This window comes from Phoxinus phoxinus, assembly GCF_949152265.1.
Source record: "Phoxinus phoxinus genome assembly, chromosome: 9".
NCBI lineage: Eukaryota > Metazoa > Chordata > Actinopteri > Cypriniformes > Leuciscidae > Phoxinus > Phoxinus phoxinus.
Window position 1 is genome coordinate 19,593,051 of NC_136884.1, and position 72,089 is coordinate 19,665,139.

Genomic DNA, 72,089 nt, shown 5'->3' on the forward strand with positions numbered 1-72,089 from the left:
GATGATTTGACGAGTTTGCAAAATTCTTCCTCTCCTATAGCAATGAATGAATCAAATTTTCCCTCAGGGAGACTACAATGCACTTCCTGATTAGACGGTTGCATAGTTATAATTTTGTCCCTGATATTATCGATCTTATAAGTGAAGAAGTTCATAAAGTCATTACTGCTGTGTTGCTTGGAAACTTCTGGGCTTGAAGCTTTCTTTTTCGTTAGTTTAGCCACTGTTTCAAATAAATACCTAGGATTATGTTTATTTTCTTCTAATAGGGTTGAAAAATAAGCAGATCTAGCAGCTTTTAACCTGTTAACCTTCACCAGAGCGAGGACGCTCTGAAGCGTTTTTTTTTTTAAATAGTTCAAAGTTACTATCAGATTTAATGTTATTACCTTGACAAACTATACATCATTAAAAATATATAAGTCTCACGTTTCAGTATTTGACCACTATTGTATTCTGAGAAACTTATAGTGACAGTTATGTCTTAATTTGTGTCAGGATTTATGTAATGAAAAAATGAGTCGATACCTTTAATATGAATTATGAGCGTCAGCTGCTCCATTCAGAAAAAAACTCCGGTGCTGTTGTCTTGAGAACGCGTGACAAAACAACGTTCCTCAGGGCTTTTGGCTCAAAAATGTGCAGATTTGGAGAAATATTGATATATTATCATAGGTTTACATCATATTTCTATAGACAGGAATAATATTTATTGAATTTATATCCAAATGCGTCGATGTATACATAAAGAGCGCTGGATACTCTGATGTACTGTGTTTTCAATCCATACAGCAGGCTGAGGGCGCCATTTGCACAGTTTTTTCCAAATATGAAAGCTCACGAAGAAGAAATAACCTGTGACCTTCCAGGACGTCACTGACATAAACACAGCTAACGTTAGCTTTCAGAGATCGCTATAACATGCAGATAAAGATGTTTTGAAGACAATAAACATGATTGCAATGATATTTGATTTACCTGTGTTCTTCGAGCCATGTCAGGTATTTTTATAATAATAGATTATATGTATAATGTAATGCTAATCGGTATAGACTTTACAATAGTGCAGAATAATATCAAAACATATATTTTCTGTCTGATTTTCTTTTCTGAAGCCAAATAAGCTCATAGAAGATTATTTAAAACACTCGACTTGCACTATAAAGTAAGTTTGGAGCACAAACAGGGTTTTAATCTCATAAATTGTCGTGTATTGATGGTGTGCTAAGCTAACATGCTAGCTAGCTCTCTAGTTGCACCTGCCATCTAGCTGTTATTTTTTATGATTTTTTTTCTAAATCGGAATGCTTACTGAAATATTTCTTTATTTAAGAAAGGCATTTGATACAGTTTCAAATGTGAAGTGAAGATTATGAAAGAAATTAGGGGGTGAAACACCGTGATTAGCCAGTCGTTAGCGATTATAATGGAGACAAAGGAAAATAATATTTATGGCCATAAGCCGGCTGGAAAGGTGTAAATGTGTGCAGGAGAGAGTGACACTGAATGGGGCTCGTTTGCACCACAAAACAATAGAGACAATAGACTGAATAGATGCTAATAGATGACAATAAACACAAGTTTGCATTTTAGAGTCAATTCAAAATAAAGTCATTTGAGATGATCTTGAAAAACATTTAACAAAATACAGAGTTTTAGACTTATCACCTTCAAATTTTAAATATAACATGGTCAGACATGTGTCTTTAGCTGGAGTGCATTTCTAGAGTGCTGACGGGCCAACTTCAATTTAATTTTCATGAAGATGTTTCATAAAAATAAATTTCTAATAACTTACACAACTTTGAAGCTATTCATAATTTTTTTTTCATTATGACAATAATTCATTCTACATTTCCAATAAAGTGGCAGGTGTCAGCTTTCAAATGAGACCATACTTGAGCTTTTAGGACAAAGGGTCAATTAATTGAATCTTTTTTAGGTTGGGTATGCTATTTCTGGGGATTTTTCAAAAGTGGCGCTGAAGGCTAACAGGTTAAAGCCTCTCTGTAAGCAATCGAGCTCTCCTTCCATGAAATCCGAAACACCTCTAGTTTTGTTTTCTTCCGGTTGCGCTCCATTTTTCTGGCTGCTCTCTTAAGGGCCTGAGTGTGCTCGTTGTGCCACGGCGTTGGACTATGTTCTTTAATCTTCTTTAAGCGCAGCGGAGCAACTGTGTCTAAAGTGCTGGAAAAGAGAGAGTTAAACGTTTCTGTTGCAATATCAAGTTCTTCTAAGCTATCCGGGATGCTGAGATGATGAAACTGATTAGGAAGATTATTGATAAAGCAATCTTTAGTGGCAGAAGTGATCGGTCTAACATATTTATAACACGGAGTCGGCTTTGCAGCCTTGGCTAAGTGTAATTTACACGAGACTAGATAGTGATCTAAGATGTCATCGCTCTGTTGCAGTATTTCAACGGCAACAACATCTGTTCCATGTGATAGTATTAGATCTAGAGTATGATTACGACAGTGAGTCGGTCCTGACACGTGTTGTCTAACTCCAATTGAGTTTATAATGTCTTTAAATGCCAATCCCAATGCATCTTTTTCATTATCTATGTGTATATTAAAGTCACTAACAATTAGTACTTTATCTGCAGCCAATACTAATTCTGATAAAAGTCCGCAAATTCTTTGATAAAGTCTGTATGGTACCCTGGTGGCCTGTATACAGTAGCCAGTAGAATTTTCAAACGTGATTTATCGTTTACACTATATATTTTTACATTAAGCACCAACACTTCAAAAGAATTATATTTACAACTAGATTTCTTAGTGGTTTTGAAAATATTACTATAAATTACAGCAACACCTCCTCCTTTGCTTTTCAGACGAGGTTCATGTTTATAACCGTAATCTTGTGGGGTTGACTCATTTAAAGCAATGTAATCGTTTGGTTTTAGCCAGGTTTCTGTTAAACACAGCACATCTAGGTTATAATCTGTAATCATATCATTAACTATTAGCGCTTTTGTAGTAAGAGATCGAATATTCAGCAACCCAAGCTTTATCATTTGCTCATCCGTATTATATCTGTTTTTTATTTGTTGAACATCAATACAATTTTTAACCTTAGATGGGTTTGAAAGTTTTTTGGATTTCCAAGTTCGGGGAACAGACACGGTCTCTATATGATGATATCTAGGTGAAAGAGGCTCTATGTGATGGGATTTATCTGACCTTGGTGACGTGAGGCCGCTAGCAGACGGTCGGTTAAGCCAGTCTGTCTGCTCCCTGACCTGAGGCCCAGATTGTCATGTTTTATCTCTAAGACTATGAGCCAAATTACTAGAGAGAAGAGCAGCACCATCCCAGGAGGGATGAATACCATCTCTTTTCAACAGGTCAGGTTTGCCCCAAAAACTTTTCCAATTGTCTATGAATTCTATATTATTTCGTGGACACCACCCAGACAGCCAGCCATTGAGTGAACACAATCTACTAACTATCTCATCACTCCGGCGAACAGGAAGGGGGCCAGAGCAAATTACAGTGCTTGACATCGTACTTGCAAGTTCACACACCTCTTTAATATTAATTTTGGTGATCTCCGACTGGCGGAGTCGAACATCATTAGTGCCGACGTGAATAATAATCTTAGAGAATTTACGTTTAGCATTAGCCAGCACTTTCAAATTTGCTTTGATGTCAGGCGCTCTGGCTCCCGGCAAACATGTGACTATGGTGGCTGGTGTCTCTATTTTCACGTTCCGTGTAATAGAATCGCCAATAACTAGGGCACAATCAGAATAATTCTCAGTGGGTGTTTCACTGAGCGGTAAATAGTACACTAGGCAAATCGATTTGTTATCGGAACGGAAAAGTGTTTTTTTTATCCGCGACTAGAGCGATCTCTCACTGTCACCCATCTGCCCTGCTGCACGGGCTCTACTTCAGCCGGAACCGACTCATGTAAAGTTCACTAGGCTAGGCGCATCCAAAATAGTATGTAAAGCTCTAGCACTCTTCTTACTATTCTCGATTAAAGTTTGGATGCGTGTCTCTAGTTCTGAAATCTTCTCCGTCAGCCTGACTGTCTCCTTGCATTTATCACATATAAATCCTATATTGCCGACAGAGAAGGCTATGGTAAACATGTGACATGAAGTGCAGGTGACAATAACAGGAGAAGACATTACTCACCGTGTTTGTTGACTGATTCTTACTCACCTGGGCTTTTATGAACTCAAAGGCGCGGGTGCGCGAGAGAAAAATAAATAACTGAGCGCACGGGTGGTGCGTTAAAAGGCTAGCGAGTTAGCGTGTTGTGCTTTAGGGATGGGCGTTGACATCCCTAGTCTGATCATTTCTGTACTTTCTTTGATATATTGATCTCTCCTGCCATTGAAGCTAGATCTGTGTCTGTCAAGAAGAGATGCTTAAATGAGAACACTAGTGTACTATTTATGAAGGCTATATCTTTAACACCAAGCATATCTGCTGACTCTGTTGATTTTCTCCTTGATTCTTTTAACTCAAAAGTTAAAGGTGTAACTGATGATATTGCGGTGGTAGACAAAAAGCACCTTGGAGAAACTCAACAGCAGTGCAAAATATGAAAAGACAATGCAGAAAAGCAGAGCGCATGTGCCGGAAGACACAACTTGTAGTCCATTATAACATCTACAAAGACACCATCCATGCTTTCAATATGGAACTAGGCAAAGCTAGACAGACTTTCTTCTCAAATATTATAAACAGCAACTTAAACAACACACTCACTCTTTTTGCTACTGTAGAGAGACTGACAAACCCCCCGAGCCAGATTCCCAGTGAAATGCTCTCAGACAGCAAGTGCAGTGAGATCGCTTCTTTCTTCTCTGAGAAAATCAATAATATCAGAAAGGTGATCAGCACATCCTTGAGTTGCGCTGGGATCAGACAGATCAGACCACAACCTCAGAAAGTAGTTACTATGTCTGATTTCGAAGAAATTGATGGCAAAATTTTGGAAGAAACTGTACGGCACCTTAAAACATCAACCTGCGACCTTGACGCTCTTCCCACATCTTTCTTCAAAAGTGTTTTAAACAGCTTAGAAGCAGATCTCCTAGAAGTGGTAAATGCCTCACTTCTCTATGGAAGTTTTCCAAACTCCCTGAAAACTGCAGTCGTCAAACCCCTCCTGAAAAAGAGCAATCTGGATAAGACTATATTAAGCAACTATAGACCAATCTCAAATCTTCATTTCATAGGCAAGATCATTGAAAAAGTTGTTTTCAATCAGCTGAACAAATTCTTAAGCTCAAATGGATACTTTGACAATTTTCAATCTGGTTTCTAATCGGATCACAACACAGAGACAGCGCTCATAAAGATAATAAACGATATTCGCTTAAATACTGATACAGGCAAATTATCAGTGCTGGTACTACTCGACCTCAGTGCTGCATTTGACACTGTCGATCACAACATACTTGTTGACAGGCTGGAAAACTGGGTGGGGCTTTCTGGGATAGTCCTAAAATGGTTCAGGTCATACTTAGAAGCGAGAGGTTATTATGTGCGTATAGGAGACCCTAAGTCTGAGTGGACATCCATGACATGCGGAGTTCCTCAAGGCTAAATTCTTGCGCCACTCCTATTCAACCTGTACATGCTTCCAATGAGCCAAATAATAAGAAAGAACCAAATCTCTTACCACAGCTATGCAGATGACACACAGATCTACTTAGCCCTATCGCCTAACGATTACAGCCCCATTGACTCCCTGTTCCAATGCATTGATGAAGTAAACAGTTGGATGTGCCAAAACTTTCTTCAGTTAAACGAAGACAAAACTGAAGTCATTGCGTTTGAGAACAAAGATGAAGTTCTCAAGGTAAATGCATACCTCCACTCTAGGGGTCCAACAACTAAAAATCAAGTCAGGAATCTTGGTGTGTCTCTAGAGTCAGACCTTAGCTTCAGTAGTCATGTCAAATCAATAACTAAATCAGCATATTATCATCTGAAAAATATTGCAAGAATTAGATGCTTTGTTTCCAGTCAAGACTTAGAGAATCTTGTAGACGCTTTCATCACCAGCAGGGTGGATTATTGTAATGGACTCCTTACTGGCCTTCCCAAAAAGACCATAAGACAGTTGCAGCTCGTACAGAACGCTGCTGCCAGGATTCTGAGCAGAACCAGAAAATATAAACACATCACACCAGTCCTCAAGTCTTTACAGTGGCTCCCAGTTACATTTAGGATTGATTGTAAAGTATTATTACTGGTATATAAATCATTTAATGGCCTAGGACCTCAATACATTGCAGATATGCTCACTGAATATAAACCTAACAGATTCCTCAGATCATTAGGAACACATCAACTAGAAATACCAAGGGTTCACTCAAAGCTAGGAGAGTCCGCTTTTAGCTATTATGCCAGCCGCAGCTGGAACCAGCTTCCAGAAGAGATCAGGTGTGCTCCTACTGTAGTAACTTTCAAATCCAGACTCAAAACACATCTGTTTAGCTTTGCATTTACTGAATGAGCACTGTGCTACTGTTCGTCCGACTGTTTGTTCTGTATTTTATTAAATTTTTTTATTCTAAACTCTTTTAATTATTCTTATTTCTTTTGATTATTTTAATTTCTCTACTCTAATTTGTTTTAATTATTCTTATTTCTTTTATTATTATTATTTCAATTTCTTCTATGTAAAGCACTTTGAATTACCATTGTGTATGAAATGTGCTATATAAATAAACTTGCCTTGCCTTGCCTTGCCTCTTCACAGGCATTGGGGCATCTGAAGTCTCCATGAGAGGCTGGATACATAACTGGAGCTGGCGATCTCTATTTGAGTTATCTCGGGACAGGCGTCCCGAGATAACAACAAAAAAGGCAGATGGGAAATAATTAGCGTAGCTGCTGTTCATAATATGAATGCATTTGATCTGATTTAACTGTAGTATAAAAGGTATGAGATGCATTATGTGAATGCTTGGCTAAAGAGATGCGTCTTTAAAGTCTGTTTAGATAGAACGGTGTCGTCTTACCAGCCTCTAATTTAATAACTAATGATCGTTGCGACGGAAGTAAATCAATCAAAACTAACTTTAGCAGGAGAATATCTTTATTCAAGAACCGCTATACCTATTACCTTAAATTATTCATTTACTACTGTAAAGCCGCTTTGAAACAATCTACATTGTTAAAAGCGCTATATAAATGAAGATGACTTGACTTGACTTGACTGAGGGTGGCAAGGCTTTACAGGGTTGCACACCGCCAGTCAGGCCCTCTTGGGAGCCAGGAACAGAGGAATTTGAATTTTCATGCGAGCCTGACCATCTCGGCGGCCTGTTTCAGCATAGCTGACATTTTTTGATCCGGCTCGGGCAACACTACTCTCCCAGAAGGAGGTAGTTTATAGGAGGAGATTTTTAATTTTAGGGTGAAACTAGCCCTTTAACTATTTTACGAGGTGGCAGATTTGACAAATGTTTTAGATTATAATCTAGATTTGCTTTCACGTTCATCTGTTCTCATAAATGTATTGTAGGTTTTCATAACCAATTAAAGCACATTTCAAAAGCCTGTATTTAGTTGTGGGTTTTAAAAGACTGATGGAGAACTACAGTATGTGTGTACTTACTAAGCACTGACTATTTACATTTTAGAAAAAATAGTAAGTCCACATGTAAATTAATCCCCATGTCCATTTTGCATCTGAGAAAAGATGATTTGCATGAAAGGTAATGTATAAAAATGTGTGTGGGAGCATTCATTTATGTTGCAGGGATCTAAATCAGGAGTTTTGTCTTATATTATAGTTACAACACTGACTCTTGTTTATTTAACTGTGCGTGTCATTACTCTAGTTGTTTCTACAGTTTCAGGCTCCAAACATGCTGTAAATCCATCAACAATGGACAGGCTGTTTCATTTGCTATTTTTTTCAGGTGAGTATTCTTTTTTTCACAATGTTTTGTGTGTGCATGTTATGCCTGTTATAACTGGAAAAACAAAATGAGATTTTTCTGGAAATCTGGAAAGAAAAAGAAAAAAACGATTTGTGCCTTGACACAATCCATTCTCACAGTTGCTAGTTTTTGCTCTGACATACTGTTTAGAATATTCTCATGTAACAACTGTTTATCAATCTAAAAAGAGATAAGTGATGCAGAATAACCAAGATCTAAGAAGACTTTAATGAAACACAGAGAAATAAAAAGCACACTACACATTAACATAAACGTTAACACAGGAGACAGAACTAAGAAATCAGAAGGTTTAAATACACTGAGATTGATCACTAACAAAACAGGGACTAATCAGAAACCATGGTAACAAACGAGAACTCAGGCAGATAGAAACAGAACAGGACATTTATACAAAATATAACTGTATTATTATAACAAAGTATTATTTTGAATTGGTCACAGACACCCATCTCTAATTTAATTCAATTCTAATCTTGTCATTTATTCTTTAATGATTGATTAATGAGCTTCAGTTGTCAAATTTAAATAAAAAAATGCTCTCATTACAATTCTCCACCTGATATACTATGCCACACGCAAGTTCACTCCAACTTAAAAACTTGCATACACAAGTTGAGACCGGAGATTTGATCGTAGCCACCGCTCATGTCCATATTGATCAATTTCAAGTTTTGTGTGGAAACAAACGTAAGCATAGTTTCCTATCATAAGTTTGTGATGTAAATGAGGCCCAATGAAACTAAACGGAACATGACAAGTAAACATGACAAGTAAAAGTACAACAAAGAAAACTGTTAATTGTAGCATTTAAACGTTTTTTTGTTTTTATTAACTGATGAAATTTAGAGACAAGTGAGATTTTCCCAAAATAACTTTTTTAATTTTTGTAAAACAATTTGTTTAATCACAGTTTTTTTTCATAGGACCTTATGCTGCATAATAATGCAATGCCGTCTAGCAGTTAAAAAACAATTCATTCACTACTAAGTTTAAGAGATATAACAAGTTTAGATGGAAAGGATCTCAAGCTGACTTGCAGAAGATGTTACTGTAGCTATACCCATTAATAGGCACAATACTTAATTGACAATAAATTCCATTACAGCACTAAATCAACCATAATGAAATAGTCCTTCACAATGCTTTACAATTGTAATTTCACGTTCTCTCACATGATGCACCTGTTTGTTGGAGTTTCACAGGTGGCACTAAATTAATATTGTGAGTTTTGGTCATGCCACTTAAGATGTGTTTGAAACTGTCTGATGATGTAGCCGGCGCGAGCTGCACGTCGCCGACTACTGCGTTGTGTTCTGGTGCACTGAAGACAGGACACTGACGTTCCTCAAATCACTTTATTCTGCACAATTTGAAAGAGAGCAAAAAATCAGGATTCTATCTCGTCAGAATCAACCTCTCTCAGTCAAGTGGAATGCAGACTGAGAAACGAACGCGAAAATTCTGTATATGACCACCGCTCTAGCCTCTATCCAATAGATGGCGCACTTACACAACAAATAACTCTCCCAATACCTAGTAGCTACCATGAAATAACAGAACAATACAAAATTTTGGTGAAATAAACTCACATATCCACAAAATAGAAAACAAAAGGTTGCAAAAATATTTGTCACTCTTTAACCTGTTACATTCACCCCCCTTTAATTTCACCAAAATCCTTAACATGTAAAGGGGTAGAAAATAAACAAAATAAACAAAACAAAAACTCTTGTTCACTTGGTCCAAGAAAACCCTGGGACTCCATTGTCCATACACATCATATAAAGCTACTTACAAAGTAAGTTGAAAGAAAACAGCAGTTGATCAGGCTACTGCCCCTTCTAGTGAATATGATGCCTTTTACATCATAGAAGATCTTGGAACACTTTCCCTCCAATATGAACACATATTATCACAACACATGTGATAATCTAAAATAAAAATGTGTCTTTATCTAAAATAAGGAGAGTAAAGACAGTGACCTTCTATTGACCCCTCTAACAAAACCCTTGGTGAGTGGTTTTTGCGCCATGTTCTCGATCAAGCGATTGACTGCCTTAACAACCCTGCCAGTATGTGTCCTGACCACCTGTCTCTCAGGCCCTTGTGCTTGTGTGGGTGTCTGACTATCAGTCATTGTAACAGGTGAGTTGACGTCCTGGGACTCTGTCTTGCTTAAGTCAGGAACATCAATTGAGCGGACAGAGTCAGTGTCAGTCATGTGCGAATCAGGGGGCACACTGGAACCCGATAAGTCTCTCACAGGGGAGTATTAATTTCCCCCATGGCCTCTGACCTCTTTAGACTGGGCTCTCGTGGGTGTCAGTTGAACAGAGTCTCTGGACAGAAAGTGGGGTTGAGGAGTTCGGCTATGAGTTTGCTCTCTAAATTGACTCCCTGATCGGAGTGTATTCGCTCTGGAAAACCGTAGATGCAGAACACGTTATCCCATAACTTCTTTGCTACTTGCTTTGCAGTTTGGTTGACACAGGGGAATGCATGAGTCAATTTTGTGAAGTGGTCTGTTATGACCAACACATCCACAGATCATTGCTTACAATCCTTAGCACTCCAAAAATCAATACACACCAGTTCCAGGGGTGCCGAAGTGCGAATGCTCTCCAAGGGAGCTCGGGCAGCTGGTTCAGGAGTCTTTGCAAGAATACAGCGTCGGCAGCATTTCACATATTCCTTGATGTCTCTTCCCATTTGCGGCCAAAAGAAACGCTGTCGGGCGAGGTGTGCTGTTCTAGCCTGCCCTTGATGCCCAGCTAGGTCATGCACACCAGCAAGAGCCTTGGCCTTCAAGCTATCCGGCAGCACAAACTGATACCTCTTCTGTCTACTTAATGGGTCTTTGGTTACCCTATATAGGACTCCGTCCTGAACTCTTAGGTGATTCCACTGCTTGCACAATAGGGATGGGAATTGATAAGGATTTAACGATTCCGATTCCATTATCGATATTGCTTATCGATCCGATTCCTTATCGATTCTCTTATCGATTCTCATTGAGTGAGGGAATAAGAACAAATTTGTTTGTTTGTATTAACTTGCTTTAATATCTGATCAGAAGACACAGCACAGAGCACATGTACACAAATTATGTGCAACCTCAGAACAAACCTAAAAGTAGGTAAGCTACTTCTCAAAGGAAAGTCCAGGGACCTATAGCCGCAGTGTTTCTCAACCAGTATGCCATGGCACGCTAGTGTGTGCCTTGAAAGATTATCAAGAAGAGTGCCTTAGTGCCTTAGTGCCTTCGCATTCATTGGTCCAGACAAAAAAAACAAAACAAAAAAAACTGCCATTTATGTGCCATAAAAACTGAAAACAGTCAAGGAAGAGCTTGTGCCTTTTGGAATATTAACAGTGCTCATTTGGATTCAACCTGAAACAAAACGTGTGTGCGCTAGTGAGTGAGCGAGAGTGTGTGCACGCGCGCGTGTGTGTGTGTGTGTGAGTGAGCGCGAGATAGTGTGTGAGTGAGCATGAGTGCGTTTGTGTGTGTGAGTGAGTGAGCGCGAGAGAGTGCGTGTGTGAGCGCGAGAGAGTGTGTATGTGCGCTTATGAGTGAGCGAGAGTGTGTGCGTGAGCTCGAGATAACGTGTGAGCGCTAGTGAGTAAGTGTATATGTGCGCGCGCGTGTGTGTGAGTGAACATGTGTGCGTTTGTGTGAGTGAGTGAGCGCGAGTGTGTGTGTGTGCAGAGACTGCGTATGTGTGCGAGTGAATGTGTGTGAGACGGCACGCGATGGCTGGTCGGAAAGCATGGCGTCCCGTTAAATGCCTCATTATACTTCTGCGTCGAACTTCTGCCTCTGCCATATTTGCCGCGTTCTGAATCAAAACAACGCAGCGCGTATGTGACGCCATGACACATTTGCAACGAGCGGAACCGATACGCGGAATCGATACGCAGGCATGCTAACGGTTCCAAGGAATCGATTCACTGGGCACCGGTTCTGAAGAAGAATCGGTTCTCGGTTCCCATCCCTATTGCACAATGTCTGGGCCGTAAGAGCCAACCTACTTCTCCCTCGCCTAGGTGGTGGCTCACCCCTCTGAACGAGTGGCAGGACTTCCCTGATAACAGGATCTGTTTCTTGGCTGTGCCTTAGCTCGCCGATGGAGAGGGCAGGAAGTGTGTCTTGTTCTGAGGGCACCACCTGGGGAAGCGCATTGAGAAACTGTGTTGCTCTTATCTCAGCTCCCCTTTCCCACTCTTGGTGAGCTTCACAAGCAGATCTCACATGCAAGGGTTCTTGACTGCTGGCCAAACTGTCTCGGGTGGTGCCCACGGTAACACAGCAACCTGAATCGTGTGCCTGGAGACACTAGGTCTTGCACCGAAAGAGATCCTGGACTTTATCCTCCTTGATTCCTTCTGCTTCAGCCAAAAGACTTTCATATGGCTCGCTGATCAACCTTTGGCCCACTGATTTAGTGAAAGGATCTCTACTTAGGGCATCCGCCACAATGTTCTTTATCCCAGGAATGTGTTTAATGCTGAAAGTAAATGGGGAAAGCTTTACCACCCACCTTTGTTCACAAGCGTCAAGTTTTGGTTTGGTCATGATATAAGTCAAAGGATTATTGTCGGTCCACACTGTAAAAGTGTGGCCCTTCAACCAGTGGCTGAATTTTTCACAAACACTCCATTTGAGCGCCAAGAACTCCAGGCGGTGGGCAGGATACCTCTTTTGTGAGCCAGTGAGGGTCTTGCTGGCAAAGGCGATCGGGCGTGCCTTCATTTCCCCTTCTGGTATCTGGGACAGAACTGTCCCAAGGCCGTCAAGAGACGCATCAATGGACAGGACCAAGGGCTTAGAGAAGTCTGGATGGGTGAGGACCACACAGTTCAGGAGCTTTTCCTTAAGACTGGCGAGAGCGGAGTCACAGTCAGGGGTCCAGTCTGCAGGTTTGAGCTTTCTGTAGACTCCTGGATTCTGTCTGTACTTCCCGGCCTTTCCTCTCCGTTTCTGGCCAGCTGTGAGGGCGAACAGGGGTTTTGCGATGGAGGAGCAATTTGGTATAAAATGTTGGTAATAAAATACCATCCCCAGAAACGACTTCACTCTGTGGACTGAAGGAGTACAGCTATCGTCTTCCATCAAGTCCCTCTTCGACATTCTAGCGATGACCTCAACTTTCTCCGGGTCAACAGCAACACCGTTACCATCAACCATGTGTCCGAGGAACTTCACGGACCTCCGCAACAGATGACACTTTTTTGGGCTCAACTTCAGGTTGTGCTCCCGCAGCCTCTGAAAAACAACCTCCAATCTGCTGAGGGCCTGCTGTTCATTGGGGGCAAAAATCAAGAGATCATCTAGGTAGCACAAGAGACTGCTGAAATTAAGATCACCAAAGATACTCAGCATCATCCTCATGAAGGACGCCGGACTGTTGCAAAGCCCCTGTGGCATTCTGTTATACTCGTGCAAGCCTAGTGGTGTTGTGAAGGCGGTATACTTTTTGTCCTCCTCATGCATGGGCAGGTTATAAAAACCAGACGTGAGGTCCATGGTGCTGAAGACAGCATTACCGCCAAGGGCAGCCAAGCAGTCCGATTGATGGGGCAAAGGATGAGCATCATTGATGGTTCTTGCATTCAGCCATCGAAAGTCTGTGCATATACGGAGATCGCCATTTTTCTTCCAAACCATCACAAGCGGGGAAGCATATTCACTCATTGATTTCCGTATGATTCCCTGCTCTTCCATCTCGGTGAGAACTTGACGCAGCTATTGATAGTGGGCTGGTGGCACTCTGCGATACGGAAGACGGAAGGGACGGTCGTCAGTGAGGCGGATTCTATGAGCAAAGCCCTTGGCTTCTCCACAGTCAAGATGATGCTTTGAGAATAAATCCTGATACTTCTCCAGTAACGTCACAAGTTGAAGCTTGGTGGAGTGGCTCGCTTCACAATGGTCAATGTCGACATTTCCCAGACCAGACTTCTGCAACCTGTCTTTCAGGTCAGTGTTGTCGTCCTGTTTCTCATGAGTCACTCTAACAGAGCCAGCGGCACTCTGCTTGTCACCCTGGAACAGTGTGAGGTCTTCAACAGCAACACAAGTAGAGACGTCTGCGACCTTGCTGTTCTTTCTCAGGGTGAGTGGTTTGTCAGAGATGTTGGTGATTTTCATAGGGGTCCAGCCATCTCCCCACTGCAGCGTTACCACTCTTCCCACCACGATGCCCCGGGGCACACACCTGGAGGTTGTAGGCTCCACCATAACTGTGCTCCCTGGTGACTTGGGCACATCACTTGGCAGTCTACCCCACAGCAGGTACTCTTGTTTGGGGAGGAGAGTCACCACTTGAGTTAACTTCACTGTCCCTACTTTTTCCGGCACATTTTCACCCCTCCATCTCGTGAGACTTGTCATCATTTCCAAGAACTGATCACCATCTAAAGACCCCTTTGTGTTGCTCGAGATAAGTGTCCAATAATTGCTTTCGTTTTTCAGCTGATGCAGCACACATTTCAGCATGTTGGTGCCTACTATGACGTCGTCCTTTTGACCAGTGACCACCAGGACAGAAACCATGCACTTCACCCCATACAGACTTAGTTCCATGGCATACATACACTTGGGGCTCACCTGCACTCCTCCACAGCCCACAAGGATGATTCATTGCGGGAGTTCCTGCTGTTGGGTCAAGACGCTATCTGATAGTAGTCTCTGCTCCGCCTCTTCACTTATTGTGCAGGCCATTGACCCTGTGTCGAGGAGCCCTTGCAACTGAGCACGGCCATTAACTGTCACTGGTGCGTGAAATAACTCACTGAACGTCTCAACTGTGTGAATATTTTGAACAATTACTGTGCCAGTATCAGACATAGTTTTACAAACATTGACATACATCTCTTTCAATTCTTCACTTTCTTCAAGGGTTGATGCTTCAACGCTCACACATCCCCTTTCCGTATGTGAGCTATCTAGTTTAAACTGTCTCCACCTTGCTCAGGTTTAGGCAGTGCTTGCGCCATCTGAGGCTGGGTGTTAATTCTTGGCCGGCGCTGTTGGCACTCTCTCTTCCAGTGGCCGGGCTTGTAACAGCCCATACAGAGATTTGCCTGTCTACAGTGTGCAGTAGTTGAGTGTTCAGCAGACTGACAGACTCTACATCTACTCTGAACAATGACCGCTGGCCCCCTGCTCGGTGGCACGACTGCTGCTGTCTGGGTCGTCTGCTCCAGCACACGGTTCAGCAAGCCAATGAGAGACTGGATGCAGACGCTCTCGGTCTGAGGAGAGGATGAGAGCCCCATTGCCTTCGGGTAGCTAGAAAGGTCTGTGGTGTTATTAGCAGTGACTGTCTCTATTGCTGATGTCTGAGCATGTACACCAATGTTCTTTGGCCGGTAAGATTTGGCTTGAGACATTGTTCTGGCCTCTCTCTGATGTTCAACAAGGTGTTCCTGAATCTCATTTGCTGTCCACTTTTCAGCGGTTTTGCACTTTAGGACACTTGCAAGAGCAGGGTCGGGACAGTGTTTCACCAGCATCATTGTGACTTCGTGAGAGGGGTCCTCAATGTTTCGCCCCTGCCTTCTCAGACACTCATCCGCAACATCCACGGCCTTATTCAAGCGTATCCAATAGTCCATGGGACTTTCTCCGGCCAAAGGAAGTGTGTTATAAAAGTCTGCTAAAGGCATCGAGGAGTAGGTTACCTCACTGAAATGTTGTTTCAGAATATCAAAGACGAGCTTGGAGTTTTCAGCTGGCTGCAGCGATGGCATGCTGCGCAGGGTAACTTTAACGATGTCTCTAGCCTTTCCCATTAGTCTTGACATTATCTCCTGGGAGTACTCTTGCGGGTGTACACCCCTCTTGTTCAGGTAAACGCTCATAATTTCTTCCCACTCATGCACTGTGTGTTTGTCTGTTCCATCACCCCTGAAGTACGGTGGCTCTTTGACATCTGTCTTCATAACCAACTTTACTCCAGTCATGTTCAAGTCAGACTGTCCATATCCTAAGTTCAGGCTAGGTGTATGAGTGGTTTGGCTATCTGCACTACCAACAGATCTCTGTAGTTGGCTAGCTATGTTTTTTCCTATTTCTTGAGCTAATCGTGTGATGAGATTCCCTAAGTCTGCGGAACTCACATCTGGACTAGACATTGGCTGACGTGGAGAATGTTCATCTGTGTGCGTGTGAGTGTATGAGAATACAGGACGGCCCACTGAACTAACAATGTTCCCAATGTCTGGGGCATCCCCTAACCTACTCATGCGTGGTGCAGGAGAATGTTCATCAGTGCGTAAGCGTGTGGACGAGAGTACATGTCCGCCTAGTTCACCAGCACCTTTAACCGGCGTGCACTCCACCCTACTCATGAACCTGCCCCTCCCTAGGCTTACTCCCAGAGCATCCCCAACACCAAGTGGTGTCTGCACATCCTTACCATCAGTCATTTTTACAAAAGTTGAAATGTGATAGACTATGGTAATAATATGTGAATTACTAGTACATGCAAGTCACAATATAAAATGATACTAGCCGAGATAGAGGCAATTAAGAGTTACAATTTACACATTGACATTAGCCCATATACGTGTTAATGTCCCGAAGAGGTTCCTACTCCTCACAGCAACCACCGGCGATCACCCTGGCGATGATCTGAAGCGGAGATATCCGGGTCACGGCACCAATGTAGCCGGCGCGAGCTGCACTTCGCCGACTACTGCGTTGTGTTCTGGTGCACTGAAGACAGGACACTGACGTTCCTCAAATCACTTTATTCTGCACAATTTGAAAGAGAGCAAAATATCAGGATTCTATCTCGTCAGAATCAACCTCTCTCAGTCAAGTGGAATGCAGACTGAGAAACGAACGCGAAAATTCTGTATATGACCACCGCTCTAGCCTCTATCCAATAGATGGCGCACTTACACAACAAATAACTCTCCCAATACCTAGTAGCTACCATGAAATAACAGAACAATACAAAATTTTGGTGAAATAAACTCACATATCCACAAAATAGAAAACAAAAGGTTGCAAAAATATTTTTCACTCTTTAACCTGTTACAATGACTTATTAATTATTTTCTCTCAGGGCTCCAGCAAAGGAATTTCACCTTAACAGTAAACTAACAATCAAATATGAATGTTGAATAAATAAAATTATAAAAATCGGAGGGAGTTTGTCACCTGAAGAAATTGTGAGATGCTTGGATAACTTGTATAGCCTCTATTTTCATCAGCTCAAGGAAGACACAAAATACATTTTATTAACAAAAAGATACATTTTGTTCAACACACTATTAAATGAATTACATAAATGATAAAATATTAAAGTGCATAAGCATAAAGTGATTAAAAGTTATTTTAAGAAGTTAAAAGTGATTAAGTTGGGTGTGGCTATGAAGAACCTTATGCATCAAACAAATAAATGAAAGATTATTTGTTATTAACTAGCATAAACTATATTACCTCTAATTTAAATTAGAAAATCATACATGGATAATATACAACAATGTCAAGGTCTCTGGAAGGAGGTTTGGTTAAGTGAAATTTACGTTTCACGTGGTCGAGTGAGCAGTCTGATGGCAGTGACTCCTTAAATTACACCCCCTTTATGGCTTGTCAAACAGATGGCTATGATTTATTTTAGATAAAGATGGTTCACTCATATTACTTATGAATGGTAGAAATTGCAAAGGCAATAAGTTGGGAAAAGTCCCGCCTTCTAAATAATAGAGCCAATTCACCCTTCACAGTGAGTTTGATAGACAGGCGATCTGACAAATCATAATCTGCAGAATCCGCCAGTCAGGAGAGTTAGTAGATTAACGTCGGTGGATTTGAACTTGAAAAACAGTGTGTACTGATGTCTTTCCACGGTTGAAACAACATTACTTCTGTTGTTAATTCGGTTTATTTGATGCTATAAATTAACTAGAAGGAAGAGATGATCGGTTCACAAGCAGCTATAACTGATGCTCTACAGCGATCTGTCAGACACATTAAAGAGCCACAAAACGGTATTTATAGTTTAAATTTCTTTAACCCTCTGGGGTCTAAGGTGTTTTGGGGATTCTTGAGATGTTTTGACATGCCCTGACATTTGTGCTTTTTTCAGGTGCTTATAAACATATTAATGACAAAGGTTTCATTACACTCTATATAGCACAAACAGGGCTACCATAATATGTAAGCAACATGTATGTACATGTTTGTATTTTTGAGAGAATAATGTTTATGCATGATTATTGAAAAAACAAAAAATGTAAGTTTCTGAAATAAGGCCACAAAACACATACTAAATATGTGTCTACAATACTTTTGACTAATGGATGACTTTTTGCTTCAAAATCATCCCGCTGTTCTGTAGTAAACAACAGCTCGCGTCTGTGGCGTACATTAATTCACAAACGATTAATTTTCAAACAGTCTTTTCGTGGTTTAGAGACACTATTCCATATCGCGATTAGAGCAAAGCACTTAAGAATAAAGAACTTACTATTCACTAGAGAAGGCAAAACTCGCATCATGTTTATTTTTCTTTATTTGGCAAAAAGCACAACACTTTGTTTTTATTGTAAGTATACACCAAAAAAAATAGACACTTAACAGGATCGATTGATGTAAAACACTTATATGTAAGATCAAAGTCAACAGAGTATTTTGAATCTCTTTTGCACTTATAAGAAAAAAAGCGAGTTGGTCCCGCCGGCGTGATCGCCGAGCCCAGGGGGTTAAAAAATGACCAAATTTGAAAGTTGAGACTTTGTTTCATATCAAAAGTAACCTGACTAACTGTTGTACTGTCTGTCGCTGTGTTGTCCATGTCCTTTTTGCTCCACTATGTATTTTTTACTGTTTGAGAACATGGTGTGGCGTGAGAGCGGCACGGCTTCCCGGACATAGCAACAGTAACTAAAGGGTTGTATATCGGGGGAATAACATTATAATCTCGTTCACGGTATAGAAAGATGCATGTATACCACTGTCACGATCACACACAAGACGAGAAGATCCAAGTGCAGTATTTTATTAAAAGGGTAATCCGTACTCACAACAGTCCAGGCAAGGGTTGAAATCAAAAGGCAATCCAAAACACAAGATAAACATGAACAAACAGGAACGGAAGTGTGGGGACAATATACAAGAACTCCGTGACAAACGCTGAAACAGACAGGGTATATATACACAAGTGCAAACAAGGTGACGAGAAACAGCTGAAGGAAATGAACAATCAGTGACAGACAGGATTATGGGAAATGTAGTGAAAATGCCTAGACACCGAGAAAACTGAGCCCTCTAGTGTTAAACCCAGGGAACCACCAGACACTGTGACATAACCTCCCCTCTACGGAGCGGCTACCAGACGTGGAGGTCCATGGAGGGGAACAGGAACAAGGGGGAACGGCTTAAGTGATGGCCAGGGCGAAGCAGACAGTCCATCGGATGGCCAGGGCGGTGAAGACCCCTCGGGCGGCCACGGCGGTGAAGACCCCTCGGGCGGCCACGGCGGTGAAGACCCCTCGGGCGGCCACGGCGGTGAAGACCCCTCGGGCGGCCACGGCGGTGAAGACCCCTCGGGCGACCACGGCGGTGAAGACCCCTCGGGCGACCACGGCGGTGAAGACCCCTCGGGCGACCACGGCGGAGAAGACCCCTCGGGCGACCACGGCGGAGAAGACCCCTCGGGCGGCCACGGCGGAGACGACCAGGGTGAAGACGACCACTCGGGCGGCCATGGCGGAGGCGACCAGGGTGAAGCCGACCACTCGGGCGGCCATGGCGGTGAAGACCAAGGCGGAACAGAGACAGACCCTGGCTCAGGAACAGTCACAGACACCACCGGCTCAGGAACTGGAACAGACACCACCGGCTCAGGAACTGGAACAGACACCACCGGCTCAAGAACTGCAACAGACACCACCGGCTCAGGAACTGCAACAGACACGGGCACCGGCTCAGGAACAGACACCACCGGCTCAGGAACAGACACGGGCACCGGCTCAGGAACAGACACGGGCACCGGCTCAGGAACAGACACGGGCACCGGCTCAGGAACAGACACGGGCACCGGCTCAGGAACAGACACGGGCACCGGCTCAGGAACAGACACGGGCACCGGCTCAGGAACAGACACGGGCCCCGGCTCAGGAACAGGCTCGGCGGGCGTGACGTGATGCTGGATCGGGGCTGGCAGGGCGAGCAGCTCGGGTGGGGCCGGCAGGGCGAGCAGCTCGGGCGGGGCCGGCAGGGCGAGCAGCATGCCTAACCGGCGCGTCAGGGATGGCAGTTACCTCTGGGATGGTCTCTGGGTTAGGAACCACCGGACGGTCCGTTGAAGAGGTCCTTCTCCTCCTCTTCCGTCTCCGGACCACCGGAATCGGAACCACAAGACCCGACTCAGGAACAGACACTGGCTCCGGCTCTGGAACAGCAGACACTGGCTCCGGCTCTGGAACAGCAGACACTGGCTCCGGCTCTGGAACAGCAGACACTGGCTCCGGCTCTGGAACAGCAGACACTGGCTCCGGCTCTGGAACAGCAGACACTGGCTCCGGCTCTGGAACAGCAGACACTGGCTCCGGCTCTGGAACAGCAGACACTGGCTCCGGCTCTGGAACAGCAGACACTGGCTCCGGCTCTGGAACAGCAGACACTGGCTCCGGCTCTGGAACAGCAGACACTGGCTCCGGCTCTGGAACAGCAGACACTGGCTCCGGCTCTGGAACAGCAGACACTGGCTCCGGCTCTGGAACAGCAGACACTGGCTCCGGCTCTGGAACAGCAGACACTGGCTCCGGCTCTGGAACAGCAGAGACTGGCTCCGGCTCTGGAACAGCAGAGACTGGCTCCGGCTCTGGAACAGCAGAGACTGGCTCCGGCTCTGGAACAGCAGAGACTGGCTCCGGCTCTGGAACAGCAGAGACTGGCTCCGGCTCTGGAACAGCAGAGACTGAAGGTCTAAGGGGCGTTTCCAGGATCCGAGCAAAACGCTCTAAATAGCCGATCAGTGACCCCCCGGCCATGAGAATGGGCATCTCACGATCTGTCTCCGACTGGGCAGACGGGACGTGAACAGTCTCTGACTGGGCAGACATGACGTGAACAGTCTCTGACTGGGCAGACGTGACGTGAACAGTCTCTGACTGGGCAGACGGGACGTGAACAAACTCTGGCTGGGCAGACGGGATGTGAACTGTCTCTGGATGGGTGGACGAATGTTTCCCCCTTCTCCGCCCGCGATGGCGAGATGGTGGCTCTGATCCGTCCCTCACCAGTCCAGGGACGAAGGGGGGCCAAGGCGGAGGGTGGTGTTGGACTTATTCTCGACCACCTCCTCCTCTGTGACCTCCCCGGGTCCCACGAAAAATAACTAGGCGAGTTCCCTCAAAACAATCCCTCCTCTCCCGCTCGATGGCTGGGGAAGAGAAGTTGGAACACATACCGCTGGATCTAGGTGTGACGGAGTCCTTCTGTCACGATCACACACAAGACGAGAAGATCCAAGTGCAGTATTTTATTAAAAGGGTAATCCGTACTCGCAACAGTCCAGGCAAGGGTCGAAATCAAAAGGCAATCCAAAACACAAGATAAACATGAACAAACAGGAACGGAAGTGTGGGGACAATATACAAGGACTCTGTGACAAACACTGAAACAGACAGGGTATATATACACAAGTGCAAACACGGTGACGAGAAACAGCTGAAGGAAATGAACAATCAGTGACAGACAGGATTATGGGAAATGTAGTGAAAATGCCTAGACACCGTGAAAACTGAGACCTCTAGTGTTAAACCCAGGGAACCACCAGACACTGTGACAACTACTCAGGGACTGTGAATGCACTGAATTAAACATAAAATCAGCCCTCATAATAATCACAAATACACTTACATTTCTATAAATCAGTTTTTATGAATGAATGGCTTGCTCTAACTGTTGCTCTGGTCTTCGTCAACAACACGCGCTTGCACCACCTGCTGGTGAGGTCGACTAACAGCAGATCGAGATTATGCTCAGTAATCTACTGCTTTTCCTGCAATTCATGGATGTCAATGTTGAATTTTCTGTCGAATTTGAACCAATGAATTTGTGGAAGCGAATTTGTTAAGCGAAATAAAATGGATCGAAAATTGCCTGCTGAATGTTATAGGTTGTATTTTTAAACAGTTTGAATATTTTGGAAGTGAAATATGAAAGGTGAATATGGATTATTGAATTTTTATAAATGAAAATGTTTTGAATTGAAATATTCACAGTTTAAATATTCAACCATGTTGAATTTCAGCCAATAAAAAAAATGCAAGTCCTAAAAATACAATGCATTGAAATGCAAGCATGGTTAATGCAATGCATATTTTTTTCAAGTAGTGCAATTCAACAGGCTTTTTTGTTTCAAAAACATTTGGCATTATTTTACTTCCATACTCCTGTCTCTTTGAGGTCGTCAACGTTGGTGCTGCCACTTGAATACTGTCCTTTACTGTTTCGTCTCTGCAGATTTTTGCTTGTTTATTGCTAATCTGATGTCCTGTTTCGCTGATAGCGTCCGCACTGAGGCCGTAACTAGCATCTCCAATATTTCCCTGTTTGTCTCTACAATCATCTCCAATATTTTGTATATTCTTATTGGTAAGGACCCAATTCGTAAGGGAAACTTTCATCCTTTTCATGTCTTCCTACTTTTACGTTTTCACTTTTGTGCTCCTAATAGGTGCGTCTTTCCATCCATCATGTTCTTTTTTTGTGCTGTTAACAACATGTGCTGTATTTTGAAGTGACGAGAGTGTGCTCACGTTCACTTCTTACTTTCTATAATTCACAGTTTTAAATTTTATTTTACTACAATATTATTAGTTAACGTGTTCGTGTATGTAAGAATTTTTATTTTATTTTTTAAACTGTTTTATATAATCCAAAGTCATGATTTGGGGCCCACATATGCCTGGCATACTCTGCACCCCCGTAGCGGCGCCCCTGGGCATACCATAGTGAATTAGGGTAAGACAAAAACTAGTTTTGGAAGAAGGATTGATGATGTATTATTTAAATGTTAATTTTGAAAAAAAAATTTGTTTTGATTATTTTACAGCGTTCACACTCAAGAAACTAATACAAACAAGATCACATACATTTTTAACACCTCAATTAGATGCTTCCTTTCATGTCCATGTTCATGTTACTTACATTTTGTTAATTAATTACTTTGATTTTAAATTATTTGATTTAGAAGGACTACATCTGTTTGTTAAAACAACTGCATGGCCTCGATTTTATTTTAGTACGTAATACAAACCTTTTTAAAGAGAATCCTGGTGGGATGCTGCAAATATAGTGTTCACATGTATTTGACTGTAACATTCAATACTTTTTTCTCAACAGGATTCTGCTCATTTACTGGGGGCATCTCACGTGAATATGTTCTAATCCAGGAACAGAAGACTTGGTACCAGGCACAAGCTTATTGCAGAGAGAACCACATTGACCTGGCCACTTTACAAAATGATGATGACTGGGCAAATCTACGAGACACAGTTTATAATATGGCTAAGATGGCTTGGATTGGACTTTACAATGACATTGATAGCTGGCGGTGGTGTTATCAGGATGAGAAAATGAAATTCCAGAAATGGTACACTGGAGAACCAAACAACCACGGTGGTCATGAAGCATGTGGTTTGATGGCTTATAGCAGATGGAATGATTGGAATTGTAATGAACTATTTCCATTTTTTTGCTTAAATGGTAAGAAATGATGGAAGCAAATGCTAATAATGTGACTATTGTTCACAATGTTTACAATGCTGTGAACAGCCTTTCATACTAACTTATAACCAAAAAATAATTCATAAACATTCATAAACATTAAATCTCTGAGTACCAACCATTGCTATTGAAGTTAGAAACGCGCCGTACTTCATTATGCATCCACCAGACGCCGGTGTAGGTGATATGGCAAAATATTTAATACAGACTATTTTACTGAGCAGTTACTGAGCAGTACGGCCAAACTACTTAACCTATTTAAAAAATAAAGTCATACAAGTAAACTCTTTCCCCGCTAATAATGGAATTTTTTGTCATTTATGGGACTACACTTTCATTGGCGAAAATTTCCTGCTATTGCGCATCTTCCGAAAGAGTACAGAAATGTGAAGACTTATTAAGAATATTAAGAACTATATACCATTTTCTTCACTGCTGTTAATCTGTTCAGGAGTCGTGCCGTTGTGAGGCTTCTGAGTCAGAGAGATCCATTTGCAGCTTAGTTTATAACGAGCAGAGTAGTCAAACAGGCAAGGGTCAAAACCAGCAGACACAGCAGTGTAGACAGGGCTAAATCTTAATAACAGTACCAGGCAGAAGATCAGGGCAGGCGGATAACAGTCAGAGTCTGAGAACCAGGTAGAGAAAACATAAACCTGCGAAAACGCAGATGGCGCGCACATGCGCATCACATGTTCGGTCGATAGGTATGCGCGTTTGAATATATATTGTCCTTCACAAATCAACCCTCAACAAACTACTTGTTGGGCCTTAAAAATGTATAATTCCGAAATTTTTGTGGCGTCTGCATAGCCACGCAAACCGGAATTATATAACGTTTTATCTGTATAGAGGTAAAGGGAAGGAGGCCTTCACAGGAGGAGAGACTAGTTGACACTTCAGGACTGCGTTGTCGTCGTGTCCTGGCGCTGGTCCTTCATCAGATCCAGATAAGGCCTGGATCCGGCGGATAACGGTAAACCTCGGTATAGTCAAGTCAAGTCACCTTTATTTATATAGCGCTTTTTACAATACAGATTGTATCAAAGCAGCTTCACAGTGATAACATGAAAATAATACAAAAAACTATTTCATCATCGTCCACCTTTAAGGCAGATCTATAATATTGTTGAATATTAAATGTCCCCAACTAAGCAAGCCAGAAGGCAAGGCAACAGCGGCAAGGAACCAAAACTCCATCAGGTGACAGAATGGAGAAAAAAACCTTGGTAGAACCCAGGCTCAGTCGGGGGCCAGTTCTCCTCTGGCCAATGAGTGAACAGTGTATGAAGTTCAGAATGAATCAGAGTATTTGTCCAGTTCCGGTTGGTTGAAGTCGGAGTGGAGAGGAGGAGAGACTGGTTGACACTTCAGGTCAGCGGCGTCGTCGTGTCCTGGCGCTGGCCCTTCATCAGATCTGGATACGGCCTGGTTCCGGTGGACAGCGGTAAACCTCGGGATAGACAGAGAGACTAATATTAGCATAGACGCCATCCTTCTTATGATGTACCAAGTACATCAGGATTTACGGGAAGTGTTCCCGGTCCCGGCTGTTCTAAACTATGCAGCCTAACATTGAATTATATAAGTCTATAATGTGTTATGTGTATGCTAGGCCGAAGAGGTGTGTTTTTAGTCTAGATTTGAACTGACAGAGTGTGTCTGCTTCCCGGACAATGGTAGGAAGACTGTTCCAAAGTTTTGGTGCTAAGTAGGAAAAGGATCTACCGCCAGCAGTCGATTTTGATATTCTAGGTATTATTAACTGGCCGGAGTTTTGAGATCGCAGTAGACGTGAAGGACTATAATGCGTTAAGAGCTCGCTCAAGTACTGTGGAGCTAAACCATTTAGTGCTTTGTAAGTGATCAGCAATATTTTAAAATTTATACGATGTTTGATAGGCAGCCAATGCAGTGTTGACAGAACGGGGCTAATATGGTCATACTTCCTGGTTCTGGTAAGAACTCGAGCTGCTGCGTTTTGGACTAGCTGTAGTTTGTTTATTAAGCGTGCAGGGCAACCACCCAGTAGAGCATTACAATAATCTAGCCTTGAGGTCATAAACGCATGAACTAATTGTTCTGCATTATTCATTGAGAGCATATGACGTAATTTAGATATATTTTTAAGATGGAAGAAAGCGGTTTTACAGATACTAGACACATGACTTTCAAATGAAAGATTGGTATCAAAGAGCACACCCAGGTTCCTAACCGACGACGAAGACTTAACAGAGCAGCCATCAAGTGTTAGACAGTACTCTAGGTTATTACGTGTGGAAGTTTTTTGTCCAATAATTAGAATCTCTGTTTTTTCTGAATTTAGTTGTAGGAAATTACTAGTCATCCAATTTTTTATATCAGCTATGCATTCCGTTAATTTTGTGAATTGGTAGGTTTCGTTAGATTTTGAAGAAATATACAGCTGAGTATCGTCGGCATAACAGTGAAAGCTAATTCCATGTTTCCTAATGATATCTCCTAATGGTAGCATATACAGAGTGAACAACAGCGGTCCTAGTACTGAGCCTTGTGGTACGCCATACTGAACTTGCAACCTCTCAAATCTTTCACTGCAATTTAACATCTTCACACCTTGACTTTTGCAATTATTTTTGTGATATATTAGATGCAAAACTAACTTGTGCACTCGCAACTCAGTGGTGGCGAGAGAGAAAGGCGGATGAAATGGGACTTCTTTTGTACGCAATGATGTCAAGAATCCCGCATCCTCTGAGACGTTCTGAAATGTGAAGATCTGAGGACCCAAAAGCAGGGTACCCAGATAGCAGGTGACTGCGAGCCGGATCCGTCTTTAAACCGGCAAATCCGCGTCACAGTCACCTCCGTTTCACTGCTCTAAAACGGATCCAGCCCGGGACCGGTTTCAGTGGGCGGGAACAACAGTCGCAAAACAGATTCGGGCCGTATCCGTGGAAATGAGCGCGCGAAACGTTTTTTTCCCCTGGAGTTTAGGAGAGGGGGCAGCCACAGTCGGTACTCGGTATCCTACTACAAACAAACACTTCACCAAGGTAAGTGACACAGTGTGGTCAAACTGTTTTATTAATTATTTAAATTATTTTATTGTGTACTCGTTAGGTACATTTTAAACTTAAGGTTTGAAGTTTTTATTGCTCCTTAGATCGGTATTGAATGAATCAATGTTAGCTAACTCTTATGTTATCAGATGGCATGCTAACACGAAAACGATCCAGATTCAGACGATTGTAATTATATGTAATTGATGAATTTTAACTGCTTTAATTTTTACTGTTGTAAGTTTGAACTGCGGCAATGTTAGTGAAAGGCTAGCGCTAGCTTGACCTAGATAAGGCCTCCCGCAGTCCATCACTTTAGGTTTCATTTGTTAACATTAGTTAATATTAATTACCATGAACTAACAATGAACAATACATTAGTTACTATTACTGAAAACAGTTGTGCTGCTTCATATTTTTGTGGAAACAACTAAGTTATACCATTCAAACATGTGTGGTAAGATCAAAAAAGAGATAAAATTAATACTTTTATTCATCAAGGATGTCTTAAATCGATCAAAATTGACAGTCAATGACATTTCTAGTGTTACAAAAGATTTATATTTAGTAAATGATGTTCATTGAGCTTTCTATTTATCAAACAATCATGAAACAAATTATCACCATTTCTACAAAAATGTTGTAGAACACAAAGCAACCACAACCGTTTTCAACAATGATGATAATAATAAGAAATGTTACCTGAGTACCAAATCAACATATTAGAATGATTTCTGAAGGATCATGTGATATCTGATTCTTATCAATTTAAATTAATATTTAAATAATTTGTTTATCCCTTAACTGATCTACATTATAAAATAACTATCAATCAGTACTCAGGAGCTTGGAGGTGCAACTCATTAGTTGGAGGTTGATGTTTATTGCACTTTTTTTGTTTCTCAACAGGAGCTGTTAGGAAAAACCAGTCTTCTACCAGTGCAGCAGAGAGTGGAATAGATTCTTGCGGCATCCGTTGAATTAATCCGACCTTTGACCGTGAAGGTGTCCGGAAGGAACGTTCAAGAGCCAAAGAGGCCTTAACTGAGGTAAATTTCAAGTCAAGTCAAGTCAAGTCATCTTTATTTATATAGCGCTTTTTACAATACAGATTGTATCAAAGCAGCTTCACAGTGATAACATGAAAATAATACAAAAAATAATTTCATCATCATCCACCTTTAAGGCAGATCTATAATATTGTTGAATATTAAATGTCCCCAACTAAGCAAGCCAGAAGGTAAGGCAACAGCGGCAAGGAACCAAAACTCCATCAGGTGACAGAAGGGAGAAAAAAACCTTGGGAGAACCCAGGCTCAGTCGGGGGCCAGTTCTCCTCTGGCCAATGAGTGAACAGTGTATGAAGTTCAGAATGAATCAGAGTATTTGTCCAGTTCCGGTAGTTTGAAGTCAGAGTGGAGAGGAGGAGAGACTGGTTGACACTTCAGGTCAGCGGCGTCGTCGTCGTGTCCTGGCGCTGGTCCTTCATCAGATCTGGATACGGCCTGGTTCCGGTGGACAGCAGTAAACCTCGGGATAGACAGAGAGACTAATATTAGCGTAGACGCCGTCCTTCTTATGATGTACCAAGTACATCAGGATTACGGGAAGTGTTCCCGGTCCCGGCTGTTCTAAACTATGCAGCCTAATTATATAAGTCTATAATGTGTTATGTGTATGCTAGGCTGAAGAGATGTGTTTTTAGTCTAGATTTGAACTGACAGAGTGTGTCTGCTTCCCGGACAATGGTAGGAAGACTGTTCCAAAGTTTTGGTGCTAAATAGGAAAAGGATCTACCGCCAGCAGTCGATTTTGATATTCTAGGTATTATTAACTGACCGGAATTTTGAGATCGCAGTAGACGTGAAGGACTATAATGCGTTAAGAGCTCGCTCAAGTACTGCGGAGCTAAACCATTTAGTGCTTTGTAAGTGATCAGCAATATTTTAAAATTTATCCGATGTTTAATAGGCAGCCAATGCAGTGTTGACAGAACAGGGCTAATATGGTCATACTTCCTGGTTCTAGTAAGAACTCGAGCTGCTGCGTTTTGAACTAGCTGTAGTTTGTTTATTAAGCGTGCAGGGCAACCACCCAGTAGAGCATTACAATAATCTAGCCTTGAGGTCATAAACGCATGAACTAATTGTTCTGCATTATTCATTGAGAGCATATGACGTAATTTAGATATATTTTTAAGATGGAAGAAAGCGGTTTTACAGATACTAGACACATGACTTTCAAATGAAAGATTGGTATCAAAGAGCACACCCAGGTTCCTAACCGACGACGAAGACTTAACAGAGCAGCCATCAAGTGTTAGACAGTACTCTAGGTTATTACGTGTGGAAGTTTTTTGTCCAATAATTAGAATCTCTGTTTTTTCTGAATTTAGTAGTAGGAAATTACTAGTCATCCAATTTTTTATATCAGCTATGCATTCCGTTAATTTTGTGAATTCGTAGGTTTCGTTAGGTTTTGAAGAAATATACAGCTGAGTATCGTCGGCATAACAGTGAAAGCTAATTCCATGTTTCCTAATGATATCTCCTAATGGTAGCATATACAGAGTGAACAGCAGCGGTCCTAGTACTGAGCCTTGTGGTACGCCATACTGAACTTGTGATTGATAAGACATCTCTTCATTTACTGCTACAAACTGATAACGGTCAGATAAGTATGATTTAAACCATGCTAGTGCAATTCCACTAATGCCAACATAATGTTCGAGTCTATTTAAAAGGATGTTGTGGTCAATGGTGTCAAATGCAGCACTAAGATCCAGTAATACTAATAGAGAGATACAACCACGATCGGATGATAAGAGCAAATCATTTGTGACTCTAACGAGAGCGGTCTCGGTACTATGGTACGGTCTAAATCCGGACTGAAAATCCTCGCAGATATCATTTCTTTCAAGAAAAGAACACAGTTGTGAGGATACTGCTTTTTCTAATATTTTTGACAGAAATGGCAGATTAGAGATCGGCCTGTAATTGACTAGCTTTGTAGGATCAAGTTGCTGTTTTTTAACAAGCGGTTTAATCATAGCTAGCTTAAAGGTTTTCGGTACGTATCCTAGAGACAAAGATGAATTAATGATATTAAGAAGAGGATCTATGACATCTGGAAGCATCTCTTTCAGCAGCTTAGTCGGTATAGGGTCTAACATGCACGTTGTCGATTTAGATGATTTGACGAGTTTGCAAAATTCTTCCTCTCCTATAGCAATGAATGAATCAAATTTTCCCTCAGGGAGACTACAATGCGCTTCCTGATGCGATACTGTATTAGACGGTTGCATAGTTATAATTTTGTCCCTGATATTATCGATCTTATAAGTGAAGAAGTTCATAAAGTCATTACTGCTGTGTTGCATGGAAACTTCTGGGCTTGAAGCTTTCTTTTTCGTTAGTTTAGCCACTGTTTCAAATAAATACCTAGGATTATGTTTATTATCTTCTAATAGGGTTGAAAAATAAGCAGATCTAGCAGCTTTTAAAGCCTCTCTGTAAGCAATCGAGCTCTCCTTCCATGAAATCCGAAACACCTCTAGTTTTGTTTTCTTCCAGTTGCGCTCCATTTTTCTGGCTGCTCTCTTAAGGGCCTGAGTGTGCTCGTTGTGCCACGGCGTTGGACTATGTTCTTTAATCTTCTTTAAGCGCAGCGGAGCAACTGTGTCTAAAGTGCTGGAAAAGAGAGAGTTAAAAGTTTCTGTTGCAATATCAAGTTCTTCTAAGCTATCCGGGATGCTGAGATGATGAAACTGATTAGGAAGGTTATTGATAAAGCAATCTTTAGTGGCAGAAGTGATCGGTCTAACATATTTATAACACGGAGTCGGATTAGCAGCCTTGGCTAAATGTAATTTACACGAGACTAGATAGTGATCTGAGATGTCATCGCTCTGCTGCAGTATTTCAACGGCATCAACATCTATTCCATGTGATAGTATTAGATCTAGAGTATGATTACGACAATGAGTCGGTCCTGACACGTGTTGTCTAACTCCAATTGAGTTTATAATGTCTTTAAATGCCAATCCCAATGCATCTTTTTCATTATCTATGTGTATATTAAAGTCACCAACAATTAGTACTTTATCTGCAGCCAATACTAATTCTGATAGAAAGTCCGCAAATTCTTTGATAAAGTCTGTATGGTACCCTGGTGGCCTGTATACAGTAGCCAGCAGAATTTTCAAACGTGATTTATCGTTTACACTATATATTTTTACATTAAGCACCAACACTTCAAAAGAATTATATTTACAACTAGATTTCTTAGTGGTTTTGAAAATATTACTATAAATTACAGCAACACCTCCTCCTTTGCGTTTCAGACGAGGTTCATGTTTATAACCGTAATCTTGTGGGGTTGACTCATTTAAAGCAATGTAATCGTTTGGTTTTAGCCAGGTTTCTGTTAAACACAGCACATCTAGGTTATAATCTGTAATCATATCATTAACTATTAGCGCTTTTGAAGTAAGAGATCGAATATTCAGCAACCCAAGTTTTATCATTTGCTCATTTGTATTATATCTGTTTTTTATTTGTTGAAGATCAATTAAATTTTTAACCTTAGATGGGTTTGAACGTATTTTGGATTTCCAAGTTCGGGGAACAGACACAGTCTCTATATGATGATATCTAGGTGAAAGAGGCTCTATGTGATGGGATTTATCTGACCTTGGTGACGTGAGGCCGCTAGCAGACGGTCGGTTAAGCCAGTCTGTCTGCTTCCTGACCTGAGGCCCAGATTGTCATGTTTTAGCTCTAAGACTATGAGCCAAATTACTAGAGAGAAGAGCAGCACCATCCCAGGAGGGATGAATACCATCTCTTTTCAACAGGTCAGGTTTGCCCCAAAAACTTTTCCAATTGTCTATGAATTCTATATTATTCTGCGGACACCACCCAGACAGCCAGCCATTGAGTGAACACAATCTACTAACTATCTCATCACTCCGGCGAACAGGAAGGGGGCCAGAGCAAATTACAGTGCTTGACATCATACTTGCAAGTTCACACACCTCTTTAATATTAATTTTGGTGATCTCCGACTGGCGAAGTCGAACATCATTAGTGCCGACGTGAATAATAATCTTAGAGAATTTACGTTTAGCATTAGCCAGCACTTTCAAATTTGCTTTGATGTCAGGCGCTCTGGCTCCCGGCAAACATGTGACTATGGTGGCTGGTGTCTCTATTTTCACGTTCCGTGTAATAGAATCGCCAATAACTAGGGCACAATCAGAATAATTCTCAGTGGGTGTTTCACTGAGCGGGGCAAATCGATTTGTTATCGGAACGGAAAAGGGGTTTTTTGATCCGCGACTAGAGCGATCTCTCACTGTCACCCATCTGCCCTGCTGCACGGGCTCTACTTCAGCCGGAACCGACTCATGTAAAGAGTTCACTAGGCTAGGCGCATCCAAAATAGTATCTAAAGCTCTAGCACTCTTCTTACTATTCTCGATTAAAGTTTGGATGCGTGTCTCTAGTTCTGAAATCTTCTCCGTCAGCCTGACTGTCTCCTTGCATTTATCACATATAAATCCTATATTGCCGACAGAGAAGGCTATGGTAAACATGTGACATGAAGTGCAGGTGACAATAACAGGAGAAGACATTACTCACCGTGTTTGTTGACTGATTCTTACTCACCTGGGCTTTTATGAACTCAAAGGCGCGGGCGCGCGAGAGAAAAATAAATAACTGAGCGCACGGGTGGTGCGTTAAAAGGCTAGCGAGTTAGCGTGTTGTGCTGACAATAACGGAAGCTAGCAATGTCAGGTTAATCTGAGATGTTGAGTAAGATGTATTTAGTAGTATAAACAACTAGAATTTATAATAAATGATGGTTCAAAACAGAAAGAAATACGAAGCTAATACGAGGCTTAGACGCAGCAAACAAACTCACAGCAGCAGCAGTCACAGCGAGGCAGACAGGAGCAATCGATCAGCAACAGGAGCAATCGATCAGAACAGGAGCAATCGATATAAAGAACGGGACGAGCTTTGCGGGACCAAAATATTTCAGATAGAAGAAGCACAGTACAGTACAAAACAGCCGTCAGATTATTTATTTAGTGCGACATTTACATGAAGATCTAACAGCTTTCTTCTTGGTCTTTTTGTTTTCCTTTTTAGATGCCTCATGGGAATTAAACAGCACATATGAAGTGGTTTGTAATACCATGGCCTCCGACCTTATGTCCTGATTGGTTCTTGATGTGTTTACGGTTCATTTAAAACTATTTTGGCAACACTTTACAATAAGGTTCATTGGTTACCTTAGTTAACATGAACTAAGAATGAACAATACTTAAGCATTTATTAATCTTAGTTAATATTAATTTCAACATTTACTAATACGTTATTAGCTGTATTTTTGTTAACTAACATTGACAAAGATGAATAAATTCTGCAACAAATATTTCACAAACAAATTGTTAGTTCAAAATGCTCATCGTTAGTTCATGTTAGTTAATACATTAACTAATGTTAACTAATTAACCTTATTGTAAAGTGTTACCATTGTTTTGTATGCCTTTTTTTCCATTTCTTTGCATATTTCTGCTGCCTCTTTGATCAATGCCACATTTTTTGGGGATAAATAATAAATTCACGAGGCTTATGTCACTACACATGAATACCCATTCAAAAATATTCTTTCAAATATACATTGAGAAAAGTTCTGAGATTGTTTAACTATTTGTGTTATTACTGTTTTAAAGGGAAAGTTCACTGAAAAATGAAAATTTGCTGTTAATTTCTTCCCCCTCAAGCCATCCAATATGTAGGTGACAGTTTTTGTAGTTTTTGTAGTTTTTTTTTACTCTCTAACTGACTGTAGGCATTGACTTGCATTTTATGAATCATCATGGACCACAATTTCAGCTAAAAATCTTCTTTACTGTTCAACTGAAGAAAAAGTCACCTAGATCTTGGATGGATTTAGGGTGGCCCAAATTTTAGCTTCATAAATGTATTACAGAGATGCCTGTAAATTAACAGCAAATTTTCATTTTCAGGCAAATTATCCCTTTAAGCTTAGTGCATATTATGCAAGTATAGAGTAGAGAGGGATAGTTCACCCAAAAAAGAAGATTCTGTTTATCTATAATTTACCCTCATGTCATTCCAAAACCGTAATACTTTCATTCATCTTCCTAATCTTTTGATCTTTTCACGTAATTTGAGAGATTTCTGTCCCCTCTGTTGACAGCTATGCAACTACTATTTTGATGCTTGAAAAGTTCATAAAGAGATCTGAAAACTAGTCTATGTGAATTGAGCGGTTTAGTCCATATTTTCTGAAGAGACTCGATCGCTTTATATGATGAGCAGATTGCATTTAGGCCTTTATTCACATATAACATTGATCAGTGAACATAAACAGAAGCTCAACCGAACCTGCTTGACACGCGACAACAAACCTCTTGTAGCTCAAGAGCTCAAACGTGCTGCGTAACACGAGAATGAACCTTATTGGTTCTTGCACGTCAACCGAACATGCTTGAGCTTTCGTTTACCACAACTGATGTGTGAGTTAATGAATGTTTATATGTGAATACAAGCCCAAATTCAATCCGTTCATCATATAACGGGATCGTGTCTCTTCAGAAAAGTTTGGACTAAACCACTCGATTTATATGGATTGGTTTTATGATCTCTTTGTGAACTTTTTAAGCATCAAAGTGGCTGTTGCATAGCTGTCAATGGAGGGAGTCAGAAATCCCTCAGATTACATTAAAATATCTTAATTTGTGTTCAAAAGATGAACGAAAGTCTTACGGGTTTTGAACGACATGAGGGTGAGTAATTGATGAGTTTTCATTTTTATGCGAACTAAACTTTAACGGCAAGTAGAGACTTCAGTGTTTTATATAAACTTTAAGTACTTGTGTAAAAATGATATGCATAGTGGCACTGTTTTGCATTGTTTTGTGTATTTGTTTTAATATGCTAAATAAAAGTTGGATCAAAAGATAAAGCCCTTGAATACGAAATATTTACTGTCCAATTATTTTTTTTGAATGCATGATTATTATTGTGAAGTAGTTGTGAAGTAGTGGCTGTGAGTTAGTGCTAACACTAGTTTATCAGGTGGTATTTTAGTGTAAAAAAAGTGTTCAATACAGTAATTGTCTTTACATCTAAATCAGTACTTTAAACTTTCAAGCATTTCATGTTAAAACCTAACAGAAATAATATTAGTGGCATAAGACCATAAGATATTAGATCATGTATATGAGAAGATTCTTGAAATTCTAGATATGTATATTACTAGTGAGTGAGTGAGTGTGTGTGTGTGTGTGTGTGTGTGTGTGTGTGTGTGTGTGTGTGTGTGTGTGTGTGTGTGTGTACTGTATACAAAATGAGCTGGCCCTGATCCGGCATGGTTCTGGACCAGATCCAAAACAGAGCTGTACCAGATCTGGCCCACATTTGGGCCAAATCTCCATAAAGAAATCTGGAGCTTTTTTTTTTTTTTTTTGCTATCTGGGTATAAACAGAGATAATTACACGATGGGATAAATAATTACACGATGGGAAAACGCAGATATTTCTCTGCGTTTTGGCCTGTCATTTACACGAAAACGCAGTTTTTATCCCAGAAAACGATTATTTCTAAAAACTCCGGCCAAAGTGGAGATTTCTGAAAACGGCGGTTATATGTTGTCGTATCAACTGGGAGAAACGGGGTTTTAGGTTCTCTCTTGTCGATTCTGAGGATTCTGATTGGCTTGCATGGCTTTATCCTTCTCCCTACACTGCCGCCCATAGGTTTGGCATAGTTATGATGGCGCTCGACGGCGTATTTATGCGGGTTGTGTGCACAATGTTATTATTGAAAACGGAGGAGGGGAAATATTAGTTTCTCTAAATACCCGGCTATGTGTAATGTGGCCTAATATTAGAGTAGACACCATCCTTCTTATGATGTACCAAGTACATCAGGATTTATGGGAAGTGTTCCCGGTCCCGGCTGATCTAAACTATGCAGCCTAACGTTGAGTTCTAGAAGTCTATAATGTGTTATGTGTATGCTAGGCCAAAGAGATGTGTTTTAATCTAGATTTGAACTGACAAAGTGTGTCTGCTTCCCAGACAATGGTAGGAAGACTGTTCCAAAGTTTTGGTGCTAAATAGCAAAAGTGTCACAGAATGGTAAATAGTGAAGCGAGGATTCATGTGCAGGAAACTTAGGATCTTTACTAAACAAAACAACAAACCAAAACTCCCCGTGGGGGAAAACAAGACAAAGAACAAGAATCAAACAAGAAACACAAGGGAACATAGACAACGAACCAGCACAGGACTGCAAACACAGGGAGACTAAACAGGAAGCAAACAAAAGAGTGACAAGGAAGGCAGGTGGGGCAAATTAATCAATAATCAGGTAACAAGATGGGAGGGGTTAGACAATTGACAGGAGAGCACATGGCACAAGGAATTACAAGACAAGCCATGTGCTTGCAACAAACCAGACTAACTGTGCGCTCACACCGGATGCGAATAGTGCATCAAATTCGCGCCTAGTTATACGCTTGACCACTTTGTTTCAATTCGCGCGTAAAAACATAAGTTTGAAGCGATATTAAAAGTTTCGAAACCCGTTGGCGGCCATCTTTTTACAAGATGTGTGATGTTGATGACCAGACCCTTCGGAGGCGAACCCAGTTTGGTGAGTTTTTCACCATTTGCTCCAGGAGCTGCGCCTGGATGACGGTCGCTTTCAGCGGTACTTCCGCCTATCCCGCGCCCTAACCCTAACCCTAACCCTGACCTGCTGTCCTGCATCGGAGAGATCATAATCCTATGTCACTTTATGCTACGTGAAGCAAGCAGGTTCCTGATTGGTTAATGCGGTGCGAATTGACGCAGAAGTTCCGATTTTTCAACTCGGGCGGCAGACGCGAATTCGCGTCAAACGCGTGAATGCACAAAAACACTATAAAATCATTCACTCAATTCGCGTCTACCGCGCCGCACTCTACGCCTCATTCGCACCGCAGGATTATTTTACGCCCGTAACGCATCTTTGCATTGACTTAACATTGAAATCACTCGCGCCTGACACGTTATTCGCGTCCGGTGTGAACGCACCATGACACAAAGCTGTAGTTTGTTTATTAAGCGTGTCGAGCAACCACCCAGTAGAGCATTACAATAATCTAGCCTTGATGGCATGAACACGTGAACTAATTGTTCTGCATTTTTTATTGAGAGCATATGACGTCATTTGGTTTTAGCCAGGTTTCTGTCAAACACAGCACATCTAGGTTATGGTCTGTAATCATATCATTAACAATAAGTGCTTTTGAAGTAAGAGATCGAATATTCAGCAACTTGAGCTTTTTCTGATTAATTACTCAAAAAAAAACGTACAAGTAGATGTATAAAACTATTAAACAAGTCAGGGACAGTGACACGTGTAGCTTGAACTGTATTACTGTTTCAATTAATCGAAGTTAAGCATTCTTCTGCTTTTGGGTCCTCAGATCTTCACATTTCAGAACGTCTCAGAGGATGCGGGATTCTTGACATCATTGCGTACAAAAGAAGTCCCATTTCATCCGCCTTTCTCTCTCGCCACCACTGAGTTGCGAGTGCACAAGTTAGTTTTGCATCTAATATATCGCAAAAATAATTGCAAAAGTCAAGGTGTGAAGATGTTAAATTGCAGTGAAAGATTTGAGAGGTTGCAAATGCCTAAGTGAGGTTGTACTGAGAATGTGAATGAAAGAATAAGTGCAACTATGTACTAGAAGTTTGTGTATGTCATTGTATTTCTGTGAATGACATTTCACACATTTGTAACTACTTGTCTGCAAATCTCAACATTCAACTTCAGATTTTTATTTGACAGGTTTTCACATTGGAGCGGTGAGTCAAAATTTTAGTTTACAAGTACAAATCTTTATTGTGCAAGATTTGTTTCTCCTTTGTATTTTTTAGTTTAGTTTATGAAACTACACTTTGAAGTATACTCTCAGTAAACTACTTGTTTATTGTTTTATACTGCAAATATACTTGTAAGGTTTTTTTTTTTTGAGTGATTAATAAATAGTAAATATTAATAGTAAATTCCTAAGTACACTACCAATGGACTAGCCTACACAAAAATTAAGATACTCAGAATTAGGAACATATTGTTTTTTTTCTTTATAAATCAATATTTTCAAACATTTTAAGTTTATAAGACAGTAATTAAACTGGCTTTAATAGGCTACTCAATCAAAAGATTAAACACAACTACAAGCCAAGTATACTTAAACACTTTTAAGTATATCTCGATCAAAAGATAGGTACAAATAGGCCAAATATATTTAAACCTTTCTGTCAGTATGTCAAGTATACTGAAGGGCAATTTTAAGTTTATTTCTGAAAAATATATAAAAAAGTAGACTTTCTTAATTTTAGTTTAAGAGAAGTATACTAGTAATAGCACACTTGAATAACTCTTGGTTGGAACTCTAAGGTATTTATCTACATGAGGAATTTCAAAACAGTGGATCCTTACTTACTAAACATCTAGCCAAAGCACTGACAAATGTACTCTATAATATTTACTCTGTGCAAAAAAACAAAACAACATAATAATAATTTAACCAACTCATATTACAGAGAACAGCACAAAAAGGTTTGTTTTCGTAAGCGCTACCAAGACCTGGAAGGATGCTCAGATCTACTGCAGACAGTATTACACAGACCTGGTCATCATTCAGAATCAAACTGAGAATGACCAGCTGACTGCGATGCAACCAACTGCAAGTGCTTGGATTGGTCTTTTCAGAGACGTGTGGAAATGGTCAGATGCAACAAATGTCTCCACTTCCTCCTTTACCTGGCTGACTAAACAACCAGACATGGTTACTCTGCAAAGACCTTGTGGTGTTTCAGATCATGGTGGTATGATCAGTTATCAGCTCTGCTCAAATGTCCTTCCTTTCCTCTGCATGCAACGTAAGTCTGATCCTTAGCTACTGATTGTTTTAACAAATGTTAGAAATCCAATTTCAGTGTTCCTAATACTCTTGCTGCTTTGTTATATTCTAACAGGTACAAAGAAACAGATTGTGAGAGTGAAGATAAAAAGTGGTCAGAATCTAAATGACCCTATAGTGTTGAAGGCTATCTTACAGTGGGTATGTATCAAACTATTTGTGTTGAAACCGATAATGGAGAATATGTAGTACAAATAGTGTACAATTCAATGTCCTACGAAGCATTAGTGGCACACATCCCATGTTATTATCCAACATAAAAATAGCCCATCATGAAAAATGACTAGCTTAAAACATGTTAAATACCTGTATATTTTCTTTTAAATTATCATCGAATGGTGAGTGTTTTTGGGAAAACAGACATTGAGTTCTCATTCCCAAAGATGAAATGGACCATCCAGACTTTGATCAGCGACGGGTACAAAAGCAAACATCTGCCATGGTATGGGGCTGCATCAGTGCAAAGGCAATGACTATGTAAATGTCACACCCTCACAGCACAAAGTCTGTCTCCTGTGTTCCTCAGCCTCCTGTCAATCAAAGGGTGGGAGAAAAAAAGGCTGTGACACATTCACTTGAGAGCAAAATTAAGAGAGAACACCCTTCAGGTGTCATGATTGTCTGAAGCAAGACAGCAAAAGCTCAGATTGAACTAAAAGCTCCTGGTTGTCAAGAAAATTCAAGACACATATGCCCTGGAGTTGTAATGGTGCCAGAGCAGAATCCATGCACTTAGTTAAGGTATGAGGGGCTAAGAACAGGCCAAATGGAAGAACCTAGAATTGGTAAGCTTTGCCCCCAAAAGCAAACCTAAGAAACTTCATGTGTTCTAGAGTGAAGTTCAGAAGTAAGCAGATCTCGTGATTAGGCATACACCACCATTCTTTTTTTGTGTATGTCATAAAAGTCAAAAAAGTCTCTGAGCAACCAACTATTGTGGGGAACATGTCAGCTGTAGTTGGATTGCATATCCTTCTCTAAGGTTTGAAGAACCTAAGAAGACATATATGATAGAATTCACCCCTCTGTCAAATGAGCTGATAGAGGCATCAGACGTTTCAAAGTGAGCACTGAGACCCATACTAGGCAATATGATTGACTGACTGTGCAGACCCAGACTGATCTCATGAAATGGCGTATGTATGACACGCCAATTCGTATTCCATTCGGCGTGCTATCAAGATGCATAATCGCTTTTTGGCGTGTTTTTCCAATCATACACGCGGAATCACATGCGGGGATAATGGTTCGTTTCGGCGTAGACATACACGCGGAATCACATGCGGGGATAATGGTTCGTTTCGGCGTAGACATGCACGCGGAATCACATCCGGGGATGATGGTTCGTTTCGCTCAGAACATTTGACAGATGTTGTTCCGAATTTTGACTCCCTGCCAAATTATTAACCCCCTCGTTGAAGTCAGTACCTGATTCCCTAATCCTAACCGCACTTCTAATCCTAACCCCTCACCCACAACTAATCCTAAACCTACCCATACTAGGGCGTAGACATACACGCGGCGTAGACATACACGCGGATAGCTCAAAATGCGTACAGATAACACGCCACTGTATATTTACGCAAAGTCATGTCATGTTGGCAGACCGGTAAATATCTACATCTGCATACAGCATGTGAAATTTGAGGAGCATAGATTAAAGTCCCTGTGAAGTCAAAATTAAGTATGTGTTCTGAGTTTGTCACACCACAGAAAAATGTGTTATTAGCCACCCAGCCAAATTTGAATGATAAAAAAACCCGGCAAGTACATAAAATAACCTATCAAAATCTTGAAAAAATATTTAATTTTTCGAGAATAAATAAGAGAGTATTGAAGAATACTGCTCTCAAATGCGGGGGGGCGTGTCCGCTGGCTGCGCTGCAACTTACACTACATTGGTGGGCACGCACTGCTGATGATGGCGCACCAGTTGTCAGTGCGACGGGAGGATGAAGGCCGAGGCGGGAGATAGTCGGTTCGGCCCCATTCACCAGTTGTCTCCGACTAAAGTTTATAAAACTATCCCGTGTAAAATGATCACTACAGAGGCGGGTTTTGGCAGTGATCCTCAGCTCTCCATCAAAGTGGCTCTTCACAAAATTAATCCACCTCTTCTTGATGTGATCGTTTTTTGGAAATTTAAATAGTAGGCTGTAGTAACTAAAAGTACTGACAGTAACTCGCGATTGAGTGGCAAAAAACAAAAAAATTGTTAGGGGGAGGGGCCAGCCTCAGTGGCTCCAGTGTGTCATCAAGTAGGGGCGTGTCCAGGAACTCAGGGGCTCCAGTGCATCATTGAGCCCCCATTTTAGCCCCGCCCAAAAAACTCCGGAACACAGCAATGGTGAAAAACTGTTTAACTGTTTAATAACATTTATAATGTGTTTAGAATTTTTTTTAAGAATTGCCTTTACAGGGACTTTAATTCTGTGCCCTAGTTTGCTACAGACCTTTCTTTGAACCTTTCAAGTTTGACTCAACTTGAGTGGTCCAGAATACACCATGAGCAGAACAACAACATAGTGGTTGTAAAAACCAAGGCACATCTCCAATGCATTAAGGGCATTGTTACACAGAGCGAGGAAAAACTGCCATTTAAAATGCACAATTGGAGTGTTGTCAACCCAAAATGAGGTGGAAAGGAAGAATGAACAGTCAAATTTATAAGAAGTGTCTGACTGCACACCCTGCTACAACCACAACGTTGAGGTTGTGTTAACCGAAATGCAGCTTCTGTGGACAGAGGGCATCATTCCCCATTCATGCTTGTTCTGTTACAGTAATTGTCAAAGTTCATAATAATTAAAGAGTAAATGTTTGATTGCATCAAGGATACTTGAGATTTAAATATTTTGTGAAGGTTAAGCAACGCCATTCAATGACCATTTGTAAAAAAAATAATGTAATTCACGAGTTCACACTTACATATAATTTGAGGGGGTAAAGTTTAATGCGTATTTGGCGTGCTGTCCGGGGGGAGGGCACCGAGCTCGGAGTTCGTCCCGAACCCAGAGTACTCCCCCCTATGTAAGTGCTTAGGACTAGAAGCGTGGAGAAGGGGTGGTGGAGGGATGCTGCAAAACTGTCAATGGAATGAGGTGGGACTGCTGTATTTATACCTCTTACTATTGATTGCTGAGTGGTCTGATGTAATAAAACATCATTTATTAAAGGAACACTATGTAATCTTCCAAACTGTGTTTATGTCTTATCCTGAATCACTAATAATAACCAATTGTAATAACCAATTCTCTTCTTCAGACAAAGCTGAAGCTGAAGGAATGGGGGATTGAAAAGGAAACAAGAGTGACATGGAGGGTTCAGCCAAATGGAAATGTGTTTTCACGTGCTTGAAAACAAAATATTAGTTATACAATTGTAAGTTGATTTATCAAATTATTGGGATTTGCAAGAAAATTATGGACTTTCTTCTCTCTTACATTCTCCTCGAGTGCACTTCGTTTGAGGGGGCAACAGAGGTGGCTCACTTTGACTCCAGCTGTGTTCTCAGAAGGATTGACACTGTTTCAGTACATATTAAAATTTGTATAATTCTGTTAATTCAGCTGTACACGTAAAAAGTATATTGGTGTATGATTATGATATTTTGTAAACTCTTTCAACAATCTTAAAATATGGCTTAATCATTTTCCTTTTAATTGTTAAACTCAAGTTTTATATCAGTACAGCTTTGATTTCATTGAAAAGTGGGGGAGTGTCATTCTGTTTCCTGATAAAAAATAAATACCTTTATTTGCTTGTAACAAAACACTTTTTTGTTTGAAAATATATTGCACAGCTATATTTATAAAATGTTTTTAATTTGTTCTTTATTAATTGATCTAAAAAAATTACTAGTTATGTTGTTCAAGATCATTTTCTGTATGCATAAATCAAATAAATAAAATGCTTAAATCATTATAGCACCATTCATATCTAGTCCCTTTGTAGATATGTATGCACACCACACACAGAAACTTGTATATAATGTACTCTAGGCCTTCTGACAAAAGTTAATTTAGTTCTATTTAGTTAGTAATTTAGTTAATGAAGAGTGTAACATTAATCATCAACTTTAATTTCACCCAAAAATTGTGACAAAAAAACAGTTTAGTCTTGTATCCTTGGTTCATTGAGATGAGGGAATGAAGTCTTGCGTAGCCAGACCTGCAGACTGGCGGCAGAAGGTCTGGACTCCATAGCAGCTTTCCTTGGACAAGGACAAACTAGAGGCAATCTGACTTACATGTTAACCCTCTGGGGACCAAGGTGTTTTTGGGGTCCTTAAGATGTTCTGACATGCCCTGACATTTGTGCTTTTTTCAGTTGCTTATAAACATATTACTGGCAAAGGTGTAATTACACTCTATTTATCACAAACAGGGCTACCATAATATGTGAGCAACATGCATGTACATGTTTGTATTTTTGAGAGAATGTTTTTTGCATGGTTATTCAAAAAACTAAAAATTAAAGTGTCTGAAATAACGCCACAAAACACATAGTAAATATGTGTTAACAATACTTTTGAGTAATGGATGGTGTCACCTAGAGTTTTTCCTTCAAAATGATCTGAAAATCATCCTGCTTAATCATTCACATAAAACAATACATTGATTTACATTTTGTAAAACACTTTTTGTTTGGGAAGGCAATATGCGCAGGGGCGTGGCCGATCCAACACCAGCATGAATAGTAAGTGGTTCACACCTTAATGACCCCGCATAATGAGCCTTTCATTCAGGTGTGTCACACAAGAAAGAATGTGAGGACTAAATAAATAAATAAATAAATATATATATAATCCAAATATAAATTAAAGTCAAAAGCACATTTTTAGTAGTCATACCTGGAAACCTGGATTTTTTTTTCACAATTTTTTTTTATACATGCAAATTGTATAATACCCAAGGTAAACATTTCTAGTAATTGTGCAGTTAATTCTCATACTGTATTTTCAGAAAGTTTTGGCCTCTGCCCAAATGTGTCACTAATAAAAAACAATAATAAATAATTTAATGAGAAGCCTTATATTGACCTATAAAGATTATTTTACATCTTCCTTGTAAATATATTTTTTGCTATTTTATTAAAAAGTGCTCACATGTAAATCAACAACAATTACAATTTTAACAATATTTTAAGTGTAATCTTTCTTTTTTTAAAGTATCATACATATTTCAAAGTTAAGGATTCATTAGTTTGATATAGTCTAACGTTACATTGGAACAAACACTATAACATCTATAGTTTATGAGTTTATTTTTGACAAAACATACAATATATTTAACATATGAACAGAAACTGGCTAACAAAAGCTTATTTGATGTCTATTTTACAGTAAAAACTTAATAGTCTATCCAAAACTAGCCACAAGTAGCAACAGGGCACATATATGCCGTTCATTCATCACACACAGAAACGCGATTCATAAACAGTCTTTTTTGCGGTTTACAGACACTATTCCATATCGCGATTAGAACAAAGCATATAAGAATAAAAAACTACTAATCCTCAACTGGATCCATTGCTCCTCGAAGTGAAACCAGCACTTCTGAGGTCAATTTCCCAGGATTATTCATCACAGCCTCGCAAGATGACACACAGTACATTCATCTGATTAAACTTGATGTGTTTTATCGAGCTGATGTGGCCGGTTTGCATGTTTTGCCTCAGATCATTTGCGTTTGAATAGCGTGCGCTTCTCCATGGGCGTGGTCATATTAAAAGATAACGAGCTATAATGAGCTGAAATGAGAACTCGCTCTTTTTATATAGATTACATAAACAGAGAATATTTGTTTTACACACTTAAATGATTATAAAGATATATAGCTCATGCCTGGGTGAATAGTATTCGCTGAGTTTTGTTTAAGTTTAGAGACGTGCACCAGAACAAAAAGTTCACGGAGACGGAGAGGCAGAAAGCACACCCTGCTTATTTTCTTTATTTTACAAAAGCACAATATTTTATTTAGATTTTAAGTGGACACATAAAAAAGTAGACATTTAACAGCTTATTTCTTAAGTCTGTATGACCAAAAATGACGAGTATTTTAAGTCTATTTTGCTGCTATGTAAAAAAAAACGAGCAAAACGCACCGGCGCGTTTGCCGACCCCAGCGGGTTAATACTTTTCTATTTTATGTCGTGACTATTTATGGCCAGGGACACGAGTCACTAGGATACCGTCTGACCAATTTTTGCTGGGTATCAGCAGACTTAAGTTTGTTTAAATTGTTTAAGTTGTTAAGTTGTTAAGTTGTTTAAATACAATTCAATTTAAACAACTTGCATAGCTTTAACAGCGCTGTTTTTTTTTTTTTGCATGGCGTTGTATTCATAGTGTAGGCCTATCACTTGGTTGAAGTGATGAGATGTGACATTTGGCTTTAAGGTAATAGTGAAATACACCTTTCAAATAATGATTGATTAGTGCTTGTAGTGGAAAAATTTAAGTGCCGCTTTTCACCAAAGTGGGCGGGGCTTTTATTGTGGGCGGTGGTTGGTTGTTTTCCTCAGTAGTTTTGGTTTGAACATTGGGGGGTGGAAGTGTGAACTGTTTAACAGGGCACCAGGGCATATGCTCGAGTGTGAGGTTTTTATTTATTTGTTTGTTTGTTTTTTGCTAAATGGTCCAAACATGCAAATTGAAACAGAACACATGCAACATAACTGCAATTAAGTAGCCTATAGTTAAGTTAGTTGTTTAAAAAGTGCAATGTAGAGTCCAACTAACTTTACTTAAAATGTACCCAAAATTGCCAATTTCCTGTCATCTTCCTGCGATATCTGTCATTAGCAGAACACATTTTCCGCATGGGGAAAAGCAATTGTTAAGTCAATAATTCAAGAAGGTCTTTAAAGCTCTTTTTAAAATTGTGCTCGGCCTTCAAAGTAACTGTTCTTGTAATTGTTTAACTTTAGCATGTGTTACAATAAGGATTTAATTACAAGTAAGACTATTGATGGCTCCTCATAAGGCCTTTGCTTAGGCCAACGTTCCTTTTTATTTTTTTATCTATAGCATTTGTTATGGCAAATGGCAACCTACACAGTTAGAAACTATAACTAAAATATGCCACAGTTGTAGCTAGTAAATATTTAGTGCAAAATCTATTCCCTTAAAGGTTGTATCAGCGATTTCAGGCCCAAACATAAATGATCACATTCCTCTAATCTTTCCTAACGATCCGCTAGCTGCCCGCCCCTTAAGCAAGCTTTAAAAAAATACGCGTCTCTGTAGGCAGCCTAGGCTCTGAGATTTGCACACAAAAACAATTGGTTTCACCAAGCACTCAAAACCAAAATAAACAGTGTTCCAACCAATCACCGACAGGGGCTGGGTGTTGCGAGGTTTTGCGCTCGTGCATGGTGACGGCTGCATGCGAAGTCGGAGCTGAAGAAGAAGCCAGCGTCTATAAACAAGAGAAATTGAACATACCATACCATACCAAATTTATTTGTTAAGCACTTTATAACAACCAAAGTTGACCAAAGTGCTGTACAGAAAAAATAACAAAAAGAAAGAAAATTATAACATGCAATTAATAACCACACAATAAAAATACTAAAAACACATTTAAAATAACAAATTAAAACAATTAATAAAATCGACATCTTACTAGGTATTGAAGGCCAAAGAGAAAAGATGTGTTTTAAGACGGGTTTTAAAAACAGATAAAGAAGCGGCCTGTTTAACGTGCAGAGGCAGATCATTCCAATGTTTTGGGCCAGACACAGTAAATGCACGGTCCCCTCTGAGCTTACGATTAGTTGTAGGCACACTCAGGAGCAGCTGGTCATCTGACCTGAGAGAGCGGACGGGTTTATAATAGTGTAAAAGCTCAGAGAGGTATGGCGGGGCAAGACCATTTAGTGATTTAAAAACAAATAACAGAATTTTAAAACGGATCCTGAATTGAATAGGCAGCCAGTGCAGCGATGCTAAAATAGGGGAAATGTGCTCGTTTACGTGTGCCCGTTAAAAGACGTGCTGCTACATTTTGTACCATCTGAAGACGGGTTACGGAGGACCCACTAATCCCCACATACAGTGAATTACAGTAGTCCAGCCGAGTAGTAACAAAGGCGTGGATTACAGTTTCAAAAAGCTGTCTTGACAGAATTGGCTTTATTTTGGCCAGCTGCCTCAAATGAAAAAAGCTTGATTTGACAACAGCCTTGATCTAACTGTCAAATTTTAGCTCAGGGTCCACTAGGTTTAATATAGGGTGCCAAAGAGCCCAGATCTAGTGGCGCTTTCCCAGCGGTGCCTCCAAAAACCATCACTTCTGTTTTTTTATCATTAAAATTTAAAAAGTTCAGAGCCATCCAGGCCTTTATGTCATCAAGACAATTGAGAAGTATTCCAAAAGAGTTAACATTTTTCTTTTTAAGAGGTACATAAATCTGACTGTCATCTGCATAACAGTGGAATGAAATGCCATACTTTCTAAGTATGAAACCAAGTGGAAGCAAGATAGAGAGAGAAGAGTAGAGGGCCGAGGACTGAACCCTGCGGGACCCCACACAATAGAGGAGCAGAGGAGGATACAGAGTCACCTAGGCTAACACAGAAAGTCCGATTTGCTAAGTACGACCTAAACCACTCCAGTGCTAAGCCCCTGATGCCCACCCACTGCCTTAAACGTGAAATCAATATTTCATGATCCACCGTGTCAAAAGCCGCAGTTAGATCTAAAAGCACAAGGATAACACAGTCGCCAGAGTCAGTAGCTAAAAATGACATCATTAAAAACTCTTAAAAGTGCGGTTTCGGTGCTGTGCAAGGATTTAAAACCGGACTGGAAAACCTCTAATATATTATGTTCTTCCAAAAAGGACAACAATTGGCTGTGCACAATCTTCTCCAAAATTTTGGAAAGGAAAGGCAATTTGGAAATAGGCCTGAAATTTGCTAAAACTGCCGGATCGAGAGCAGGTTTTTTAATCAGGGGTTGAACTACCGCATGTTTTAAAATTTCAGGAACCACACCCGAGGTCAGACTACTATTTATGACTGCAACAACAGATGGCCCTACAGTGGGAAAAACCTCCTTAAAAAGTCGAGGGGGAACAGCATCATCTGGAGAACCAGAAGGCTTCAAGTGACCAACAACCTCCTCTAAAAAGGAAATAGTCACCGGCTCAAAGTGATCGAAGACAGCAGAGCAGGGGACAGAGATGGAAGGGTCAGAAGCTGAAGATGAAATTTGAGACCTAATAGAAGTGACCTTATCAATAAAAAAGCAAAGGAAGTTTTCACACTTAGCAGGGGATGCCTCTACGCAAGCATTTTGCAGGGCATTTAACACGAGTAAGTAAGTAAATTTTATTTATATAGCACATTTAAACATAGCAGAGCTATCCAAAGTGCTGAACAGGGTAAAAGCACAAAACAAATAAAACAGTAAAACAGTTAACAAGACAAAAGACAGCATCAGAAAAACAATTAAAATGACCGGGAATACAGATATGTTTTAAGTTTAGATTTAAAAATTTAAATTGTAGATGCGAGACGGATGTCAAGGGGCAATTTGTTCCAAAGGCATGGAGCAGCAACAGCAAAGGCTCTATCTCCCTTAGATTTAAGACGGGAGCGAGGGATCGATAAGAGAGCCTGATCAGACGATCTTAAAGATCTAGAGTGTGACAAGGGTATAAGTAGATCCGAAATATATGAGGGGGCTAGATCATTAAGAGCCTTAAAAACGAACAGCAGAATTTTAAACTGGATTCTAAACTGGATCGGAAGCCAATGAAGTGAAGCTAAAATTGGGGTTACATGATCATATTTCTTAGTCCCAGTCAGCAGTCTCGCAGCTGCATTTTGCACCATTTGAAGACGAGCCAGCGATGATTGAGGAAGACCAAAATACACGGAAATACAGTAGTCTAAACATGATGTAATAAAAGCATGAATTACTTTCTCCAAATCGTGGAATGACAAAAATGATTTTAATTTGGAAATTAACCGCAGCTGATAAAAACCATTCTTTACAACCGAATTAATTTGTTTAGTTAGACATAGCTCAGAATCAAGTATAACACCAAGATTCCGGACCTGAGAAGAAACTGCAGGGAAATGGTTAGCCAGCTCAATGATAAGGTTATTTCTCGGTTTTGGAGGGCCAAAGACAATAATTTCAGTTTTGTCTTCATTAAGTTGGAGAAAATTCATAGATAACCATTCCTTAATGTCACGAATGCAGTCGATCAGCGTCTGAATAGACTCGCCGGTTTTCAGCGGCAGATACAGCTGTGAATCATCAGCATAAAAATGGAATAAAATATTGTTTTCTAATAATATCCCCAAGTGGACGCATATATAAGTTAAAAAGAAGTGGACCCAAAATGGAGCCCTGAGGTACTCCACTAAGAATCGGGGAAGAAGATGAAGAAAACTTGCCTATCTCCACAGAAAAAGACCTGCCTGTAAGATAGGAACTGATCCATTTTAGGGCTAGACCCTTAATACCGAATAAGTGCTCTAAGCGCTTAATCAGAATATTATGATCAACAGTATCAAATGCCGCTGTAAGATCAAGTAAGATAAGAACAGCGTTTTTGCCAGCATCAACTGCAATTAAAATATCATTGAGCACTTTTAAAAGGGCAGACTCTGTACTATGATGAGCCGTAAAACCGGATTGCAGAGGTTCTAATAACTTGGCTGTATGTAAAAACAAGTTCAATTGAGACAAAACAGCTTTTTCTAAGAGTTTAGATAGAAATGATAACTTAGAGACAGGCCGAAAATTATTAAAGCAACCCTCATCCAGACCATGCTTCTTAAGCAAAGGCTGGACAACTGCATGCTTGAAACTATTGGGAACTATCCCAGTGTTCAAAGAAGAATTAATTAACACTTGAACACTGGGCCCAAGAGCAGGAAATGCTGCTTTAAAAATCTCTGATGGAATTACATCACGTGGAGTAGTAGTAGTCTTCATCTTATTAACCAGGCCATTTGCATTTAGTTCTGTTAGAGAGACATGCTGAAATGTATACAAAGAAAAAGGACTAGTCGACGAGTATAAAAACTGATCTGAAAAATGTGAAGTGAAGGATGAACGAATAAAAGCCACCTTATCAGCAAAAAACTTTAAAAATTTCTCACAAAGCTCTGTCGAGGATTCCCCATGAAATTGGCAACTTGGATTTATTACAGAATAAATCGTTGAAAATAAAATCTTAGGTCTGTGCGAGTGTTTCGAAATTAATTCAGAGAAATATTTCGATCTAGCTAACTTAGCGGCATTCTGAAACATAATCAGACACTCCTTAAAGATCTCAAAAGACACAGTTAAAGGAACACTCCGACTTTTTGGGACTTTAGCCTATTCACCTTATCCCCCAGAGTTAGATAAGTCCATACATACCTTTTTCATCTCCGTGCGTGCTATAAGTCTGTTTGACGCACCCACCGCTAGCCTAGCTTAGCACAAAGACTGGATGTGAATGGTTGCAGCTAGCATACTAATCCAAATAAGTGACAAAATAACGCAAACATTTTCCTATTTACATGTTGTAATTTGTATAGTCACAGAGTGTACAAAAAACCAAGTCAAAGAGAAACAGACATATTTTAACCGTATAAATACTGGGAACTATATTCTCTGAAGGCGAAGCACTGCTACTTGGGCGGAGTGATAACTGCAGCACCTGAGACGCGCCGAGGTGAGGAGCAGAGAGTTCGTTCAGAGTTTGGGTAACAGAGTCAGCAATTTATAAATAGTAAAAGCGTAGTTTACAATCATGGATTTTCGCTGTATTGTAAAGAACTGTGACAATAAACAGGGGAGACCAGGTAATACCATGATGTTTCATAGAATTCCAACTAAAAACGCTGACCGGATGAAGAAATGGCTACTTGCTCTGGATATTGATCAAAACACACCTAATGAGATTATCAAGGGACATTATGTTTGCTCGGTACATTTCACTGAGGACGACTATTTTCAAAAAATGGAATTTGCCACAAGGACCATGAAACGTGTGCTGAAGGATACAGCCATCCCATCGATATCACATACAGGACAAAGTGGAGCGGCTGCGGTAAGTGTTCCGTTATATTTTTTTAATGTTTAGCCTAACGTTACTGTAACAGTGCCATTAGCTAACTTAGATCTAATGTAACGTTAGTGACACTATTATATGAATAGGGTGGTAACTACTATTGCAGTTGTTTACGGGCTCCATGTATCCCCTGTAATGTTAGTATTGTTGCCTCGAACGCGCTCTGTCGTCCCAGTAACACTTGAGCGGAGCTAGAGTCACTCACGTATAGTCACGTTGGTTTTGTTGACAGAAGAAACAATGGCGCGTCTCAGGTGCTGCGGTTATCACTCCGCCCAAGTAGCAGTGCTTCGCCTTCAGAGAATATAGTTCCCAGTATTTATACGGTTAAAATATGTCTGTGTCTCATGTGACTTTGTTTTTGTACACTCTGTGACTATACAAATCACAACATGTAAATAGGAAAATGTTTGCTTTATTTTGTCACTTATTTGGATTAGTATGCTAGCTGCAACCATTCACATCCAGTCTTTGTGCTAAGCTAGGCTAGCGGTGGGTGCGTCAAACAGACTTATAGCACGCACGGAGATGAAAAAGGTATGTATGGACTTATCTAACTCTGGGGGATAAGGTGAATAGGCTAAAGTCCCAAAAAGTCGGAGTGTTCCTTTAACCGATCGCGCTTCCATCTCCTCTCCGATTTACGACAAGCCTGTCTGAGAGAACGTGCATTGTCATCCAGCCAGTAATAAAGTTTTTGCTTTGGATGCTTCAACTTTAATGGAGCAATCGAATCTAAAATATCGGAACATGCTACATAAAACAGAGAAATTAAATCATCAGGGCCAGAGAAAGATTCTGCATTCAAGATCGACAATTCAACATTATCAGTTAGATATTTTTCGCTAAACTGACAAGCGGTATGTGGGTTAATAAAGCGAGAAAAGGATGAGCCCGCTGGCTTCTTAAAAGCAGAGCTCACAGCAGGAATTGTAAAAAGAATGGGCTTATGATCAGAGAAGGACACACTTCCAATTAATACATTATCTACAGGGAACCCATATGACATAACAAGGTCAAGTGTATGACCGCAGACATGTGTTGATTGGTTTATGTGCTGCGTAAAACCAAATGAGTCCAAAACATTACAAAAGTCAGAGACCAGAGAACGACCGGGACAGCAGACATGAACATTAAAATCACCCAATAATAACATGCGATCATACAACAGAACAACAGAAGTTAAAAAGTCTGAAAAGTCGCTAATAAAAGCATTATCAGTATTCGGTGGCCTATAGATGAGAGCACAGAGCATAGTCAAGGATGACGACTGTAGTGCTTCACACTGTAATTCAAATGACGAGTAGCTCCGAACAAAAACCGTAAGTATTTTAAATGATTGTTTAAAAACCATGGCGACACCACCATCCCTACCAGCAGACCTTGGAGTACTAATGAAGCAACAGTCCGGCGGACAAAGTTCCTCAAAAACTGATAACTCACCAGCGCTGACCCAGGTCTCCGTCAAAAATAACACATATCCAGGTGATGTCTGGTTAGAAAGTCATTTAAAATAAAAGTTTTGTTGCATATGGATCTAGCGTTTACTAGGGCCATATTCAAAGGAGGGTGCGATGACTGAGGTAAATCCCAATGAACAAAGACTAGTTGACGTATGACAGTTTACTCCTCTGCGGCGAATCCGTAACGTTAATGTTCCTTGTGAAGACGGAGAGCATATAGATGAATGAGAGAAGACCGGGAAAACAGGAAGATGAAAAGCATATCTATGATCCCACGAGGCTTGTGACAATTTAACAGAAAAATGTCTGAGAAATGTTTTCTTTTAGCCTTTTACAGTTTTCTGGTAATGACGCCAGCAATCCCTTAACATTAGAAGAGACACCTGCAGTTTGTCCTTCTTCCACTTACGCTCAGCTCTACGGCACTCACGTCTGGCAGTTTGAGTCATGTCATTTAGCCAGGGCTCGGATTTACTTTTAGGCTGCATAGATTTTAATGGAGCCACAGTGTCTAAAACAGTTCGGCAGGTGGAGTGAAACCATGAGCTAAGCTCTTCTGTGTGCAATACAGACTCAGGAATGGAGTTCTGAATGAAAGCAGCCGAGAACTGAACAGCAGTGGAAGGGTTAATCATGCGACAGCGCCGTGCAAGCAGCGCAAGGTTTAACTGCATGACAGGCAAGAGCAGTCTCAAATAATACAGGCATATGGTCAGAAAACACTGCATCACAGTCAATCCCCAAGAGGAGGAGGATTAGGGCGAGTGAATACCATCGTGTTTATTCCAAGACACGTATAGTTATCGGGAAGGCTTTTGAACAGTGGAAAGAAATTAAAGTAAAAAAAATTTTTTTAATAGGACGCCGAGGTTGCACTGTTTCTTCTGGACAGGTGAGTAGCTGCTAGTGCTGACTTGTTTGGATGTGAACTGTGTGTGAAAATATCCTTCTTGAAATAATATGAGCGAAGCTCTAAATTTGGGTTGCTCTAGCTAAGAAATGCACGTGCATGATCGGTTTTTTTCATGATGCAAGAAACGGGAGGGAGGGGCGAGCTAACTTGGTTTGTTTGGGATCTCGCTTCAAACACAAACAGAAGTGACGTCACCAACAATCGCTGATACAACCTTAAACAGAAATTATCTATTAGGCTATAAATTCAACAACTAGTAAAAATGTACCACAATAAATAGAAAAAGCATTCTAATTTGCGTGCCTCTCATGCAAAATTAAACTTCAGTCACAGTCATATTTAAGCAGATAATTAATCTGTTCAGTTCGTACAGATTATGAAACATCGGCATGTGCGATGTAGGCTACCTATACAATTCAAAGCCTGATTCTTAATTGTGTGAACCTAAAGTTTCATTATTGATCATGATTGATTTAAGATTATTTATTTATGTGTATTTATATTTTTTTGTATGCATATGAAATGTTTTCTACTTTAAAGAGGGTGACACAAGTCAGTAATATCTTGAGAATTACATTTTGCAAATATTAATAATCTATTAAATGTATATGTAGAATTTACATATTGAAACATTGTTGACAAAACATCTTATTGTCTTCGTAGGCAAATTCACCATACCATGTCACTGTCCAGATCGTAAAGGTGGAAAAAGGAGCCATTGGCATTGTGTGCCAAGTGTGCAAAAATAATAAATAGATCTGGGGTCTCATTTATAAAACTGTGCGTAGACGGCAAAAATATTCTGATTTATAAAACAGTGCGTACGCACACCTGTAAGCAATGTTCCCTTTATAAATCACAGATCACCCGCAGATGTGCGTACGTGAACCAGCCTCATATCCCGTCCCTGTGCACGCCCATTTTTAACCATGAATAGTCAATGCAAATCACCTCATGATTGCTGATCGGCATGTAAATGAGAATGGAATCCCATATATACCTGGGAAAACTGGCATGCGACCCGCCAATTAATTAATCCAAGAAGGTGAAAACGTGTATTTCTGTTACTTTGAATAATGGCGACAGGTGAGAAAATAGGAAACTTAATTTCTCAGACACTGAGATTGATTCACTTGTAGGGGAGGTGGAGGCTTGGAAAACTGTGTTATTTGGTGGCCACAGCAGTGGGGTCACTAATAAAAAGAAGCAGTGCGAGTGGCAAAGTATTGCTTCTGCCGTCAATTGTGTCAGTGGGACAGAACGGACATTTGCAGAATTAAAGAAAAAAATGGTCCGACCTGAAGGTATACAAATTTTTTACCAACATATTACATTTGTGTTTTATTAGGCTTTATACCTATATAAATAGCAATATTGATTTTCAAAAAGTTTTATTTACATGTGCTTACAGTATGCAAAATATGTGAAATAAAGATTCTCATTCATTCAAGGTGGAGGCAAAGAGAAAACTGTCCTCCCACCGCCAGAGCGTGGCTGCAACTGGTGGGGGCCCAAATACAGCTGATCTCACATCAGTGGACAGCAAAATCGCGGCTATAATTGGGGAGGTCAGCGTGTGTGGTATTGTGTCGGAAAAGGAGGGAGACACTGACGTGACTGAAACCACAGAGTAGCAAGGTTAAACAGATTTTTTATCATTAACGCTGTACATTTGAGTGTGTGGGGTGATAAATGGATAAATGTTGCCAATTGTTTGTCCTCCAGTCCTTCCGGAGTCTGAAGCTGTGGGTGAACAGGAGGTTCAGGGTGAGGGGTTCTCGGATGCAGATGCATAGCGTCCGGCTCAAAGCAGTGTCCCTTCTGCATCTGGCACGTCCAAAAGTGGTCGGGTACTCACTGACGCAGTCCTGCAGTTACTGCGAGAGACAATAAACGCTGTCAACAGGGTTGCAGATGAGCTACGGCAGATGAGAGAAGTGATGCAAGAAATTGCACAATCATTAAAGCTACACTGTGTGATTTTTACCCCCATCTAGCGGTGAAAAGGTATATGACCATCCAGTGAATATTAGTTTCTGTTCCTCTCAATTCCGATTTCGTTTTAACTCCTACAGTGGCCAATGTAGTCCAAGATTAACATGGCTTCCAGTTCGACCTCGTCCATGAGTATTCCTTCAAGTGATGAGGTTACTTTTGAAAACTAATATAATTTGCAGTAATTTCATTTGTCAGTTAACATATAGGTTATGACATCTATGTAAAATGAATAATAGTTTTATGTTTTCGTTATTGTTTTACCATTTCATTGCTAACATCAGCTATCAGGTTCCCAGACGAATGCAAGCTAATCTTAGTAAAGTAACTTTTATCAGTGCTATCGTTATTCTGTATATTGTACGACATCACTAGCGTAAGGCAAAGTTTACATTGTAGGCTATATAATTTTCTCCGTGAGCAGAGATCAGTTGATGTGACGGAGGTGCGAGGGAGAGCGAGGTAGAGGTAGAGGGAAAGGAAAAAATAAAAACAGGGCCGGTGCCAGTGAATTGCGGAGACGCGAAAGGCGAAGCTTGAATTAACAGGTATGTCCCTCTTTGGCCAATGTACTTTCAAGATGGAGGGGCAACATGGCGACCGACATTCGAACCCCTCACCCGTATGTATTTTCAATGGCATATTATACACTCACGAGAATACTTTATTACTTGAAAGAAGTAAATATACATTAATGAGCACATATATTTTTGAAAGAACTATGTGTTTTTAGCTAAGAATAAACTAAAAAAGTTACACAGTGTAGCTTTAAAAGATGCCATTAAAACTTGAACCTTGAGGTTTGTCTTTCTTTACAAACGCCGCATGACATCCTCACGGATTCTTGCACCTCGTTGATATCCCTCTTGTCGGCCAGGGGGCTGTGGCTCGGGGTCGTAATGCTGGGGTAGAGGGAGATCAGGAGGGAGAGGAATACCGTTCCTCAGTGCTATATTGTGCAAAACACCACACGCCCTGACAATCTTGCACACTTTTGCTGGATGGTATAAAAGTCTGCCACCCGAGGCATCCAGAGTACGCCATCTGCATTTCAGGATGCCGATGGCACGCTCCACAACTACGCGGGCACGAGAGTGGACCTCGTTATAATGAGTTTCCTCTGCGCTCTGCGGGTTTAAAAATGGGGTGAGGAGCAAGCGTCTCAGGGGGTAGCCACTGTCGCCTGCAGGTTATAATTATATTAAAAACAAAATTGTAACAGTTTCTACTTTTTAATATTGTTAAACTCACCAAGAAGCCAGCCATCGTGTACTGCGCCTGCATTTAGTCTGTTTCCTACACTGCTATGTGTCAAGATAAAGGAATCATGTGTTGAACCAGGCCAGCGTGCCACAGTGTTTGTGAGGGTCATGTTGGAGTCACATATGATTTGCACATTAATAGAATGCACATGCTTTCTATTAACATAAGCAAATTCATTTTCAGATGGTGCCCTTATAGCAACATGAGTGCAGTCAATTGCGCCGATTACATTTGGGAAACCAGACATTGCTGCAAATTGCATTTTAATTTCGGCCTGTTCTCGCACAGTGTAGGGGAACCTGATGTATCGACTAACCATATTAAGTATACCATTCAAAACGACAGATATTATGGCACTCAGGGACGGCTGTGATATACCAGACCTATAGGGTGAGATGATAGATTCCAATATAATTATTTCATATACAAAAAGGTCTTAGAGACAAATTTGAGGATTACTTACAGTTTTTTTTATATAAATAATTTACCTGGCTGTCTGCCAATTCCCGCTGGAAACAGCCGGTTGCCAAGAACCCCAGAGTGGTGAGGACTTGTATTTGGACTGGTATGGCATGGTTCTGGCGTGTTGCCCTCTCTAATACTGGACCCAATTCAGCACAGAGATCCAAGAGCACAGCTCTAGGGAATCTAAATCGGCTTATTAGCCAGTCATCATCATGGGCCAGGAAATCATCATGGTCAAGTCAAGTCAAGTCATCTTTATTTATATAGCGCTTTTTACAATACAGATTGTATCAAAGCAGCTTCACAGTGATAACATGAAAATAATACAAAAAAAACAATTTCATCATCATCCACCTTTAAGGCAGATCTATAATATTGTTGAATATTAAATGTCCCCAACTAAGCAAGCCAGAAGGTAAGGCAACAGCGGCAAGGAACCAAAACTCCATCAGGTGACAGAATGGAGAAAAAAACCTTGGGAGAACCCAGGCTCAGTCGGGGGCCAGTTCTCCTCTGGCCAATGAGTGAACAGTGTATGAAGTTCAGAATGAATCAGAGTATTTGTCCAGTTCCGGTTGGTTGAAGTCGGAGTGGAGAGGAGGAGAGACTGGTTGACACTTCAGGTCAGCGGCGTCGTCGTCGTGTCCTGGCGCTGGTCCTTCATCAGATCTGGATACGGCCTGGTTCCGGTGGACAGCAGTAAACCTCGGGATAGACAGAGAGACTAATATTAGCGTAGACGCCATCCTTATTATGATGTACCAAGTACATCAGGATTTACGGGAAGTGTTCCCGGTCCCGGCTGTTCTAAACTATGCAGCCTAATTATATAAGTCTATAATGTGTTATGTGTATGCTAGGCCGAAGAGATGTGTTTTTAGTCTAGATTTGAACTGACAGAGTGTGTCTGCTTCCCGGACAATGGTAGGAAGACTGTTCCAAAGTTTTGGTGCCAAGTAGGAAAAGGATCTACCGCCAGCAGTCGATTTTGATATTCTAGGTATTATTAACTGGCCGGAATTTTGAGATCGCAGTAGACGTGAAGGACTATAATAAGTTAAGAGCTCGCTCAAGTACTGCGGAGCTAAACCATTTAGTGCTTTGTAAGTGATCAGCAATATTTTAAAATTTATACGATGTTTAATAGGCAGCCAATGCAGTGTTGACAGAACGGGGCTAATATGGTCATACTTCCTGGTTCTAGTAAGAACTCGAGCTGCTGCGTTTTGAACTAGCTGTAGTTTGTTTATTAAGCGTGCAGGGCAGCCACCCAGTAGAGCATTACAATAATCTAGCCTTGAGGTCATAAACGCATGAACTAATTGTTCTGCATTATTCATTGAGAGCATATGACGTAATTTAGATATATTTTTAAGATGGAAGAAAGCGGTTTTACAGATACTAGACACATGACTTTCAAATGAAAGATTGGTATCAAAGAGCACACCCAGGTTCCTAACCGACGACGAAGACTTAACAGAGCAGCCATCAAGTGTTAGACAGTACTCTAGGTTATTACGTGTGGAAGTTTTTTGTCCAATAATTAGAATCTCTGTTTTTTCTGAATTTAGTAGTAGGAAATTACTAGTCATCCAATTTTTTATATCAGCTATGCATTCCGTTAATTTTGTGAATTGGTAGGTTTTTTTTAGTTAGGTTTTGAAGAAATATACAGCTGAGTATCGTCGGCATAACAGTGAAATTTAATTCCATGTTTCCTAATGATATCTCCTAATGGTAGCATATACAGAGTGAACAGCAGCGGTCCTAGTACTGAGCCTTGTGGTACGCCATACTGAACTTGTGATTGATAAGACATCTCTTCATTTACTGCTACAAACTGATAACGGTCAGATAAGTATGATTTAAACCATGCTAGTGCAATTCCACTAATGCCAACATAATGTTCGAGTCTATTTAAAAGGATGTTGTGGTCAATGGTGTCAAATGCAGCACTAAGATCCAGTAATACTAATAGAGAGATACAACCACGATCGGATGATAAGAGCAAATCATTTGTGACTCTAACGAGAGCTGTCTCGGTACTATGGTACGGTCTAAATCCGGACTGAAAATCCTCGCAGATATCATTTCTTTCAAGAAAGGAACACAGTTGTGAGGATACTGCTTTTTCTAATATCTTTGACAGAAATGGCAGATTAGAGATCGGCCTGTAATTGACTAGTTTTGTAGGATCAAGTTGCTGTTTTTTAACAAGCGGTTTAATCATAGCTAGCTTAAAGGTTTTTGGTACGTATCCTAGAGACAAAGATGAATTAATGATATTAAGAAGAGGATCTATGACATCTGGAAGCATCTCTTTCAGCAGCTTAGTCGGTATAGGGTCTAACATGCACGTTGTGGATTTAGATGATTTGACGAGTTTGCAAAATTCTTCCTCTCCTATAGCAATGAATGAATCAAATTTTCCCTCAGGGAGACTACAATGCACTTCCTGATGCGATACTGTATTAGACGGTTGCATAGTTATAATTTTGTCCCTGATATTATCGATCTTATAAGTGAAGAAGTTCATAAAGTCATTACTGCTGTGTTTCTTGGAAGCTTCTGGGCTTGAAGCTTTCTTTTTCGTTAGTTTAGCCACTGTTTCAAATAAATACCTAGGATTATGTTTATTTTCTTCTAATAGGGTTGAAAAATAAGCAGATCTAGCAGCTTTTAAAGCCTCTCTGTAAGCAATCGAGCTCTCCTTCCATGAAATCCGAAACACCTCTAGTTTTGTTTTCTTCCAGTTGCGCTCCATTTTTCTGGCTGCTCTCTTAAGGGCCTGAGTGTGCTCGTTGTGCCACGGCGTTGGACTATGTTCTTTAATCTTCTTTGGTCCCTGAAAACTGGTCCCTGAAAACTCATTCTCTCCTTATTCTGCCATTGGCGTAATCATCCAACAGTGTCAGCAGTGCCATCATGAAGCATTAAATACCCGGGTCACCGGAGGATTTATATGTTTCTAGCAAATAGACTGATCGTTAACACCTTGACAAAATCACATAATTAATTTGTGGGTGAATATTTAAGACGAAAATGTTATAGTGAATACATGCTTCTTGACGGTTTTGTAATGGACACTGTAATAGTTAGGACCGATGATGAGTAGCGATTGTGCTTCATGACTGTATTTGCAGACTTTGACATTTTATGATATATGTACATTATGAAGTGCCAACTAGTCTTTCCCTATGGAGGATCCCTTTATCATTCTACAGATAAAGCATTGTTGAAAATTCGCGTATCTACCCCGTAGTGATAAAATACAATTCTGTATCAAATTTATGTTCAGGACACGTAGTTTGTATAGGCTTGGTTTGTAGAGAATTACAAACATGCGCACATATATTCAAACACACATAACTATAGAATTAATTCTTGATGCGCACGTGAGCACCATCAGCGTTTCTCACAGGTTCGCGTTTAAAGTCTGTGTAGAGAGAACGGTGTCGTCTTAGCGGCCTCTAATTTAATAACTAATGATCATTGCGACGGAAGTGAATCAATCAAAACTAACTTTAGCTGGAAAGTAACATTATTCAAGAACCGCTATAAAGCCAAAACAATCTGTTACCTTAAATTATACGTTTATCTCTGTAAAGCAGCTTTGAAACAATCTACATTGTTAAAAGCGCTATATAAATGAAGATGACTTGACTTGACATTAAGGAAAATATTAAATTTTTACACTGTTCTGCAGTTCTCTAATAAAAGGGTATTTCATGCTATTCTGTATCACATGTAGTCGCGCCATGTCCTCGTTGTGGACAATGTGACTGTAAAGCAGCGCTGATTATTATTAATAATTTTTTTTTAATACATTTTGAATTACGTTTGGATTTTAATAGATGTATATAACCTAAAACAATCGGCACAATTAACACTGTTGGATTTAATCTTCATGATAATGTGGATATAACGTATGAAATGGAGTGAAAATTAAATGTCATTAATTATTATAATCGTTCTTCTCACATTTATTTTCTACAATCTAACTTCAGTTCACGACCTCACTATCTGTGTCACCAATTCCCTTTGTCTCCAGAATGTGCGTACGCACGGTTCAAAGTTTGCTTAAAGGTGCGCACATTCTCCTGTCAAGTTTGTTTTTTATAGATCACAACCTTTGCGTGGGAACTGCCGTACGTACGTTTCCAGCCCCGTTTTGTGCGTACGCACCCTTTATAAATGAGACCCCTGGGCCCTCATTTATCAATGGTGTGTACGAACAGATTTGTACGTAGTGAGTGCGTAAGAACAATTTCACGCAAAGTGTGGGATTCACCAAGTTGTACTTATACGTAGAAATGTGTGTAAATATAAGCACACCTCTGAGCATGCTTACGCAGATAATCTAGTGGTAGAATAGCGACACTACACATAAAAAGCATTTAAGAGTGTCACAGTAAGCATTAAGAAATCCACATATGTCCTGTGTTTTCTTTAAAACACTCAATTTATAATTTGTCTAGTTTTAAACACACTGCTTAAAGCTACAGTATGTAAGATTTTGAGCCACAAGAGGGCGCTGTTTCCAACAATAACAAAGGCGAAACTTGATGACGCTATGAAGGATAGTGGAACGATGGGAGATGTCGTTTTCAACATCCAGAGACGTATGGAATTAATGAATCATGATCACGGATGAGGTAATTTATTAGTTTTTGTATTACCTGTACGTCTGAACACGAAATTTTATGTCATGATAATGAATTAACTACAAGGAACGCGAAATGTTATGCTATATTATCCTGTTACAGCTATTTGTCAAATGATTTGTTAGGTTAATGCTGCGTAGTTTAGGATGTTTATAGTTAATGAAGTGTTGTTTTACGTGTTCAAACCAATCGTAGTAAAATTAAATTTGAAAGGACATTTGCAAGTAATGGCTTAATATTTTTTAACAACAGATATCCGATTGTATTTAATTGCACTGCCATAGTCTCGGTCACGGACTGGCCGGCCAATGTGGGCCGGCCCACCTTGTACAGAATATAAAATAATGACGGAAATCATAATAGGCTATTACATGCGTGGGTGCGGGGACGCGGCCGACAATTTTGTATAATTTATAATGTTGACATAGGCTATCGCATCATGATAGTGTCGTGGGCAAGTGTGCCATCATATAACGTGGGAGACCCGAGTTCGTGTCCCAGCTAGAGGAACTTTTTTTTACTAACGCATTTGTCCACGTGATATTGCGGAAACCAAGGATAGTGCGGATATTGCGTCACTGACCGGCGACATTTTTTTCCGGGACGGACAATTATTTAAAATTGGAATTTCTCTGAAATAAAAAAAATCTTTGGAGACTTTTGGGATATTGTAAGTACATAACTGCAGGAAATATATCACACTGTCCAAGTGATTTTTGGATCTTTTATTACAAAATTGTTACATATTGTATCTTTAATTGGTGTCAAACCCTATAAAAGACAGATGTGAAATATATTTGTCTCAGTGCAATGGCTTATCTTGCGTTATTGGAAGACTTGGCAAACAATGCGCTCCGCAGAGATCTGCTTGGCGAGAGCACAGAGTGGCTTCTATAGGTACCGCTTTCCCAAAAATGTACTGCTGGATTTGTGTCGTGATTTAGGACTAGTGTTGGAGAGAGAAACAAATCGCACAAGGCGCTACAATCGCAGACTTTGAAAAGTGTCAGTTTATTCTCTCTATTGCGTAATCTGCCGCCGCGCCGCGAGTGATTGAAATGTGGTAGGCCTACTAGCAGATCAATTCAAGTGAAACATGTAGTTAAACAAATTCATAATCACAAGACTGAAATTAAATGTAATACATTTAATAAATAATGAAAACATTTCAACACAAAACATTGCAATAGAAAAATATTAGGCTACATCAATGAGGCTTTGCAGGAGCATAAGACGTGATCTTAACAGCGGTCCGATGATAGCTGGACAAAGCAACAGCACGAGCTTCACGGAGCTTCAAGTGATGCGAGATCGAATCTCATTAGCTTTGGCTGACAGCGTTAAATGTTTTACCATTCTTGATGCTTAGATAGGTAACTGTTTATTGAAGTCAAGCGTTTTGTTTAATTATCAATGGCACATTATAACATAAATTTGCTACATTCCAGCCGCTGCACAGACGACAAAACTGATGAAGGAAGATTAACAGCCGATCGCATCAGAAAATTAAAATGATGAAGCTATCTTTAATCTGCTAAATTATTGTTTTGTGAATCATTCACGAAATTGAGATGACTAACATTGATACCCGCCATAGCAAAGGAAGACATTTTTAAAAACAGATCCTGGACATTTCAAGGTTTAAATAAAGTGTCGGGGACAGTTTATTTATTTAAAACAGGGTTGCATCGAGTTAGAGTTTATTTTCTATAAACAGAATCTTATTCTTGCAACATTTTAAATTTGTATTGCCAAAGAAATTGCAGCTAAATAAACAATTAAAACAGTAGGCTAGTCTACAAAACGAAAATAGTTCAAAGCAACATAAATTAAGATCATGCGTTTTTCTTTGCTTCTCTCTCGCGCTGGATCTCTTTTATTTTAGTTTATTTAGTCTCCCTGCACTGCGTGCGCCGGGTCTCTATCGAAATTAAACATTTCAGGGTAAAAATCCATCATACAGCTGATAATACTGTAGTATGTCGCTGTGTGTCATCCATACAAATCACAAAAAAACCTGTAACAAATGATTGAGCCTTGCTTCAAAGACACAGAATGCCTCGTTGAATTCACCGTACAATAAAATGAGGTGGATAGCGAATAAAAGAGCTCTGCATCTGCTGCTCACTTGCATTCGTTTAGTTGGCAAGAACGCGTTTCGTCGATAGTTCATGTTTAGATAATGCCAGATTGTTGACAAACACACACACTGCTCAAACATGTTAAAATTCTACAAAACCAGTTGAAACAAATGGATTGAACACTTCAACTGAAAGTGTGTGTGTGAAACCCCTTTAAAAACAATAGCTACATAAAACTACAATATTTATAATTTAAGGGCCTACATTTGGACACATCGAGAGGTCTTTAAAAGTATTTTGCCTTTGCCTGGTCATCAGACTCACTCTGCATATGAAAGACAGAACATTCAACACCTCCTGAACCCCCAACCCCCCACAGGCGATCTGAGTTTGAGACCGACTTAAAACAAAGAAAATTTGCAATTCACACTTAATTCTAGACATTAGCATTAGGCTAGTAAAGTGTTGATAATGAAAGAATTTAATTATTTAGGCTACATGTAGGCTAGTAGGCTAATATTTCTGTCATAAAAAGTTTATTACTAAACATTTAATTATTTCAATAATTGAAGAAATAAAACGCTACCTCGGTTTGGGCCAGCTTTTTCCAAGCAAACCTAAATACAAACGCATGTTCATTTGTTGTCATGAATACAATGTTCAACTCAATGTTAAATTCCACGGGGATCTTTGGATCCTTACAACCAGGGTGCATGCGATTTGTGAATTATTATTATTATTTTTTTATATATAAATCTCGAACCACAGTGCTTCGTGCTGCTGCTAAACTAAATAACATTTATAGAATAATTATGAACTTAAATGAAACAATATCGCAACATTTCGACAAATAAATTATCTGATCTGTTGTTATAATTTAATTCAGGGCGATTTAGCCTAGACTACAGGAAGCAGACACACTCTGTCAGTTCAAATCTAGACTAAAAACACATCTCTTCGGCCTAGCATACACATAACACATTATAGACTTATATAATTCAATGTTAGGCTGCATAGTTTAGAACAGCCGGGACCGGGAACACTTCCCGTAAATCCTGATGTACTTGGTACATCATAAGAAAGATGGCGTCTACGCTAATATTAGTCTCTCTGTCTATCCCGAGGTTTACCGCTGTCCACCGGAACCAGGCCGTATCCAGATCTGATGAAGGACCAGCGCCAGGACACTACGACGCCGCTGACCTGAAGTGTCAACCAGTCTCTCCTCCTCTCCACTCCGACTTCAACCATCGGAACTGGACAAATACTGATTCATTCTGAACTTCATACACTGTTCACTCATTGGCCAGAGGAGAACTGGCCCCCGACTGAGCCTGGGTTCTCCCAAGGTTTTTTTCTCCATTCTGTCTCCTGATGGAGTTTTGGTTCCTTGCCGCTGTTGCCTTACCTTCTGGCTTGCTTAGTTGGGGACATTTAATATTCAACAATATTATAGATCTGCCTTAAAGGTGGATGATGATGAAATTGTTTTTTGTATTATTTTCATGTTATCACTGTGAAGCTGCTTTGATACAATCTGTATTGTAAAAAGCACTATATAAATAAAGGTGACTTGACTTGACCCACATCGCCATAAAAGCACCATCAACCAACAAATTTAATTATGTAAATAGAAAAGGGTTTCATTCTGTTAACGTGCAAATAATTTGTGATGCAAATTTGTTGTTATTAAACGTCGTTGCGCGGTGGCCTGGAGGAACACACGACTCGTTCGTTCTGCAGAATAGCTCTGTGGGTGTGCGTCTCCAAGAAGGCGCTGTTGAGGATGGCTGGCTCATTGGTGAATTTAAGGCTACAACATGTTTAAAATGCTATTGTAGGGCTATGTACAATTACTTAAAACTATTTCATCATTAGGTGATCAAGGTTACCCGCTAAAGCCATGGCTAATGACCCCCCAAACCAACCCGAGGACCGAGCAGGAACAGGCGTACAACCGTGCCCATGCGCGCTCATGGAGCACAGTTGAGCGCGCAATAGGCCTGCTGAAAGGACGATGGCTGTGTCTGTCAAGCACGGGAGGGACACTGCAGTATCAGCCAGAAAAAGCATGCAAAATCATCATGGCTTGCAGTGTGCTACACAACTTGGCCATCAGACAGGGCATCCCTCTGCAGGAACCCCCAAGACCAGACGGCCCTATGCCAGATGCAGTGCCCCTGCCACCTCCTAATGCCGCTGGCATTCAGACAAGACAGAGGATCATACAGACATTTTAGGTAAGTCTGGCCATTGGTTGAGTGCAGAAACATTACAGCGATTTCATTTTGTGTTTTGCAGCTTCGTGGAAACAAATAACTGAAATCACATTAGTCAGCGGTTTATGGTTTATTAGCAATTGTATTTGCGCAAGAGGCAATCTGTTTCAGAGACTCGTTGATTTGAATCAATACATTCGTTATGTTGCTCAGTTGATCCTTTAGGTAATTAATGGATTTTGTTGTTTCCTCTTGATTTTGTAGCACCGCCTCACTCAGCACTCTTGGCGCACGGCGCATGGAAGGGGCAATGGATGGGTCCGGCTCCTCAAGCTCCTCAGGCACAACGGGTGTCGCTATTAAGGAAACACATGTTCACATTAATTTAATTGAGTTTATCCTATGAATGATTTCATTAAAAGTTTACAAATTGAAATAAAATGTATGCAAACACAATATCCTATTCCAGTTGGTTTATTTTACCTTCACTTTGGGTGTTAGATGGCCCGGTTTGTTCTGTCGCAAGAGCATCAGAACACCAGTTGCGGATTTCTTGTCTGTGTGCTGTGACACGTTTTTTAGCCAATACTTTAATATCAAACCATTTTTTTTTTTCTGGGACAGTTCTCTCCTCAGAACCAACGGAATTAACTGCATTGGTGTGACATTCTCCCATGCAGCATTTTGTCTTTTATTTGTAATTCCTCCTGCAGTTAATGAACTAAACAATATCTGTTGGTTGGATTCAACTTCATTTACAAGTATCTCTAATTCTGTGTTTGTGAAGTTCCTCTTCTTTGCTCTCTTTGCCATTATTGCAGTAAGGAAAAAACACAATCACGTAATTTTTAAAGGGAAGTGTTGTCACCATATATGGTTAATTGGAGGCATTTCCGAATGCTATTGACCATGAATGTGAACGAGCATGGTACTTACGCACATGTGGTATTTATCAACAATGATTGCTTACTCATGTGCGTAAGAACTGCGTGCGCATGTTTGATAAATGCGGATTTTCTTGTACTTAGGCACATTCTAAATTTCATTCGTTGGACAAAATATAGAACCTTTTCTACGCACTGTTGATAAATGAGGGCCCTGGAGATTTAAAATCCCACTTACAAAATCATGGTAGGTCAATGTAAACAATTAAAATCATACTCTTTGGATCTTTAACAAGTTTAAAAGTTAAACTACATCTGTCAAATGTATTACTTTTCTTTGCTGCAACAGGTCTGGGGCCTCATTTATAAAACTGTCCGTAGGATCCTTACTAAAAGTGTACGTGCGCCGAAAGGCAAAAATGGCGTACCCCAAAAAAAATTCAGACTTATAAAACTGTGCGTACGCCAGAACCTGCGCAGAATTCACTTTATAAATCCCAGTCAGCGGAAGATTGTGCGCACATGCGTCTCCTCCCCGAAATAACCATATATGGAGCTTACAACGCCTAGTTTTACTATGCATATCCTCATCTGCATATCATTTGCATATGATTATTCTTCCACGTGATAACATGTTTAACGGTACAAGACATTAGGATAATATGAAATACAGATGTGCCGTCACATTACATTAATAAAAACCATTAAGTAGCCTATCCTTGCCTTGTTTTTGAATAAATAAATCAAATAGTGTAAAATACATTTCAGAGAAAGTTTTTCTCAATCTTTTCCACCGGCCAAATAGTATTTTAATTGATTTATATTTTTAATGGAAACAGATATACCTTGTTGTGCTATTAGGCTATATTTGCACAATCTGCTATTATCATGATAAGCAATTATCTAGTTAAAACATTAAAACACAGCATGCCAGAGGAAAAATGTTCAAAAGCATTGCATCCACGACAAATATTTCTATTTATCGAATATACTTTTTTTTTTTTACTTCTCAGTAAATTTCATGTAGTTTATGTGATTAACTCCATTAATGAAAATGGCATATTTAATCTAAATGTTTATATCAGAAATAAAACATTATTTAGTTTAAATCATTATTTTATTTAAACTGCTATTGTGAACATGCACTGTATTTATGATTGGGACTCATAATGAAGATTTACGGTTTTACTTCATCTCCCATTAGATATGCGTCAGTTTCACTAAACGGCCCAACGCGCTCGCTGGCGCGGACCTTTCAGGGGTGGATATTTGCTTCAAGTGATATTATATTTGTATTATCTTTCTGTATATGTCTCATTTTCTTTAGATGTTTTGTCTAAAAGTGACCAAAAAGACATTTAACTCCAGTTCACCATCGGTGTCGCCAAACTGCTCCATCTCAAAAACATTCGTACGCATGGGTCAGAGTTTGCGTGCAGGTGCGCACATTTTCCCGTCAAGTTTGTTTTTATAAATCACAACTTATGCGTCGGAAGTGGCGTACGCCTCTTTCAGGGCTTGTTTTGTGCGTACGCAACGGTTATAAATGAGGCCCCTGATGGTGATAGCAACACCTTCTGGTGAGTACACTGAGAAACCAAACAGAAGTAAAGATACAACAGTAGTTTATAACTGAAATTATCATAATCAAAATGGAATGCATCTTATTTTTCTCAGATGTGGAACAACCTTCTGTGCCTACTGTTGAAACTGACCAAGCCCAACAAGGAACCAAGGTATGCCCTATATGTGGGATTAATTTGAGCTCCACCTCAAACTTGAGACGTCATGAAAAAGAGCAGCACGATGGACAACCCATGATGTGCATTGACCCAAAAAATGGACTCTATGTGACAACATTCCCATGGTATTAGACTTCCTATACATGTACAGAAGTGTTTACCAGCACGGCTGTATGATTGTGAAGTGGATGAATGTATGAATGTAGGGACTTTATGAGAATAGCTGCCCAAAGTGGAAACCCTGGTAAATAATGCTACCACCTAGAGAGGACCAGAAAAGCCCATGCATATATTCCACCACCAGCACTGAAAAATGAGTCTGTGAATGAGATGGTGGAAAAAGGATTCATCTCAACATCTAAGCAAGAAGAATGTATGGCACTCTACCAACGTGCCTACTCAGAGGAAGTCGAATGTGTGTTTCCAATTTTCTGGGGGGAACACAGTCTCTCTGATAGATACATCTTCTTCTCAGTCTACACTGGTGAGAAGGACAACTGGTGTAGGTTTGGAAGGAGGATTTCAACATTCGATACCAAATCAGGTAAATGCAAGTGTATAGGATCAAAAAACAGAATTAGCTGTTTACATAGATACTTGTCTATGGTGGCTGTTCCAAGAGCATCCACACCTGGCCAAAAATGCAGTGGATACCTCAAACGATGATATTGAAGACATTGAGGAAATTGTTAGTGGAAATCTGGGTATGAATTATCAGCCAGAATTCACGCATAGTAGCGTGATCATTATGACCAACTACTTGTGGAATTCCAAGAGAATCCCAGAGGATCTTCCACTTGATTTAACGAAGACAGAGAAGCCCGTTCCAGAGAAATTTGAGCCTGCAGAAGCAAATTGTCCTTACTGTCCAGGGCCGTGTCCTCCTGAACTGAACAATGCTTTTGTGATAACAACACAAGCAACAGTCTATGGGATATTTTTGCAGAACAAAGGTAGGGCATTCTTTAACATTTTTACACTTAAGCCACTAATATAAATTGTGCATATATAAAAAGTGAAATGCCAATAAATGTGTTGATGTGTTTTCATGTAGGTATTTCAGTGTATGGAAAGGAGTGCCCAGTATGCCAAAACCTAATTCGTTTTCAGGATTAAAATACTGGATTTCACAATTACAACAATTCACAAGTTCACACTTACATATAATTTGAAGGGGTAAGGTTTAATGCGTATTTGGCGTGCTGTCCGGAGGGAGGGCTCCGAGCTCAGAGTTCGGCCCGAACCCAGAGTACTCCCCCCATATGTAAGTGTTTAGGACTAGAAGCGTGGAGAAGGGGTGGTGGAGGGATGCTGCAAAAACTGTCAATGGAATGAGGTGAGACTGCTGAGTGTATATATACCTCTTACCATTGATTGCTGAGTGCTCTCCACTTGTGTTAATTATCTGTGTTAATTATCTGAACGTGCTCCTCCCGAACCTTGTTAATAAAACATCATTAAGATTTTCTTTCCATACCATTATGTTATTTTCTGACAACCGGCCTTTCGGTGAGTTAGTCCAATTGTTACAACTGTGGTACGTGTTTCTACTAAATTAAGCACATACAAAAATATTAACAACATATGTTTAAAAACATTGTCTTTTTTATTATCTGCAGAATCACATTGATGTTGGACGGATGTTGTGCACAATTGAGTCCCATTCTGAGACTAAAGTGCCATACAATTCCCTAAGGAAGGCTTTCTATCACTTCTGCGCTCTCAAAAAGTATTCCTACAGCTACTTCTGTTACCGCTGTGGACACCACCCATCTGTTGTCATTGCTGACGCAAACTGGAAAGTTGCTTTTGAATTGCCAGGTGATAGTTGATTTAAAATATATTTCAAAACTTCTAGCATAATTTTTCCCACATTCACATGCTCATTGTCACTTCCCTTTTTATCACAACTACCAGTCCATCTCCTAAAACGTCCAGAGAAACATAATATCACTCCCCAGGACACAGAAGTTAACGTGGCAGCAAGATGGGATAACCTGGAGAAGGAAATTATAGCCACCGGATTCTGTGATGGTAAGCATAATATGTTAATACATTAAGTGCTCTGTAAATTTTGCAACATTATAATCTTATTACTCTTAATATTAATTTATACTAATTGTACTTAAGTTAAATTTCTGTATAATTCTTTTAGTAAAAAATCACACTTTGATTGAAGCCATGCATTTTTATTGTACTTCAATTAAATGCATGACAGAATGAACCTTACAAATTATATTATTTAGGTGCATCTGGCAATCCATTTCAAAGCTCATTGTCATACTCTGCCTTTGCTCCATGGATGGGGCAACATACATGCACCAGTGATACCCTACGGAAAACTTAAGTTTTCAAAGGGCTATCCTTCAGTAACAGGGCCTGCAGCAGTCGTGTTGCAAAGGATATCAATGAGGACCAAATTTTTTCAAGTTCTCGATGCAAAATCGGTAAAGTACAATGTACATTATTTTCTTACATTCACATTAACATACAACACAATACCTACAAATATTGCCTTCCTAAACATTGTTTAATGTAAATTATCATTTGATCAGCCAAAAAAGGATGAACTGATTAAAGCCTGCAATGTCATCGGAGTGTCTGCAAGTGGATCCATCGCTAACATGATAAACAGGCTCGAGGAGCTTCTCCTTTATAATAATTTTTATCCTAAAATATTTGTGAAACTCAAAAAAGCTAGAGGTAAGATAGGTTTTGTTACTCTTTGGCATGTATATAATTTTTAGTAGGGAAAGATATATTAGAAATTTTCTTTTGTAATACAATATCTTATTGGTTAAAATAACCTACTCTGTTCCAAATATTTGTTGTAATACAGGTGGAGTTTTACACATGTGACGCACCCATGGAGTGGTCTTCTATGCATCACCTTTATGGTGGAGTCTGCTCGGGACCATGGGGATGCCTTGTTGAGCTTCAAAACACTGTGTACACATGTGACATTGCTGGACGTGTTGCCAGACATGTAAACAATCGCACACAGCATTGATTTTTCCAGCCACATGATGGGAGGGTGTGTGAGCCAACAGAGGCAAACATATCATTGGCATCTGCTGGCAAATTGAGGGTACATCCTGACTGGGTTAACAACATCAAGATGAAAGCAAGACTCAACTCAGAACCCTCAACAATGGACAGTTTCTTACAACCACATCCAGAAACTGGGACATCAGACCGCTTCTCCTTTTATGATAGGTTCCACCAAAAGAACCGAAAACGGCCAGAGGAGAAATAGCGGAGTCTAAAAATAATCCCTGATCTGGCTTCTCTTATCAACACTTCAGAAGCCGAACAAGTGAATAGGGAGCTGTCCTCAAGCCGGTATTCATTGTACCAGATGAGAGATACCCACTACATGTTTTCATTACGCCTGTACTTCCATCTACACAATACCAGGAAATTTTTGAAAGAAATGCAGAAACGTACAGAGGAAAACATATAACTAGGACTACAGGGAAAACTGATGTGTGGGCAAAAAGCTAATAATGTGAAATTTGAAGTAATGTGTGCGGTTACACATTTTCATTAAAGCGAAT

The 72,089-nt window shown here is 40.2% G+C and overlaps 1 protein-coding gene and 1 long non-coding RNA gene across 2 annotated transcripts; both read left to right on the forward strand.

Moving 5' to 3' along the window:
• Window positions 1–7,737: 7,737 nt before the first annotated feature.
• On the forward strand, window positions 7,738–42,694 carry LOC307004322 (putative C-type lectin domain family 20 member A). The gene is made up of 5 exons (XM_079623450.1): window positions 7,738–7,903; window positions 23,316–23,678; window positions 38,380–38,718; window positions 38,815–38,900; window positions 42,024–42,694. The coding sequence occupies exons 1-5, from the start codon at window positions 7,870–7,872 to the stop codon at window positions 42,114–42,116; spliced, it is 915 nt and encodes a 304-aa protein (XP_079479576.1). The 5' UTR covers window positions 7,738–7,869; the 3' UTR covers window positions 42,117–42,694.
• LOC307004664 lies at window positions 26,476–34,731 on the forward strand. Its single transcript, XR_013799095.1, has 3 exons — window positions 26,476–26,734; window positions 27,650–27,789; window positions 32,896–34,731. It is a non-coding gene; the product is annotated as an uncharacterized lncRNA (long non-coding RNA).
• Window positions 42,695–72,089: the final 29,395 nt, after the last annotated feature.

Excerpts from the sequence above, each read along its gene's own strand:
- LOC307004322 (XM_079623450.1), top strand. The coding sequence starts at position 7,870 with ATGGACAGGCTGTTTCATTTGCTATTTTTTTCAG. Across the intron at positions 7,904-23,315 it reads TCATTTGCTATTTTTTTCAG|GATTCTGCTCATTTACTGGG; the intron begins GTGAGTATTCTT and ends TTTTCTCAACAG. Across the intron at positions 38,901-42,023 it reads TGAAGGCTATCTTACAGTGG|ACAAAGCTGAAGCTGAAGGA; the intron begins GTATGTATCAAA and ends TCTCTTCTTCAG.